The 72,089-nt window shown below is 44.0% G+C and overlaps 1 protein-coding gene across 1 annotated transcript; it reads left to right on the forward strand.

The window, feature by feature from the left end:
* The first annotated feature begins 43,420 nt into the window (after positions 1-43,420).
* Positions 43,421-53,788, forward strand: LOC132506275 (histone H1.8-like). Its single transcript, XM_060124805.1, is given in 4 exon segments — positions 43,421-43,523; positions 43,526-43,714; positions 43,717-44,217; positions 53,709-53,788. Coding segments are annotated over 4 exon segments (873 nt in total).
* The last annotated feature ends 18,301 nt before the right edge of the window (positions 53,789-72,089 follow it).

A 72,089-nucleotide genomic window follows, 5' to 3' on the forward strand; every position in this document is an offset into this window, starting at 1 on the left:
ATTAAACATTTACATTTATTGGGCTTCCCTGGTGGCGCAGTGGTTGAGAGTCCGCCTGCCGATGCAGGGGACGTGGGTTTGTGCCCCGGTCCAGGAGGATCCCGCATGCCGTGGAGTGGCTGGGCCCGTGAGCCATGGCTGCTGGGCCTGCGCGTCCGGAGCCTGTGCTCCGCAACGGGAGAGGCCACAGCGGTGAGAGGCCCGCGTACCGCAAAAAAAAAAAGAGTAAAGCTACTCTTTAGAGGGAGAAGGAAAGGGCAGATGTTGGTCAAAGGGTGCAAAGTTATAGTTATGTAGGATGAGTAAGTCTACGGCTTACTGTACAGCCTGATGACTACAGTTAATAATACTGCATTGAATACTGAAAATTTGCTGAGAGAGTAGATTTCAGATGCTCTCATCACAAAAATGGTAACTGTATGAGGAGATGAAATATTAGTTTGACAATATTAATCATTTCACCATGTATATATATATATATCAATCAAATCATCATGCTGTGTACCTTAAGTATATACAATTCTTATTTTAAAAATTAAATTATAAAATAGGAGCCAGGAAGTTAGGTCTGGGACCCAGGAGTTGGGTTTGGTTTCCTGAGGTTTTCATAGTCAAAGTTATTCTTAAGGTGTCCCTAATACGTAGCCCCTCTTTCCAGGCTTCTGAGAGCTGCAACCATGGCAGACAGCCATGACCTTCACAGAATAGATTCTTCATTGCATCCTGACTGGACTGGCTTCTGTATTCCAGAAGTTCTTAAACCTGGGTGTGCTTCCAAATCAGCTGGAGGGCTTGTTAAACCATATATTTCTAGGCTCACCCCTGAAGTCTCTGTTTCAGAAGGTCTGGGGTGGGGCCTGAGAATTTGCATTTCTAACAGGTTTCCAGGTGACGCTGATGCTGCTGGTACAGAGACCTCACCTTGAGAACATGGCTTTCGACAAAGTGAGAGTGTCTTGAATATGGGGAGAAATGCTTGACTTGGGGAAAGCACTGGAATTCATTACAGGGAGAGACTTTTTATTACAGTCCTAGGATGGGGGCAAAGTGTCCTTCGGCATGTAGAACACCTGGCTCTGGCCACACAGAGATGGGGAGGGGAGAGGCTCAGACAGAGCCATATCCAACGAGCAGAAGCCAGATATAGTTAAGCCTAGCAAAGCTCTCAGCCACTTTGATTGGAATTCTCAGGATCACAAGGAAACATGAACATTTTATGCATTCCAGCATCTTCCTTGTTTATTTCCCCAGCCCCTCACGCATTTTCAGTGATGCTCTTTGTGGAAATGTCAGCTCTGCTCAAGGGAACAAGGAACAGAACGGCTCCTCCAGACCTCGGCCAAGTGTTCAAGGGGGAGCAGCGCCCCCTAGGGGCCATCAAGGTGAGGTGCACGGGAGGAGTGCGGAGCTAGGGAGGGGCGCGCTCCTTCCTTCAATGCGCTTTTATTGGGCACCTGATGTAGGAGTCCAGGTAAGGAGCAGGAAAGCAGGAGCAGGGAAAGACAAGCAAGACCAGATAATGAAGGACTTAGGACTTTAGTATTTTGACGAGTTGGTCTGCTCCCTTTACCTCTCCTGCAACTTTCTGTGGACTCAACTCATCAAAATGAAAGAATTGTCAAAGTCCCAAAACACATCTGACAACAGAGGAATATGATTTTTTATGATTTTGTTTTCTAATAGAGAAATTCCTTAGAAATGTCATTGGAAGAGGTAGGCATGACTCATTCATCCGATTTCCTTTCCCTGCAAAAGGGATCATTAAGGCATCCAAATTAGCTGGGTGTAATCATGAATTAAATCGAGCTCGTTTATAAGGGAAACATAGAAGCATCTCTCATCTTAATATCCTGACACAATTCTCCTGACTTGAAGGTACGATTAGGAGTAAAGCGGAAAAAAATACCTCTGTAGCTTAACGCTGAGTGGAATTGGTAATAAAACACTATTTCCCCAGTGAGCTCACTGCCTTTCCAGTCCTCCGCCAAGCTCATTATTTTACTTAACTACTTGATAGTTTGAAAAGCTGCCTGTAAACTGGTTAATTAGGACTAACAGTGCTTAGTAACTGGGGAGACAATTGCAGTTTGTGAAATTAATGCTGAAATTGTGGGAGCTCATGATTCATCAATTAAATTGCATCTAGACATGAGGTTCCCCTACCTGTTGTGTCAATCCAGCCATCTGTCCAGGTGGCCAGGGTAACTGAGCATTTCTCTGTCTGAGTTTAGCACTGGTGGTGGTAAGAAACAGAAATCCATTTGGAGAAAAAAGGGAGGTTCATTGTAAGGACACAAAGGTAATTCCGCATGGGATTTTTGGGAATGGATAAGAAACTGAGAAAGGGAGGAACTAAAGGGGTTTCTCCCTCTCTTTTTCCTTCCGTTGGTCTTTCTCTGTCCCTCTCTATACGACCAGGGTACTCCTTCTCTTATCCTAGGTACTGGCTCCATTCTCCTCTCTGCATACACCCATCTTCCATTTAGCAATGGTGTAACGGACTACCCAACATCCCATCATTCTTCTTCCACATGTTTGGGGATCTTCTCCTTCCCTCTGTCACTCCATATGATTTGGTTAAGGTCTACTTGACCAAAGCTAGGGATGCAACTTGTTGCCAGGCTTTAGCTAATCATCTCATTAGGTTCCCTCAGGTCCCAGAAGTTAATTCTCATGGTCCAACCAGAGTCAATAAGATAGAGTGAAGCTTTGCTGGAACATCTTGGAAAGACACTCTCCGTCTTTACCGTGAGGTTTCAAGATGGCGGATGTAGGTTTTGGAGCTGCTGGAGTCATCTTGCAACTACCAAGAGAAATCCTATTTTAGAGTAAAGCCAGCATGTGGAGTAGGGCAGAGCTCAGCCATGAAGAGAGAAGTAGACTGTATGACGTCATTCGAGTCCCTGCATCAAGTAGCCCCTGGTGCCTACATTATCCTGGAATTCACAGTTGCCTGAACCAGTAAATCCCCTTCCTGTGTGTAAGCTAATTTGTTTTTAATTTTCCGTCACTTGTGATAGAAGGAATTCCGAAGGAAGCTCGTGGCTTTTTAAATCCCCTTTACCTTTGAATTGCCGAGTCCCCAGCTCTGACCCTCATTCCAGATGGCTTTCGAAGACAAGAACTCACCAGCATCCAACTACAGTTTCTGTATGTCTTACTTCATATTCTCTAAAAGACTGGTTGAATCGTCCCAGTCAAGGACTGCATCTCCTAATCCACCCAGGTCCAATCAGCTGTAGCCACAAGGGTGAAGCCCCATCGCATAACACGGACACGCTCCGTCTGGGACTGGAATAATATCAAAGAAGAGTCCAAATCATGACTGCTACACCCTTCCTGGGCTCGCTCAGCCTACGGAAAAGGCAAACAGCCACCCCTCCAAATTCACAAGCATCTCCTCTTCTGCTTTGGCTGCGAGAGTCTCGGCATCTTGGCATCCCAGAGGTTATCTCATTGGCCTTCAGGCTCCAGTGCCAACACTTACTGCTTGACAGGCCTTGAGTAAGCCCCCATGGAGCTCCCACTATGCTACAGGAAGGAATCTTGTTCATTAACATGTGTACTTAGCAAATATTTGCCAAGTCCTGGCCTCTAGGAGAGGCAATAAAAAATACTGGAAGGTTTGAGAATTTGTGTCTCTCTTTAGCAGGAACTGAGTGTCCTAAGGCACATTACATAGGACCTCTAAGACTCAACCTCTTCATCTTGAAAAGGGGAGGTGATAATCTTTCCTCCGTTACTCCAAAATGAGGCTGGGCTCCCGCAGGACTGTGTTGCCTGCTGCTCCCTTTGCTGTCAGACGGTGTGTTCTGAGGGCTTGCCAGTAAGACCATCAGCAGAAGCAGGCTGCTTCCTCGTACGCGTGGACGGCAGCGGGTTTGTGGATCCTGTCCAGAGCAGATGCTATCCGTGCCCACATTAACCTCCAGGAGAAGGTGTGGAGACTCCTCTTCCCTGCCGACTTTCTCCAGCATCATGCACCACAGGACCAGCTCTGGTGCAAACAGGGGGTGTGAACACCAAGAGGACTTGGAGGTCAGTGGACAATGGCCCAGCCTTCTCAAGCCACAGTGGGATGGTACCCTCAGAGGGGGCTCAGCAGGATGGAGCCCCAGGGGCCCACAGCAGCCACCTGCTCATGAATGCACCCCTTGCTGGCTTTTCTCCCTTCCCTGTCTCACTTTCTCCACTGCCTCACTTGTACTTCTTGGGATCACCTCCCAGATAAACTACCTACATCCGAATCCTGGTCTCAGGATCTGTGTTGAAGGAACAGAAACCAAACCACCACCCTCAGCCAGGCTTCTTCCACAAGCATCTTGCCTAAAGCTCAGACTCATTTCTTGGAGTTAAACTCATTCCTGGAACTAAACAAATGTCATCAGATTCTTGGGTATCCTTCCAAAGATATTTTATGCATCACTAGCAGATGTGTATATAAGATTCACACACAAGCAAACTTCCTTCTTTTATACCAAGTCTTTGGTGGCCTGCCTACATCTTTCCACACTTCTCCTCCAGTCCCACGTTCTAATTTCCTATCAGTTCACACACCTACCTCCAGCGAAAGGGTGCTATGAATGGGGAAATATCAGGGACAGCACATGGCAAGGGCAATCAACCCACACCGGGCAAGGGGAAGGCCACCCACCAGGGGGCAGACGCCAGAAGCAAGAAAACTACGATCCGGCAGCCTGCAGAAGCGAGTCTGAAAACACAGATCAGAATCTACTCTAGAACCAGGTGGTTCCTGGCCCTTGGGTGGCAAGAGGGGTGTGTACTGCTGGGACACAGAGGACATCCTCTACAGAGCGCCACTTCTCCAAGGTCGAGAAACATGTAACTAACCTTCCGCATACATAAAAATACAAATAGAAATTTAGAGAAAATGAGTTGGCAGGCAAGAAGAAGGCTTCCCAGAGGGGATGCCATATAAGTTGAGACCTGAGGGTTGAGGAGAAGGTAGTCAGTACATGCAAAAGCCTGGAAGCTGGACAGGGACTGGCTTGTTTGAGGAACTGTAAGTGATCTGCTTCGGAGCAACCCCGCGTGTGAGGGCAGAATGGTAACTTCTGAGCCTGAGAGATGCCCAGAGTCTTTGAGTTCTTCCCCACCCCAGCCTGTCTTTTCGTCCACCCACATCCCCTGCTCCAGGGCATGTGTTTAACATTGGACCTTTCCCCAAATGGGATTTGTGCTTTAGGTTTCTGGGCCTTTTTACATGTTGATTCCAACACCAGGAATGAGTTTAACTCCAAGGAAGGATTCTGACCTTTAGGAAAGATGCTTGTTCTTGAGGGAGAAGCCTGGCTTAGGATAGTGGTTCAGTTTATGTTCTTCTAACACAGACCCTGAGACCAGATTTGGATGCAGGCAACTTTCCAACTTGATACTGTTGTCATTTCAAGAATATACAGTGGAATCACAGGGTGTGTGACCTTTTAACATTGGCTTCTTTCTCTCAGCATAATGCCCTTGAGAACCATCTAAGTTGTTGAGGACATCAGAGGTCCATTCCTTTTTACTGCTGCATAATATTCCACAGGGTGCATGAATCAGCTTATTTATACATTCATGTGTCGAGAGACATTTTCTTCGTTTCCAGAGTTTGGCTATTACAAATATAGATGCTATAAAGAGGCACGTACAGGTTTTATGTAGACATAAGTTTTCATTTCTCTGGGATAAAAGCCCAAGACTGTAATTGCCGGATCATAAATAAATGTAGGTTTAATTTTTTTCTTGTTGTTTGTTTAAGAAGCTGTTTTCCAGAGTGGTTGGGCAATTTCAAATTCCCACCAGCAATTCTATAATTCAAGTAATCTACTTCCTCCCAGGATTTGCTTTTTGTCATTATTTTTAATTTTAGCTATTCTAATAGCTGTGTTATGACAGGTCACTGTGCTCTTAATTTGTATTGCCTTAAAATCCATTGATGCTGAATACCTTTCTGCATGTTTATTTTGCCATCTTATATCCTCTTCAGTAAAATGTCTGTTCATGTCTTTTACCCATTTTCAAATTGCATTGTGTTTTTTGTTGAGTTTTGATAATTTTTTATATATTCTTGACAGTGGTCCTTTGTTACATATATGGTTTACAGATATTTTCTCTCCCAATCCTATTTTCATGAGAATTTTTATCATAAATGGGTGTTGGATTTTGTCAAATGATTTTTCTGCATCATGGATGTGATCACATGATTCTTCTTCCTTAGCTTATTGATACAATGCACTGATTTTCAAAATTCAAACCAGACTTCCATCCCTGAAATAAACTAAATTAATTAAAAAGTAATAAAATAATTAAATAGATTGTTGACTTCTATTTACTAATATTTCATTAAGAATTTTGTCACATACAGTCTTTCAACTATTCTATCTTTCTTTTTTTCTTTTACTGCCTTTGTCTAATTTTAGTAGCAGAGTCATGTTGGCTTCATAGAATGAGTTAGAAAGCGTTTACCCTTTCTTCTATTTTCTGAAGAGATTTGTGTAGAATTGCTATTAATTCTCCTTTACACGTTTGGTAGAATTCTCCAGTGAAGCCATCAGGGCCCTAATATTACTTCTTTGGGAGGTTTTAAATCATGCATTCAGTTTCCTTAATAGTTTTAGGACTATTCAAATTAACTACTTCCCATTTCATGGCAGTCTGTGTTTTTTGAGGAATTGGTCCATTTCATCTAATTTGTCAAATTATGTGTATAGAGTTGTTTGTAGTATTCTCTTATTATCCTTTTGATGACTGCAGGGTCTCCAGTGCTAACCCCTGATTCATTCCTGATATTTGTAATTTGTGTCTTCTCTCTTTTTTCCTTCAGCAGTTTCGCTAGAGGTTTGTCCAAAGAGGCAGTCTTTTCAAAGAACTACCTCTTTGTTTCGGTAGATTTTCTCTATTGTTTTTCTGTTTTTAGTTCCACTTCTGCTCTTATCCTTACCATCTCCTTCCTTCTACTTGCTTTGTTTATTTTGTCTTCGTCTTCTATTTCACTGAGGTGAGAGCTTAAATTATTAAACTGAGACTGTTCTTTTCTCGTATATGCATTAGATGCCATAAATTTCGGTTTTAGCAAACAAATGAATATTTAAAAAAACATAAACAGACTCACAGATACATAGAACAAGCTAGTGGTTATGAGTGGGGTGAGGGGTTGGGGAGAGGAACAAAATAGGGGAAGGGAATTAAGAAATATAAACTACTAAGTATAAAATAAATAAGATACAAGCAGGTATTGTACACCACAGAAAGTAAAGCCAATATTTTACAATAACTTTAAATGGAGTATAATCTACAGAAATATTGAATCTCTATGCTGTACACTTGAAACTAATATATAACTAATATTATATTGTATATTATATAAACTAATATAATATATAATATAATATTGTAAATCAACTATACTTCAATAAGAAAAAAAAATTCTGTTTTAGTTGTGCTCCAGTGTTTGTGTCCTGCAAATTTTGACATGTTGTATTTTCATTTTCTTTCAATTAAGAGTATTTTTAAATTTTTCTTGAGACTTTCTTTTGACCATTTTGACTGTTTAGAAGTATAGTATTCAGTTTCCAAGAATTTGCGAGTTTTTCTGTTATCTTTCTGTTATTGATTTCTGGTTATATTCCATTATGGTCACACTATGCACTCTGCGTGATTTCAATTCTTTTAAATTTGCTGAGGTTTATTTTATAGTCCAGAATATAGTCATCTTGGTATATTCACGGACACTTGAAAAAAGTGTGTATTCTGCTTTTGTTAGATGGATTGTTGTATTCATGTCAATGAGATCCTGTTGGTTGATGCTGTTATTGAGTTCTTCTATATCCTTGCTGATTTTCTAATTGTTTTATCAATTGTCATGAGAAGGGTGTTGATGTTTCCAAATTAATTTTGGATTTGTCCATATCTCTTTTTATTTCTATCGGTTTTGTGTCATATAATGTGCAGGTCTTTTGTGCATGCACTTTTAAAATTAATATTTATTTTTGGTGGGTTGACCCTTTTATCATTATGTTATGGTCCTCTCTTCCCCTGGTAATTTTCATTACTCTGAATATTTTTATCTGATATTAAAATAACCACTACAGTTTTCTTTTCATTTTTTTCTGATATCTCCTCTCCCACCCGCTTACTTTCAATCTACCTCTATGTTGAGAAACAGTTTCTTTGAGATAGTATATAACTGGGCCTTTTTTCTGTTTTTGTTTTTATTTTTTAGTCCACTGTGTCAATCTCTGTCTTTTAATTACTGTATGTAGACTATTTATATTTAATGTGATTACTGTTATGCTAGGGCTTAAGTCTGTCATTTAAAGTTTTGCTTTCTGTTTGTTCTGTCTGTTTTTAGTTTCTCTGTCTTCTCTTTCCTGCTTCCTTTTGGATTACTTAAACATTTTTTTATAATTTCATTTTGATTTACCTAGTATTTTTGAGTGTACAGCTTTTTGAACAGTTGCTCTAGGTATTACATTACATATACATAATTTATCACAGTCTACTTGTACTGACATTTTTACCAGTTCATTTGAGGTCTAGAAATCTCATTTCCTTTTATGCTTCTTTACCTTTAACCATTCATAATATAATTGCCTTAAATATAACCTCCACATACATTGAAGTCCATATTAAGCAGTATTATAATTTTTGGTTCAACTAGCAAACATATTTTTAAAAATTCGAATGGATAATAGAGTCTATTGTATTTAATCATAACTTTGCTCTTTTTTCTTTCCTGATGTTCCAAGTTACTTCCTTTCTGAATAAATAACTTCCTTTAGCCATTCTTTCAGGAAATGTGTACACCAAACTCTCTTAGTTTACCCTTCATCTGAATATGTCTTGATTTCTCCTTCATTTCTGATGGATATTTTTCTGGACACAGAATTTGGGGTTCATAACTCTTTGTTTTCAACACGTGAACAGTGCTGTGCCACTTCATTCTGGTCTTCACAATTTCCAATTTTAAAAATCTGCTGTGGTTCTAATTGTTTTCCCCCTATAGGAGATGTGTAATTCCTCTCTGACCACTTTCAAGACTTTTTGTCTTGTTCACTCAGCTATCTTGAATCTGTAGGTTTATGGCTTTTACCTAATTTAGGGAATTTTCAGCCATTATTATTTTGAATAGTTTTCCCATCCTTTATCCTTTCCTTTAGGACTGTGATGACCCAAATGTTAGGTTTTTTGTTATATTCTGCATGTCCCTGAGGTTCTGTTCATTTTTTTCTATTTTCTCCCTGTAGTTCAGATTGGGTAATTTCTATTTTAAGTTCACCAGTTCTTTCCTCTGTCCTCTCCATTCTGCTGCAAGTCCATCCCTTGAGTTTTTGTTTCACCTTTTGTATTTCTTTAGTTCTAAAATTCTCATTTGGTTCTTCTTTAGATCTTATATTCTTTGCTGAGAGTTTCTATTTCTTTTTGGAGAGTTCCTATATTTGTTTCAACTGTGTTCATAGTTCCCCACTGAAGCACTTTTATGACAGCTACTTTAAAATATCTGTGAAATAATTTTAACATCTTTGTCCTCTTAGTGCTGGATTCTGTTGATTACCTTTTTTTTTGTTCATTCAAGTTGAGATATTCCTAGTTGTTTGTATGACAAGTGATATTTGATTGATACCTGGCCATTTTAAAATATTATGTTATAGGACTCTGGGTCTTATTTACTTATTTATTTTGTGTTTTAGCAGGCCTCCCTTGACACTGCTCCTCTGACACTGAATGAGGGGGACACCACCTCATTACTGCCACCTGGAGGTGGAATTCCAGGTTCTCCACTTGGCCTCCATTGACACCCAATGGGGATGGGGCTCCTTATTACTATTGGGCAGAAATGGGAGTTCAAGCTCCCTACTTGGTGTCTGTTGATACCACACTACCTGGAAAAGGGAGGTGAGCCTGGTTACTGCTCCCCATGTGGCCTCATTAATGCTGAGCAGTGGTGAAAGTCCTGACTCTCCAAGAGATCTTCTCTGACACTATCCCAGTGAGGAGAGGAATGAGTTCTTCCTACCACTAAGTAAAGATGAAAGTCCAGGCTCCCATGCGGTCTCCACCGACACCACCCCAGCAGAGGAGTGGGGGCAACTCACCACAGCCTGGCAAGGGTAGAAGTCTGGGCTCTCAATTCAATCTTGGCTGATGGAAATGGGAAATTGGCTTTTCTGAATTGCTGGTTTCTCCAAGACACAGTCTAGGATAGATGAGGCCAAAGGAAATCCCAGAGAACCCACCACTGTATTGTTCCTTGGGTTTTGACAGTCTGCCTTCTCTGCACTTTTCAGAGTCTTCCTGTGTTTGTTTTATATATAATGTCCAGGGGATTTTAGCTGAACTTAATAGGATAAATAGGTAAAAGTGTGTCTGCTCACTCCATATTACCAGAAGTCCCCTGCCTAAATTATTTTTAATATTTATTTATTTGTTAATAGATAGTATATTCGCATGGTTCAAACTCCAAAAAGGCACAAAAGGGGGGGGGTTGGAAAAATTCTCTGTTCACCGTGCTCCCCAAGCCACTCAGTTCCTATGATCATTAATCAAATGTTATCAGCCTTTTGTGCACCCTTTCAGAGATAGTTTATGCAGATACAAGCAAATTCATTTATAAATTTTCTGCTTATTTTACATAAATAGTAAAGTCTTAAGCACACTGATTTAGTGCTTTGACTTTTTTTTTAGCCACCTTCTTTTAACTTTTTTTTTAAATTGAAGCACAGCTGCTGTACAATATTATATAAGTTACAGGTGTACAATATAGTGACTCACAATTTTTAAAGGTTATACTTCATTTATAGTTATTGTAAATATTGGCTATATTCTCCATGTTGTACAACTTTTTTTTTTTTTTTTTTTTTCCCGCGGTACGCGGGCCTCTCACTGCTGTGGCCTCTCCCGTTGCGGAGCACAGGCTCCGGAAGCACAGGCTCAGCGGCCACGGCTCACGGGCCCAGCCGCTCCGCAGCACGTGGGATCTTCCCGGACCGGGGCATGAACCCGTGTCGCCTGCATCGGCAAGCAGACACTCAACCACTGCGCCACCAGGGAAGCCCCAACTTTTTATTTTTAAATAATTATAGATTCACAGAGGTTGAAAAGAAATCTACAGGCAAGTTCTGTGTAGCCTCCCCTCAGCCTCCCTCAGTGTTATAACAATGTTAACACTGTATGCAACTACAGTACAATATCAAAACCTAGAAACTGGCATTGGTACAATCCACAGACTCCACAGGCCATATTCAGATTTCATCAGTTATACACATGCACTCATGCGTGTGCCTGTTGTATGCATGTGTTGTGTGCACGTGTGTGTAGCTCTTTGCAATTATGTCCCATCTGTAGCCTTGTATAACCACAGCCACAATCAAGATGCTCAACTGTACTATCACAAGATTCCCTTATGTTTTATAGCCACACTCAGCACCTTACCCCCATCCTTAACATCTCTATTATTGGATTATTTCATAAACAATTCATAAAGAGAATCATTCTTTTTGAAATTTTTCTTAACTCAGCATAATTTCCTTGAGGTTCATCCAAGTAGTTGTGTGTATTAATAATTAATTCCTTTATATTACTGAGTTGTATTCCATGGCATGGATGTACCACGTGTGTTGAACAATTTACCCATTAAAGGACATTTGAGCAATTTCCAGTTTGGGGGCTATTATGAATAGAGCTGCCATGAACATTTGTGTTCAAGTTCCTGAGCAAAAACAAGGCTTCATTTCTCTGGGATAAATGCCTACGTGTGAAATTGTTTGTTCATACGATAAGTCCATTTTTTTTTTTTTTTTTTTTTAGTTTTGAAAAGAATTGCCAAATTTCCGGAGGAGTCATACCACTTACATTCCCACCAGCAACGTAATTCATGTACCATAAAATTCAGCCTTTTAGCATGCAAGTCCTGAAGAAGACGCCTCTTTCCCCCCACCTTTGGCCACGCCATGTGGTTTGTGGGATCTTAGTTCCCTGACCAGGGATTGAACCTGGGCCACAGCAGTGAAAGCGCCGAATCCTAACCACTAGACCCAAAATTCACCCTTTTAAAGTGGACGGTCCAGTGGCCTCTAGGACACTCACAAGATTGTACAACCATCACCATTATCTAATTCCAGAACATTTTCATCACCCAAAAAAGAAACCCCATTCCCATGAGCAGTCACCTCTGCCCCATCCTCCTTCCAGCCCCTAGCAGCCATTACTTAGAAATCACTTTTTAAATTTCCCCTCAGTCCTTCAATTTATAAGTACCCTATCCTACCCTGGAATATAGAATCTAATTGAAAATAAGTGAAATCACACCCAGTAGAATGTAGGCTTCCTGAAGGTAGGGGGTTTATTTATTTACTTAGTCTATTTTGTTCATTGATGAATCCCTAGAACAGACTCTGGCCATAGGAGTTGCTCCATGCTCATTTCTAAGAGCACAAGTAAATGGGATAAGAAATGCATGCGTGAGTGGATACATTGCTCAAAGTCATTAATGTTAAATTCCAGTGCTGGGACAGGACAGCAGTTTCCATTCTTGTTAAACATCAGAATAACCTCCATAGGTTGTGAAAGGTATACATTCATGGCTCCAGCCCAGAATTTCTGAATCAAAACCTCTAGGTATGGGGTCTGAGATTATTCATTTTTAATCAACACTCCTGGAAGTTCTCATATAAGTAGCTTTACCCCAGTGCACAGGTTAGAGTTTCTGAATTATCAAGGTAGCAATAGGACTGGATAGGTACTGAGTACATGAGCTAAGCCCTGGCCAGAAGCCAGTGGATGTGCCTTCTTTCTCAGAGAAAAAGAAATATAGAAAAATAATTCTGTCCAAAGGATGCCTCTGTTGGGGAGGCATGTGATAGGCTAGAAACAGAGGATACTTCAAAGTCAAAGACAGAAGTTTGAGTTCAGACTCAGTTACTCACCAGCGGAGTTGGACACATTATTTGGCTTCTCTGAGTAGTTCCATTTTTTGTTAAATGGGCAGAATAATAGTTTCTAGCCCAGATTGCTATTGTGAGGATTAAATGAGCTAATCATACAACATATGCATGTACAAGTGCACATGTGTGCACACACAAATGACACACACACACTGTATTTTAACCTATAGACTTCCAGTTATGGAATCAGAAACCATGAATCTCCACATTAAAATGATCCTCAGAATAACAGTATCTCACCTTCCTCTTACAACAGGGACTCTTAACAGGTAGCCGCTTAGTTTCTATTTGAATGCCTCCTAGGCTGGGTGCCTCACTACCTCATAAAGCAGCCTTATTTTCCAGTTAAATCCCATTATGAGGAAGCTCTTCCTTAGGATGAGCTAAAATCCACATGCCTTTGCCTCCCACCACTGGTTCTCATCCCTTCGCTGGAGCCCTGAGGAATGAGACAAACCCATTTCCACCCCACAGTCTTTCTAGTTAACCAACCTCTTACCGTATAATCACGGCTTGGCAATATATTATGTGAGGGGTGGTGTATCAGACAATGGACTTCTTTCCTGGTGACACCCTGTTTGCTGCTAGGCTTGAAGCAGTAGAGTCACAAGGACAAATGTCTTTGGAGGCCAGGCAGGTGACGTAAATAAGTGAGGTCAGCTCACTAAGGACTACGGCAGAAATGATGATCCAAGCCCCTCTAAGGCAGCCTCCACTCAGTTCCACCGGATCTTTTCAGATATTGAAACGTGGCCCTATGTTTCCAGATACGGTTTTTAAAATAAGTATATCCTAACTCCATACCTTTTATTTCAAATCACCCATTTCAAAAATGAGTGCATGTACAAACTAGTGAAATGTGATAAGTTCTGTAGTTTAGTTAATAATATGGTACCAATGTCAATTACCTGGTTTTGTAATGTACCATGGTTAGGAAAAGTATTATCATGGGGGGAAACTGAGTCAAGGGTAGAAGGGGACTTTGTGCTACTTTTGCAACTCCTTGTGAGTCAAAATGCATTTCAAAATAAAAAAAACCTAAAAGATAAAAATAGGAAACTGCCATTTTTTTTTTTTTTGGAAACTGCCATTTTTTTAATCACTCTTTTTTTTTAATGTTGGAAACTTAATTCAACTGGAAAGCACCCACGTGTTTGCAGGTATATTAACACTTATCTTGGACCATCCACCTGCAGCTTTCACAGTGTAGCGCCGTGATTGAGTTTATAAGTTTTGCAGTCAGACTATTTGAATTTTGGCTCTAGTACTTATTAGCTCTGAGACCCTGGCAAGTTTCTGAGTCTCAGTTGCCTCATCTGTGCAACAGGAGATATTAATATTTCACTGGGTAGTTGTAGGAATTAAAGTTGCAACATGTTAACATGGGGCCTGGAATACATGTGCCATTCAATAAATGTAGCCACTGTGACTGTCAGGGCGAGTTCAGGTGGATAGATGCTTAACTCACCACCACAGCACGCTGGTCTGACATAGTCTATGGACAGATGCTCTGGCTCCCTCTCTCATTTTCATTCCTGCTCAGAGCAGGTTTTCTGACGAAGCAGATTGGTTGAATCCAGGAAGCCAAGAGAAGGGTGCATTCCCCTTTTACTGCTCAGACCACCTGGAAGTCCCCAAGCCTCCAGTCAGAGGCCGGCATCTCATGAAATGAAAGACACACTGAAATCAGCCGTGCCTGATCTGTCTGCCCCCAAATCGACCACACCACCTTAGCCCTGCTCTTCCCGGTGCAGAAAGAAATGAGCGGGGGGCTTCCCTGGTGGCGCAGTGGTTGAGAGTCCGCCTGCCGAGGCAGGGGACACGGGTTCGTGCCCCGGTCCGGGAAGATCCCACGTGCCGCGGAGCGGCTGGGCCCGTGAGCCATGGCCGCTGAGCCTGTGCATCCGGAGCCTGTGCTCTGCAACGGGAGAGGCCACAACAGTGAGAGGCCCGTGTACCGTAAAAAAAAAACCAACAACAAAAAAAAGAAATGAGGGGGGACAGACAGAGCGAGTGGCTGATTAGAGTTTTTCTCCTGGCCTGAAATTCAGGAAGTGAGAGGTGAAAACAGACACTGGAGTGGGTGAGCCAGAGGCCTGGGCAAACACACAGCTATGCGGATCACGCCAGGCTTGGAGGGGAACAGGGGGAAAAGGCCCAGCTGGGCTATGTTTGCCCCTGGACCCCAAAGGAGCAGGGGACCTGCACCATCCAAGGTCCAGAATTTCACTCCGGTGAGGCCAAGAGGCTTTGGTGGAGGAAATCGGGGCCCAAACTCCAGGATTCATAAAGTCTCCCTCTCTGTATATCAGGAGCAAAATGGTGGGCATCAAACAACTGCTTAACAGGAAGGAAGGAAAAGAAGGAGAAAGAAGAAAAGGAAGGGGGAATTCAGACAGAATTCACTCCACAAATAGGACTCAGGTGCCTCCTCTGGGCCTCGCACTGTGTTGGGAACCAGGGACAACGCAGTGAACACGAGAGGATGCTCTCTTGGAGCTTATACTGCAGAAGAGACAAAGCAAACCATCAAATCCATAACTTGCCAGTTTGTAAAAAGCACTGGGAAGAAAAACAAAGCCAGGTGCTCTGCTTTCACCAGGTGGGCAGGAAGGACCTTTCTGAGCGGATGGCAGTAGAGACTGGGTGTGAACAATGAAGGAGCAAGCTGTGCAGAGACCCAGGGAGTGAGCTTCCCAGGCAGAGGGAGCAACAAGGGCCGAGGCCTCAAGGCTGGAGCCTGCCTGGGCTGTTCCAGGAGCAAGGGGCAAGAGAGGTAGAGAGCCGTGGGGATGAAGCCCCAGAGGCAGCAGGGAAAGACCCAGGTGGGCAAGGATGGGAGCACAGGGTCGTCAGGGTGCTACCGCAATGGTTCAGATCCACAAGGGCACACTCCATTAACTCCCCATGCTTTGCAGGCATTTTTCAGGAAATTTAATCACACCCACTCTCCTCATGCTGTCATCCTCATTCTCCAATGCCAGTGCCCAGTAGCTTGCCCCAGACCACACCCACGTGAGCATCCTAACGCCGGTCTGTAGGATTCCCTGCTCCTGTCCTCAGAAATCTCCCACTTACCTGGCACTGCCTTCCCAGCTCTCCCTCCTAGTCCAGAGTCAGAGGGATGATTCTCACACATTCACAGAGTCAACTGATTCCAAGGGTTTGCTGTAATGGCCATTATTCATCAAAGCTGACTTGTATGCCATCTCAGAAATGGAGTGGCAGCCTGGCTCGCACACATGACCACTGACACGCAGGACCACTGACATGCATGACCACTGACGTGCATGACCATCAACACAGATTTGTCTCTGTGTTGTTTCTCCCCACCGGACAGTGTGCTCCATGAAAACAGAGGTGGCTTCTGTGTTTTTTTGACAGAGGTATCCTCAGCCCCTAAAGAGTGTCTGGCATAAAAATATACCACGGTTACGTAAGATGCTAACATCAGGGGAAGCTGGGCGAAGGATACATGGCACGTTAATTCTGTCTTATCTTTGCAACTCATCTATAAATCTAAAATTATTCCAAAATTTTTTTTTAAAGATTAACACTAATGCTGGCAGGCAGAAGTAAATAAATAGAAGTGGATTTCAACAGATGTGAACCTGGCTTACCTGCTCCTTTTCCTGCAGCTGTCACTCTTAAGCCTCACCCCCAGAGCCCTGGGCCATCCCTTTGAGCCTCCGGAATAAATACCCGCCAACGTCTGAGTATAGGTAACACCTACCGCCAGGCGCCCAGAAAACCCCCACACGTCACCCAGCCTATCCAGCGTCAGGTGCCTCGGCCTCAGCAAGGAAGTCAACTGAAGGATTTTATTTTCCCAGCACTTTGCGGAGCTCACTCGACCCATCAAAATAACTGTTTGACTTACTGTGAAATGTGAGCTCTGCAGCTGCATGTCTGCCCTCCCCGGGAACTTGGGACTGGCGGCTGGCGGCTGCCGGCGCCCACGTCAGTGTCTGGAATTAACAGCAGTTTGGAAGTTTCCCTAATTAGTTACAGCACCATTCGAGGCGTCATTTTATTTTATTTATTTTATTTTTTTTAATGAGCTAAATAACATATTGCCGCTTAAATTTCTGGGAGACAGGAAGCTATAAATAAAATTATAATTCACTTTAAGTCTATCACACAGATATACCGAGTTCAGAAGTAAGTTTTAATTCGACTAATGAGATGAAACTTGCTCTGTAGGGTGTGGACGGTGAGTATGAAGATCTCTCTGTCATACAGAGTGGTGGCGTTCCCCAAAGCCCAGGGAGACAGTGCAGCCCGGAGACAACCAACAAAACTTGATCTGCTCAACAGAGGGTATGCATGGGGTCCAGGAACCCCAGTGCCAATTCAGGTCTCTGACCTGGCTCTCCTTCCTTCCCCAGGCCTCAGCTTCCCCTTACAGACAAGGAGGAGGAGGCTTATGCTTCCATCAGAAGTTTTTACAAACATGAGAACATCTGACATGTGTGAAAATAGCTGATCCAAGAGATCTGGTGGTGTGGTGTAGTGGTTAAGGGCTTGTACTCAGAAGCCATGCTGTTTGGGTTCAAATCCCGCTTTCTTCATTACCTGGCTGTGTCAACTCAGGCAAATTACTTAATCTCTCTGTGCCCCACTTTCTCTGCCCATGAAACATTCATTTGGCTTCTTGAATAACTTAATTGCTTAGAATTTACAGAGAGGATGTAGCGGATTCTCTGTAAGTCTTATCTAGTAGATGTATTGTTAAAGAGCCATTAAGGGCTTCCCTGGTGGCGCAGTGGTTGAGAGTCCGCCTGCCGATGCAGGGGACACGGGTTCGTGCCCCGGTCCGGGAAGATCCCACATGCCGCGGAGCGGCTGGGCCCGTGAGCCATGGCCGCTGAGCCTGCGTGTCCGGAGCCTGCGCTCCGCAACGGCAGAGGCCACCACAGTGAGAGGCCCGCGTACAGCAAAAAAAAAAAAAAAAAAAAAAAGAGCCATTAAAATGGTTTTGTCAATGGTCTGTGGGGCTCCTAAGAGCCACAGTATATAAACAGATCTACAGTATGTCTGTGATATTAAAATATAATGAGGGACGGGGGCATTAGGGAACAAGGTTGAGAAACACTCAAACACTTATCTACTTGTGTGCAAAGTTTATCAGGCACGTGCCTTGTCTGATCCTAACTGTTGGGGTGTAAGGTTTGGGGACCAGACAGGCCAATATTTAAATCTGGATCTTCTACTTATGAACTGTGTGATCTTAGCAAGTTAATACTTTGCTTCTCTGTACTTGGGTTTTCTTATCTATCAAATGGAGCTATTAAAGTTGTGGGGAGGATAAAATAAAATTAATGCACGGCGAGAGCTTAGTACAATGCCTGCCGCACAATAAACACTCAATATACGGCAGCTATTACTGGGATTGTTTTCCTCATTATTTTCCCAAGCATATAAAGAGCCTAGTGCATGAGGGGCACACAATCAATGATAGCTCAGCAGTGCCTCTGAACCGTCGCAAGGCTGACACTTTCTCAGGCTCTTTCTCGCGCTCTCTAATGATGCCAGGGAAACGTTGCTGTTTGCTATGCAAATATTTCACTTTGCGTCTGTAATCATAACATCACATCATCGAGTGGACGGTAACAAGACAAACGCACTGATGTGGGATGTTTGCAGTGGCTCGTCAGCTCCTGGCGGATCTGAGGGAGCTGCGGAGGCAGCCGGCCAGTCGCCAGCTTCTCCGGGCACATTTCTGGAGACGATGCCTTATTAGTGTCACAGGGCACGGAGCGCTTCCTCTTATACAGTCAATTCCTGGTCAGCTGGGATGCCCTAAAGAAAGAGCCGCTTTTAAAGAATCAATATGGAATTTAAAAGATTGGAAAGTGTACTTCGCCACTCCAGGGTTCCCACCGGAGCAGAAGGAATTCTGGACTTCTGCTCAGGGAAGATAACTGGAGAATGGAGGCCGCCCAGGGCACTCCCACCTTGGCACCCAGGGGCCAAGGCCTGTGTCACGACTCCCACCACTCAGAGGGCCACCTTGGCTACTTGCAAACCCCTCAGCATTCATGGTGGGGCATGTACCTTTTACCTGCTCTAAGTGCCTTCCCTAGGTTTTATCTAAATTCTTCTTGTTATAGATGTAGAATCCATCTCTCACTGGACCTTGGGGACTCCTAAGTATGGCTTCCACTTGGTTATGGAGAGCGGAAATGGGGGCACTGTGCGCCAGCAAGTCCCCCAGCTTAGCCCCTCCAGCCTGTTTACTCAGCCTGCCAAGGTCAGGTGTGGAGGGGGTACCTCCCTTCTGACTGCCCAGGAGTCTCCCTGGGGATGACAAGGGTCCTGAGGCACGCTGGGGTAGTGCCTACACAGACGGAGTCCAGCCTTCGGGCCTGGCCGGGAGACAGTCACTCTGTGCAGTCAGCTGGTGCACGGAGAGAAGAGATTATCCCTGTGCTTATAGAGAAGCCTCATGAGCCTAGCCCCCAGGGTCCCGTGCACCGTGCGGCTAGCTGGTCAGCATCATTTATTTACAGGGAATCTATGCTGTACAAGGTAGATGCCTGAAATCAAACTTAAGTCACTACCCTCACCGGGCTTACCTTCTAATGAGATGGGCAATCAAGATGTAAGGAGTGGTAAACCCGATGGAAGAGAACGAAGCAGAGTAAGGACATAGAGGGTGAACGGAGGGGCTGTTTCAGGCAGAGTGGTCTGGGTGGGCTCTCCGATGAGGAGATGTCGAACCAGAAGCCTGTAAAAGGAGGGGCAGGTGTGTGTGTGTGTGTGTGTGTGTGGTTGCACAGGGAAACATGTATATCTCACAGAGAGGAAAGCCTGGGGAGATGGAACACGCCTGGTGGGTTCAAGAAAAAGCACAATGACCAGTGGGGCCAGAGCAGACAGAGCAGGTAGGAAGCGATGGGAAGGAGGACAGAAGGGGCAGAAACCCATCTCACGGGGCCTGCAGGTCATAGGATGGCGACTAGACTTCATTCTAAGCAGAATAAGAAGCCACTGGAGCCTTGACAGCAGGTGATCTTTGTTTTTACAGGTTGACTCTGGCTGCTGTGTGGGCGGTTTTAAACTGCCCCCCCCAAGGGTGGTGCCGAAGTGCTGGCTAGCGTGTGTAAGTTCCAGAAGGCTGTGATGTGTCTTACGGGGAAAATGATGCATCAGTTAAGCTTTGTTCAGGCATGAGTTATAGTGCTGCTGGCTGTGAGTTCAATGTTCATGAATCCACAGCATATATTACAGAAGCTGTGTTTAAATAGAAACACACACTAAACAAAGCTAGATACTGATGGATGGACGAAAACGTCATGGCCAGAAGCTCACAGGAACCTAACCCCATATTTCACCTACGAGCGATACATTATTCAGTATTTATGAATTTAGCATTTGTGGCGGCTTTATAGAACATAATAACCATGAATAAAAAGCATCGACTGTAAATGGATTCAGAATATATTTTGGAGGTAGAGGGCAAGAGAGGAACACCATCTGATACCGTCCTTCCACGTGTGTTCCTTCCTTGGCAAACCCAGGCGGGGAGGATTACTTAGCTCATTTTACAGATGAGAAAACTGAGGCCAACAGGTGAAATCGCACTGCTAGGTAAGGCAGAATCGAGGTACTAACCAAGGTCTAAATCCAGTCCTCTCTTTCTCAGTGTGTTCACTTGCTAGGGCTGCCATAATAAAATACCACATGCTGGGCGGCTTAAACAACAGAAATGTATTGTCTCACAATTCTGGAGCCTGGAAGTCCAAGTTCAAGGTGTCAGCAGGTTTAATTTCTTCTGAGGCCTCTCTTCTTGGCTTGCAGGCCGCCACATTCTAGCTGTGTCCCCATGTGCTCTTTCCTCTGCGCCTGCCCATCCCTGATGTCTCCCTGCCTCCAAATTCCCTCTTCTTGTAAGGACAGTCATTTTGGATTAGGGCCCACCCTAAGGGCTTCATTGGAATCAAATCACCTCTTTAAAGACTGTCTCTAAGCGCAGTCACATTCTGAGGTACTGGAGGTCAGGATTTCAACACATGGATTTCAGGGAGACACAATTCAGTCCATAATACTCAGCAACAGCTGTACTCTCTCTCACTCTCCTTTCTCTCTCCATCAATTGTAAAATAAGGGTCTGTAGAGTCCTGGAGGGGTGGGGGGTATTGTCCATTCCTCCCTGATGCTGTAGGTGTACATGTTTGTCCCTTCACTGAGGCCAGAATGGCAGCCTAGAGCACCCAAGGAGAAAAGAACAGGCGGGAGCAAGAAAGCTGAGAAGCTGTCTTTGGTTCTGTGACCGCATAATTCTCTCCGTCTTCCTTGCCATGTGATTCTTTCTGCCATTTAATCAACTAAGTCCAAAATTGTGAGAGAAAGGGAACCACCACCTCAGGTCCTCAGCGCTCCCTGAGGGATTATGGGATTTTACATAATTAAATAGGAGCTGTGCGATTTCAAACCTGCTCACCTCCGTTGAATGTTGTATGTTGCCTCTTCACTATTTCTCAGCTCTTGTTTCAAAAGGAAAACCTGATTCACTGGGACAAAAACGCCTCTCCGTGGCTCTCTGCTTGGCTCCTCCAGCTTCTCATGGCCATAGTTTGCTGCCGCTCCCTACTTCTCAGCCCACCTAACCCAGCACCTGGCCTTCAAGCCCAGCTGGGAGGCATGGGGTCCCTCCACTGTGTTCGGATTGAAGCCTGGGCAACCCGAAAGCAGGCTACCTGGGCTGAAAGCCTGCCTTGGCAAAATGGCTCACCTCTCCTCATCTGCAAAATGACGGGTTCTTGACGGGTTCACATGGAGATATGAAAAGCCCCGTTGCTGCCCAGAACCTGTAAAGTGCTTTGCACACTACAAGTGCTATACAAATATTATTATTATCAATGTGCTTTGGAAAGAACTGGCTCCATAGCCACAAGCAGCAGCAGTGACATGGGACTTGTGAAGATGCCGGAGGTGCCAGGCTTCTCTGCTCTCTCCTAGGTGTCACTGGGACTGCCAGAACATTCCTGACCCGGCAGCCATCCTGGTGCAGATGGTGTAGAAGGAGAACATCACAGATGATCTCATCGTGTCCTACAGGTTTACGCCTCCAGGGCCCCAACAGGAAGAAGAAATAGATGAAGCGGGCCAGATGTTTCTCAGAAAATATGGAGTTGAGGGAATATGGGAATTACAGATTTTTCTTTCAAATTCCTTGTCTTAGAAACATTGAGCATGCTACATAATGCACCTGACAGGCAGAATCCGACCGAGGGGAGTTCAGTTAAAACTCTGAAGTTGGTTTCTGTGCAAGATACTCGTGCTCTTTTCACATCCCCTGAGCCTCCCTGGAGGTCATCAGCAGACAGTGTCTTTCCGTCTGAGGATGGTCTGTGTGGTCAGGTCAGAATGCTCAGCCCTCACCTGGGGCAGCCTGGAAGTGCCTGAGCGTCAATGCCCCTGGAGCAACCCCGCACTGGAGGAATAGGGGTGAGTGAAACGTACTAGCTTGTTCGGCCTGCAAGGGGAAAATCTGACATTCTTTCAGAGGGTCCCCAGCAGGACTGAGCCCCTCTTGTCCACTGCAGGAAACTGTCAGCACAGTGATGCACTGTTTTCTTGCTTTGGGGGTTTTTTAAAACTGAAGTATAGTTGATTTACAATTTTGTGTTAATTTCTGCTGTACAGCAAAGTGACTCAGTTATACATACATACATTCTTTTTTATATTCTTTTCCATTGTGGTTTATCCCAGGACATTGAATATAGTTCCCTGTGCGATCCAGTAGGACCTTGTTGTCCATCCATTCTATATGTAATAGTTTGCGTCTGCTAACCCCAGACTCCCAGTCCATCCCTCCCCCCTCCCCCCTTCCCCTTGGCAACCACAAGTCTGTTCTCTATGTCTATGAGTCTGTTTCTGCTTCATAGATAGGTTCATTTGTGTCGTATTTTAGATTTCACATATAAGTGACATCATATGATAGTTGTCTCTCTCTGCACTGTTTATTGGTTTCCTTCCTTCCCTGTCTCACTTCCCTATTCCCCCCACCCATGGTTCCTGGCATCACGAGATAATGAACTATGTGCACCCAAATTCCTGCCTCAGGATCTGCTTCAAAGAGAACCCAAACTAAGACAGTGCCTATTCAATGTTCCACAACACAGGGGTATCTTTGATACCCATGACAGCCAAATAGCCTGCTTCAACTTGCATACCTTTAACCATGGAGAGTTCACTACCTCATGAGGTGGTCCATTCCATTCTTAGGCAACTTTGACCCTTACGAATTAAAATGTAAATACTGTTTCTTATAATGAACAGCAATCTATCTTCTCTCTCCAGGGCCTGTTCTCACTTGATATTACTTGAAATCCCTTCACTATCTTGGTCCCTCTTGCTGAGCAATAGCTGTTTTTCGGGGTAATACTCAGAACCAGATACAAGAATGCAAGTGGGGTCTGACCAGCCAAGAGCAGAGTAGTGCTGGGAGCGCTGTCTCCTCCCTCCTCCTGGGCACCAGGCCTCTCTTTAACGTCACCTGAAAGTCTGCTGTAGCCCTGGTTTACTCTGCGAATATGGGTGATCTTAGCAGGAGCCCATGATAGGCTGTGCAGCCAGCCCAGCTCTGAATGCCCAGCAAATGTGATATTCCCAGTAGAGGAAAAGGAAGCAAGGCAGGGTCTGGAGTGGGGACAAGAGGTAACATAGGACATAGGATCTGGCCTTAGAGAGGGCCAGTAGGCCAAGGTGAGATATATTCATTAGACTCACAACTGTATTTGAAGCCTAACTCGAGGTGGCCAGAGCAATAAAAAGGGCACATTGGCTCATGTCTCTGAGAAGCCCATGGTGGATCAACTTACAGCTCCCCAGAGATGTCACAGGGAATACATCTGTCCTTATCACTCTATCTGATCCCTTTGTGTGGACTGTATGCCCAGGCAGGCTCTCATCTCCTGGTTACACAGATGTTCTCCAAAAGCTACAGACTTACATCCTCCTAGTTTAGCAATGTCAGGGCAAAGAGAACGAACAAATGTTGGTTTCATTCTTATTTGCAAGCCTGGGTCACCTACACAGCCTGGAGCTGGGAGGTGAGGTCAGCCTCATCCAACCATGTAGACTAAGAGTGGGAGAAGGGTGGTTTCCCCACAAGAAGGATGGAATCCCATTACTAAAATAAAAGAGGAAAAACCCAAGATACCTACTCCAGGCATCCTAGAATTCCTGTAAGACTCCAGACCATATGAGTATATGAGAGCTCTGAGTTCCAAAGGTGGATCAACGGTGGATGCCTAAGACAATGGGGTCAGCCGTGGTAGCAAGGTCCAGACCCCTGGGTAAGTGTTAGCAGGACAGGGTATGTGGTGACGTTATGGTCGAATTAAATTGAGCCTTTACTGTGGGAGAGGCACTGTGCTTTACATGGACTATCCCAGCCACTTTCAGGATGCTCCCATGATTGTCATTTTACATATGAGGAAACAGAAGTGCCAAAAGGTTAATGAATTTGTATCCAAGGTCACACAACTAGTGACAGGACAGGATTTGAGTGCAGGGTCTCATCCAGAGCTGCAGTTCTCAACCTGGTTTGTGCATTAGAATGACCTAGAGAAATTCTTAAAACCCCTGTGCCAGGCTACAACTCAGATCACAAACTCTGGGAGTGGGACCCAGGCATCGATACTTCTTAAAGCCCCCCGCTACCACCATTCCACCCAGGCCAGTGATTTCTATGTACAGCCATGACTAAGCACAACAGCTGGTCTGGAGTCTACACTTCTAACCACTCCTCATGGGAGAGCTTCTCATTGGACAGAGTTGGGCAGGCTGGGGCCTAGACCAAGAGTTGGGGGTAATGAGCCATTTCCTTTCGTGTAAATTACCTTCACTTTTCTCTGCAAAGCCAATGGAATCTCTTCTCCCAGCCAACACTTCTGATTCCACTCTCCAGCAGATATTAATCATCCCCCTTTTCATCTGCTCTGGCATCTCGGAGGGAGGGCTCCAAGGACGGAAGCCCTCTGCATGTTGGATTTAAGTCACATTTTTCTGAGTGTCCCCAATCCCAGGACAGAGGACAAAAGTTGGAAGCTTTATAAGAGACAAACTTGATCTCATTCTCACACATTTCACAGATGAGGAAACTGAGACTCCTTTGCCTCTCCTCTCACTTGCATTTTCTTGCTGGACAGCTCACTGGCAAGCAGTCACAATAACTGAAAGGCTGAAGGAGAGTGTATAAAGAAAAAGACCACTGTTAAGGACTAAATATGTGTGCCTCCCCCCATATCCCTATTTTGAAACCCTACCCTTAAATGTGATGATATTAGGAGAGGGAACTTTTGGAAAGTAAGATTAGGTGAGGTCATGAGGGTAGATCTCTCACAAATGGGATTAGTGCCCTTATATGAGTCACCAGAGAGCTTGCTTTCTCTCTCTGCTCTCCACCATTGAGGACACAAGAAGTCAGCAGTCTGTAACCCAGAAGAGGGCCCTCACCAGAACTCGACCATGCTGACACCCTGATCTGAACTTCCAGCCTACAGAACACTGAGAAATAAATTTCTATTTTTTCTAAGCTACCCAGTCTATGGTATTTGTTACAGCAGCCTGAACTGATAACTACTAATCCACAATTCCATCTATCTATCAAGACTCACTTCTCCAAAATCCCCCAGATAGCCCCAAACTTTCTAAACCATCCAATTATTCTAAAAAGATTTGTTGAACACTCAGTGTTCATTAGGCTGTAAGAATATAAGGAATTTGAGACACAGGCCCTACCCTGGAACACCTTCAGAGTGTGATTGGCTTTGTTGGTTACCGTCCCAAGGACCATTCCTCTGCCCTCTTCTAAGCTGCCTGAACCTGCTTTCAACAGCAGAAACTGAAAACACAGACACTTGGTTTCCCAGCCTCTCTTGCAGCTAAGATTGTGAACCTTATGGCCAATGGGAAAATCAGCTAGGGGACAAGGGAAACATTGCCTTCCTGATTAAGAAAGAGAAGTGTATTAAGAGAGCATTATTCACTGACCTGCCCTTGCCCCTTCCTGCTTTAGAATGAGTTTGCATGAAGACCAGGAGTCCTAGAGGCTGTTAGAGGAGATACTGTCAACATACTGTTGAGATATTGTCAACATACTGTAGACATGGGAAGAGCTTGTGTCTGCAATTCACTGTTGAGCTATTGACCCGCTCCTGGGGTGACCCACAGTTCGTCTTCTGGTTATAATAGAAAACAAAATCTCCTGTTGTTTAGACCACTTTTCATTGGGTGTTCTGTGCCTTATGGGTCAAAGCATTATTTTCTGAAACAGAATCGTATGAATAGACTTAGGCCTCTTCCTCTTTCTGGTTATGAAATTCTTGGCTAGTTAAATACCCTCTCTGAGACTTAAATTCACAAAATATAAAACAGGAATAACGATGACTACCTAGCTGGCTTGTTGTGGGGCTTAACTGCGATAACAAATGTACATGTATATGAGGCAGAGTTGATGTTTTATAGATGACCATGACTCTTCCTTTTTCCTGCCAAATACAGTACAGCATAGGAGTTATAAGCTCAGGCTTTGGAATCACCCAGACATAGGCTTGAATCTGGGCTCTGACACTTAATCTGTGACCTTGACCAAGTCATCTTACTGAGAGCTCATTTTCCTGATCTGTAGAATGGGCATGATATTAGCATCTGCCTCCCTGGGCTGTTGTAAAGATTAGGGAGGAATTGCTTGTAAAGATCTGGACAGAGAAGAAATACATAGCAAACATTCAATATATGTTAACTATTGTCTTTTTTTTTTTTTTTTTTTTTTTGCGGTACGCGGGCCTCTCACTGTTGTGGCCTCTCCCGTTGCGGAGCACAGGCTCCGGACACACAGGCTCAGCGGCCATGGCTCACGGGCCCATGCCGCTCCGCGGCGTGTGGGATCTTCCCGGACCGGGGCACGAACCCGTGTCCCCTGCATCGGCAGGCGGACTCTCAACCACTGCGCCACCAGGGAAGCCCAACTATTGCCTTTATGTTGAATTAACTGTCTGAAAAGAAAATGATAACGCCAGTGAGAAATAATGCTGTAATTTTACTATCCCCAGCCTCATTTCCTCCTTTGAAACAGAAGCCTGATTTTGTTTCAGATACTGCTTGGACATACCCCATCCCCACCTGAGCTCACCTCAGATGCCATGGATGGACCTGTTTGCACTAAGGTAATCCCATCCCTTTGCCAGTGACAGCAGTGCTGGGAAATGGGCATGTGACCTTTCTCTCACCAATGGGGGAAGGGCTGCTGGGCAGGTTGCAGCAAAGTTTTCTCTCTCCCAGTACAGCTCCCATTGGAAGAGATGCTCTCTTCTTGGTCTGGATATTTTAATGTTTGGTGTTGATAACTGAAACAGCTGTAAGCATCTTCCTACCAATTGAGGAGGAAACCAGCCTCCAGGGTTGTACAGAGATGAGCAGAGTGAACACGGGTCTTTGAAGATGTGGTTGAGCTATTAGTCACCAATCCTAAAACCCTCCCTACCCAGAAGTCTATACATTTGGGGGCAGTATACTTCTGTATTGTTTAAGCCAGTTCAAGTTGATGTTTCTGTTGCCTATGAACAAAAGCATTCTAATTGATATAGATGATCTCTGCCATGTTGCACCCTCAGTAGCCAAGACAGACGTCAGAGAGCTCATCCTGTTTCCAATCCACAAATAAGAGGATGAAAGCCCAGAGATGGGAAGCAACTTGCTCCAGGACACACGACTAGTAGGGGACAAAGCCATAATGAACACCCATGTTTCTCACCCTCATACCCTTCTCTCCTTGTACCCACCTCTCGGAAGAGGAAAGGTTGATATGATCTGAATAGAAGGAAAAAAGGAATGAAAACCAAGAAACAAAACTTCTTGCAGGTGCTTCGGGAGATCTCATGATTCTCTAGGAGCCCCTCAGCCCTCTTCCAGCCTCTAGCTCACCAGGGCTCAGACCTACTTAGCGTTCTCTGCACTGTGATGGATGTGGTATTAAATGTCAGAGCGGGGCCTGATACGCTCTCTTCTGGGACTGATGGCCCTTGGGACAAGTTGTAGATCAGGGTGATGACAGGGCACTGATGAGATGCTGCACTGTGGTCAACCCGACCCTTCTGCTTAACTGCAGACAGACACAGAGAGAGAATTGGCATCGAAACACTGGTGGTAACCTCGGCTTCAGACAGACCCAGCAGACATCAACGCATCTGAGATCAGCTGCATTTTCGTCTCTTTGCCAGGTCAGGACTGAGGACTCATTCTGCATAAGGATGCTGGGGCTGACCCTGAATTCAAGTGCACTGATTCCCACAAGGGTAAATGATCCTATAATAGATAATTCCATGGCAGAGACTGTTAGTGCCCACCTATATTGAGGCCCCCTCCTCTTCTGCTCTTCTGGGCACTTGGAAGGATCACATTTCTCCACGCATACCCCCGCCCCCGCCCTGCCCTGCAAGGTGGGGTTATGCAATTAGTTCTGGCCAATCGGCTGGAAGCAGAATAGATGCATATATCTTCTGGATTAAAGCATTTAATTGCTAGTATGAAATCTTCCAATTTCTCTTCCCTGCCTTGGCAATCATGGAAACGTGTGTATGCTGGAAATGCTCTAAGATGGAAGCAACCTGGAGCTCAACATCATGACATGGAGACAGCTGCCCAGGAGAGTACACGCTATCAATCTACAGTAAGAAGCAGTTTTGTTGTGTAGAGTCACTGAGATTTCAGTGTTGTCACTGCAGCATAACCTAGCCTGACACAGAAGTCTAATCAATATCAATATTAGCCACCACCATCTACAAGCACTTACTAGGTTTCAGGGGCTGTGCTAAGATTTCTATGGGCCTGACATCATTTGAATCCCACATTAACCCTGTGAAAGAAGATTTGTGATTTTCCCAGGGTCAAACACCCAAGGCATGATAATGCAGTGAATGCTCATATCCACACTGATCTTACTCCAAAGATCGATATGATTTTACAGGTAAACCTGGGGGAAAAACCCCACAGAGAGAAAGACTTGTATACTCTATTGAAAAAATCGGAAAATTCTATAAATAAGATGACTCCAATTATTTTTACATACACACACAAGAAAGTGAGACAGAGACAGAGAGAGAATGGAAGTGAACCACAATATATGCAGTTGAAATCTTTAACGGGTGGTATTAAGGAAGATTTCTATTTTATTTTTATATGCTTCTATAATCTTTTAGGTTTTCTACGATGAATAAATATTATCCTATAGACAGGAAAAATGTATTTTTAAAAAGTAAGATAGTATCTTAAATAGAATGCAAATTACTGATGTCCAAAACATGCACGACTCAAGAAGACTTGAGGAGTGATGGAGAACAGATGCTTATTAATCCCTACTACATGTCTGGCTTTTTGTGTGTGTGTGTGTGTGTATGTTATGGCATTTAATCTTCCCAATGATCCTGAGAAATAAGGACTAATTTTCCCAATTTGCAGATAAGAAAGCTGGAATTCGGAGAGCTCAAGTGACTTGCCTAAGGTCACACAGCTATGATATGACAGAACCCGGCTTTTGGACACAAAACTCATGTTCTTTTCACTGCACTGTGCTTGCTGTGATTAGCCGCCCGCGGCAGTAGTTCCTAGTTTGGTTTTGAATCTTATATGCATCCATTTGTATGAATGTAGGGACGCCTGAATTTTACCCACACCAGAGTCACACCTCCCCATGAGGTTTCTCACAAGAAACAATGGCAAATGAGAATCAAGCTATGAATGCATTGCTTATCCACATTTGTAATCGTAGGGATTTATGGAAATTTACTCTTTAGGTAAAAGGCAGATGAAGTGTGACACTGTTGAGAGCAGTGTCCGGCACACGGGACACTCCAGCACCGGCAGCTGCTGTGTACATAAGGCAGCGGTGCTTCCTCCACCTGCTGCCCTGGCTTCCCCTGCAGCAGCTGCTGCTCTGGCTCCATTTGGAGCCTGAGTTTGTTGGCACCACTAGGTTTGTTCCGTACAGCCTCCTGGAGCTGCCCCCGTGGAACTTGTTCTCTCTGGAGCTGGGGGTGCCCGTCTCATCTTGCCCAACTCAGGAAAGGGGTTCTGGCTAAAGCAAGAGAGGGACCTCCCACCAGTGTATGTAACTCCTGAACTAGGCTTCTTAGAAAGAAGGGTTTCTCTCTAGGAGCGACTGGATCCAGAGAGTGGAATTCAGAGTGTGAATGAATACCGACATCCCCATCGCCAGACAACTGGGACATGAAGAGCCCAGGAGCCGGGGCTGAGACTGTGACGGGGAGAGGCTGCCTGGGAGGGAGACTCAGGGCACATCTCGGAAGCCCAGTGGTCACCATCTCTGGGTCCCACAGTCTGACTAACTTCTAGCTCTTTAACCAACAGAGGGGGGTAAGAGTACTGCTCTTTTTTTTTTTGCCAAACAGCAAGGAGCAGGACAAATATGGAACAGAAAACCACTGCCTCCCATATTCCAAGACAGAAAGGGCCTGGGTAGTTGAATAGAGAGGACTGAATGTGACAATAAAACATTAGAGGTGCCTGAAAGTGTCTATAGCTATAGAATTACAGATACATAGGCACACAAATACGTATTTATATTTATATATGGATATGTTTATCGATTTAATTTAGAACTAGGAGACACAGCCCTGATTAGATGAAGAAGCAACTTCTAACAGATAACTTGTGCTTCTCAACATTTTCATCATATACAAAGCACTATGCTAGGCATTTTCCATCACCTCATGGAAAGCCCCAGTAGGGCTGCAAGCAGGTATTCATAGCCCCATTTCACAGATGGGAAAATTTACACTCAGAGAGAAGTTAAGGAGGTTGGCCAAGAAACGTCAGGTGGTACGCTGACTTTCCAAGTCATGGAGTTTAGAACAAAGTTAATATCTTCCTCACAAAGCGTCAGTGTGTTTGCCATGACACCACAGAGTAGCCAATTAGCTGAAAGAAGCTTTTCGATATTTGCATGTCTTTAAATCTTACTTTAAATGGTATCATTTCTTTTAAAAAGACTAAGCGACTATGAATAATTAGCAATTAATAATTATTATGCCTCATTAAGTTAATAAAGGATTATGTCTTTATAGAAAATGCAGAGCTAATGGAAAAGAAAGTTAACCCATGTTATTTCGCCTTCCAAGGGCAAGATCTGCTCATTTGAAGGAGATGTCCAGAGTCCAGAAAATTCTGCTCACCTGGGGTCAGGTTACCCAGGCTGCTCACCTATGACCAAATGGAAGCTGGAGAGCCAGGCCTTGTGCACACAAAGCTATAAAGAGCCCTGTCATTAACCAAACGGAAATCTCAGGAAACAAAGCAAAATAAGCAGGACCCTTACCAGCTCACCAGGGCTGCGTGACCTGTGACCCAGAATGTGGGGAACGTGGGCAGAGTGGCAATCTCAGACAGCTACAATTTGCAGAACCGCCACTTTGGAAAGATAAATATAGGTCGGGCAGCTAGGGAGCTAGGGAGAAGGAGACTGGAGCTCTATGGGCTAGGGAGAAGGAGAACTGGGGTAAAATGTCACCGGAGCACTAATCCAGGGTCACAAGTTCAGGGAGAGCAGATCCACCCAGTGCTCTCTATCTTCCAGCTCCGGGTCTCATCCTCTGGCCAGGATGACTGCAACAGCTTCCTAAATGATCTCCCCGCCCCCAGTGCTGCTCCCTTGCAATCCTAATGGCAGCCAGAGTGAACCTGGCAAAAGAAAAGCCTGATCCTATGGCCCCCCTGCTTTGAGCTCTCGTGCTGGCTTCCCGCTGCTCTTGCATAAAGCCCAGAGGGACGCCGGCCCTGCTTGACACCCCCAGGATCTTCTTGCCCATCCTTCTTTCTTCTCCTGGCTGGCTGCTGGATGAAAACCCCCGTGTCCTGTCAGATTCATACACATGCCCTTTCTCTTCCAGGAGCGTACTTCTGCCACCCTTCCTTCATCAGGGTCACTCGGATGTGGCCACCATGTCTCCACTTGATGTCCCCTTGAAGGCTAGGCAAATCCTGTGGGTTCCTATAAAGCCTGGATGCTCCTCAAGGGTACCTGCAACAGCAGTAGCTCATAAAGTGACACTCATGAGGGTGAGGTCTGAAGGCCCAAGGGGACAGCAGCTCCAGTGTCTGCAGACAGACTGTGCACCACCATATACAGAGCACAAAGTGTAGACCTAGCCCGGAACAGGGGCTCAGTAAATGTTGGCTGTAAGAAACCCAGTGCAGCTCTCAGTTTCTCATTGGCCAACTTCCTTTTGAGACCCACCCCTGCCTGTTTCACCCCATCTTCACAGCATCACCTCTGCCAGAGTCTCTGGCCAGGAGCCTCCTTCTCTTCGTTCCGTGCTGAGTCAGGAGTCTTAGCCATGCCCCTTGGACTGGGAGTCTCGGTTCAGCCACTGGGCATGAACCCTTAGGTGTGTAAGCACAGAAGCAGAAGGCAGTGTCATGGTTACAAGTGTGGACACTGGACTCAGACTCCACGTCTGAATTCTGGTTCTGCGTCTTGGCCACTGTGTGGTTTTGGACAAGTCATTTAAACCTTGTATTCCCATTCTCCCATTAGTAAAATGGGTATGACAGTAACACTAATATTCCATGGCTTTGTAACGCTTGCAAAACACATAGAGCTGGGCATGTAAGTATCCTATGTGTGTTGGTTTTCATTGTTATAGTTTTGGGGTCTTGATGGAGACCATGGCAAAACTAGACCCAGGGACCCAGTACATCTGTCATTACACCCAGTAATGCCACCACTTTGAATGAGCACTTACAAAGCACCAGAAGGGTAGCTGCTATCTTATCTATTGTGCGGTGAGGAATCTGACCCTCAGAAAATGTCAGCGGCTTCTGCTCAAGATCACAATGCAGAAAGTGACAGAGCGAAAATCAAACCTATGCCTGTCTGACCCCAAAGCCTGTGCTCTTAATTACACTGTCCTAAGCTTTGCCTGTGGTCCCCTCTTTGATCACCACTTCAGGGAGAGTTCTCTCTCTACCTCTCTCTAGAACATCTCCTCCTGTTCCTTTGCTTGTGCTTCCAGTCTCTGCAAAGATATCCCCTCCTTGGGAAACTTTCCCTGACTGCCTCAGGTGAGTCACACGTTCCACTTTTGTGCTTATCCCCATCCTGGCCACGTCAGTCACAATAGGCTGGGCTATGCTGCAGCAACAAATAATCCCAAGACCTCAGAGGCCTAAACAGTGATGTTTAAGGTCTCTCTCACAGTACTTGACCACCTAGGGTTGCCAGCCTCACTCCAGGGCCCGGGTGGACCAAGCAGCCTCTATCTCAAACATTTCCAGTCATCATGACAGAGAGTAACAAGGGTCACCGTGGTGGAGATCGGCATAAAAATGCTCATAAGGCGGAACTTATGCTATTAGCTCACATTTTATTGTCTAAAGTAATAAACTGGACTCCGAGGGGACAGGAAGCATAGCCCTCCCATACAACCATCCTATTGGTAAACCGCATAGAGCTCCAGTCACATTATAAGGTGGGGAACCGTTGACTTCTCTGTTTTCCCCACCGTGAGCTTCTCCAGGCTTTGGTCTTTATCTGCAGGATTTTGCCTGGCACAGTTTCTACACCAAATAGGGACCCGCCATCTGCATGTTGAATAGACAAAGGCATAGCTAAATGCAGTCCAGACCAGAGCCCTTTCTCCACCCTGACTCCTTGTACCACATTTACTACTTCCTGCACAGAGGCACTCATTTGCATGACGGCTCCAGCCACACAGGTCTTCTTGTCCACAAACACGCCAGGTTCATTCCCCAGTGCAGGACCTTTGCACGTGCTGTCCATTTTTCCTGGAACACTCTCCCTGAAATCTGTGTACACTGAAGACGTTTTCCTGGACCACCTCATTTAAAAGCACTCTCCAGGGACCTCCCTGGTGGTGCAGTAGTTAAGAATCCACCTGCCAATGCAGGGGACACGGGTTCAAACCCTGGTCCGGGAAGATCCCACATGCCGCGGAGCAACTAAGCCCATATGCCACAACTACTGAGCCTGTGTGCCACAGCTACTGAAGCCCATGAGCCTAGAGCCCATGCTCCGCAACAAGAGAAGCCACCACAATGAGAAACCTGTGCACCGCAACGAAGAGTAGCCCCCGCTTGCTGCAACTAGAGAAAGCCCATGCGCAGCAACGAAGACCCAATGCAGCCAAAAACAAATAAATAAATAAATTTATTTTCAAAAAAAGCACTCTCCAGCCACAGTCCTCTCTATCCTCACGTCCTGTTTCATATTCTGCGTAGACATTCTTGCTGTATTAAATTACATTGTTGATTTATTTACTTAGTGTTTGTCTTCCTGATGAAAACATGGCTCCACGAGGCTGGACCCTTACCCATGACGTTTACTACTCTATCCCTAGTACTGGAAGAGTATTTGGAATTAGTCAACACTAAATACTATATTTGTTGAACTAATGAATACATGAATAAATAAATATGTAAATACACTATTTATTGCCACAGTATGGAGAGCAAAATACCAAAAAATACTCTCTGTCTACTACAGAAAATAATATTTAGAGAAAAATAAATGCATGAACTCAAACTTCCCTGGATTTTTTTTTAAGATTCTCAACCCATCAAAATCAGCCCCAGTGCCCTTCTAAAATGTATGATGACAAGCAAAATGATGGTGAATTAAATGTTTAATTAATGTTCATTATTGCTACCATATTAGTTTGCAGTCAAGTTTATGACCCAATAGATTTGCCATCTTTATGAGTGACAGGTTGATGTCTTGGCACCGGAGCCTTTGGCATCAGCCGGGAGTTCAGTGCGTTTCTGCCATCGTCTAGCTCCTCGTGAGGGAGGCAGCCCTGCATACTGAGAGAGGCACATGACCCCTCACTCATTCACCCCATGAAGCCTGATTGAGAACCTACCATACTCCAAACTATGCCAGGCTCTGCAATGAGCAGACGGTAAGTGAGTGAATATATGCATGCATTTATTCATTCAACAAACATTTATTTTTGTCTCCAGCATGTATGAAGTGTTGCATTAGGTAGTGAATAAAACAGAAATGGAAATAAAAAGTGTAGGTCTGGTTCAGACTCTGGAATCTCTCTCTTAAGTTCACAGTGAGTAAGCAACAGTGGCAAATTTGACCATGCACATCTTTGCGGCTCTTGTTCAAAGATACTGCTCTCCTAGCCTTCACTCCCCCTCATTCCTGTCATTCCTCACCCCTGCATTTCAACCATCAGCAAGAGCTGATGACCCTGCTTCTGAAATACACCCGGAATCCAGCTAGTCACCTCCTGCTCTACCGCCACCCCCCACCTTCGTCTCTCATCTGAACGTTTGCAACTCCCTCCTGCTTTCCCACTGCCCTTAGAATAAAATCAAATCTCTTATCACAGCCCACAGCCCAGCTTGCCAATCTCATCCTCATCTCCCCACAGTCCTGAGTTAGTCATCATTTTCCTCCCCACTAGGAAGTCTGCTTTGGTTTCACTCATTAAGAGGTGGATCCAAAAGAATGTCTTAAGCTACAACCAACACAAAATTCCAATCAAGGAAAATTAGCTAATCTCACATTAAGGGAAGTCTGGTCCTAGGGCCATGCCAGAGGGAACAAAACCCAAGTTCTTTCTGAACTCTGATTGTCCGGTCTCGAATATGGCTTTCCACAGACTAGCTCCCTCAAAGCATCAGACGGCTGCCGTGGTTCCATGTGCTACACTTTTTCCCACGTGTCTCCTTCCATCTGTGAGGAGAACCTTCCCAGAGACCCCTGTATGTTTCCCTTTACATCTCATTGGCCAGATAGTGTCACATGCCCATTCCTAAACCAATCACCAGCAATGAGACTAGGACAACCTTGATTACCTTGGACTTTTTAGAATTTAACCCCAACTCATGATGGGGAGAGGTGGACATCCAAACAAAACTGGGGTTCTGCCAAAATGGAAGAAGGAGAATAATTCTGTGGGGAGATAACCAACCTGCCTGCCCCAACCAGGAGCTGCGCTATAGAGCGTGAGGTGTTCCAACCCCAGCTCTGCCACTTACATGCCACGTGATATTTGATAAGTTCTTTTGCTTCTCAATGTGTCAGTTTCCTCAACTATAAAGTGAGGTTGGCTGTAGTATTTACCTTTAAGGTTTTTGTTAAGATTAATGAGTTAATACATGTAAAAGAACTTAGAATTTTGTCTGGCAGGTAATAAGTGGTAGTTGATGTTATTCTGTATGACAACTCAGTTTAAAGGAAAAGTTTCATCATTGGAAACAAGAAATGAGTTTTTAAACAGTTTTCACCAGGGAAGCATATCTTCACAACAGTTCTATGAGGTGGGTAATGGTATCTACTGCTAAAGAGAATCTGAAGCCTAGAGGGTTATGTAAACAGAGCTGCTGACTTCTAGTCTTGGGCTTGTTTTTCTGAACGATGCTTCCAATGCAAGAGAAGCTGAATATGTGAGCCCTGGAAGGCTGGTGTCTTAGTCCAGTTTGGCTGCTATAACAAAAATACCATACACTGGGTAGCTTACACAACAAATATGTATTTCTCACTGTTCTAGAGGCTGGGAAGTCCAAGATCAAGGCGCTAGCAGACTCAGTGTCTGGTAAGAGCCTGCTTCCTGGTTCATGGATGGCTATCTCCTTGCTGTGTCCTTACATAGTAGAAAGGTTAAGGGGGCTATTTGGGGTCCCCTTTATAAGGGCACTAATCTCATTCATGAGAGCTCCACCTTCATGACCTAATCACATTCCCAAGGCCCCACCTCCAAATACCACCACTGTGGGGATTAAGTTTCAACATAGGAATTTTGGAGGAACACAAACTTTCAGTCTATAGCATTCTGCTCCTGGGCCCCCGAAATCTGTGTTCTTCTCACACGTAAAATACATTCATTCCATGTGAATAACCCCCAAATCTTAACTCATTCCACTATGAACTTTGAAGTCCAAGTCCAAAGTCTCATTTAAATACCATCTAAATCAGACATGGGTGAGACTACAGGTATGACTCATCCTGAGGCAAATTCCTCTGCAGCTGTGAACTTGTGAAACCCAACAAGTTACGTGCTTCCAAAATATTATGGTGGGACAGGCATAGGAGAGGCATTCTCATTCCAAAAAAAAGAAACACAAAAGAAAAAATGAGTGACAGGTCCCTGGTAAGCCCAAAGCCTAAAGGAGGAAATTCCATTAGACCTTAAAGGTTCAAGAATAATCCTCTTTGGCTCACTGCTCCAGCTTCCAGGCCCACTAGGGTGGCAATGTCACCCCCTACACTCCAGAGGGTCTCTGCCTGGGCACCACTCCTGAGGTGGTTCTCTGTAGTGGACCCACCCCCATGGTGGTTCCAGGCAACTTAAGTCTTCATAACCAAGGTGGAGGTAACCACATCCCAGGTCTGTGCACTCTGCTTGCAGACAAAGATGGCACCACGTAGGCACTGCCAAAGTCCACGGCCTGAACTCTCTGAGAGTGTGACCACCACAGCCGGAGCCACACTGGGGGCCACCAGAGCCACACGTGGGGAGCCCGAAGGTTTATAAACAGCAGTCTTCTTACTGTGAACTCACAGAAAATGTGAGGGAGCTCTCTAGGGTCACCTTTATAAAGGCACTAATCACATTCAACGGGGCTCCATCCTTATCAACTAATGATCCCCCAAAGGCCCCACCTCAAAATACCATCACACTGAGGATTAGGAGTCAATATATGAATTTTGGAGGGACACTAACGTTCAGTCCTTAGCATCTGGGAAGGGAGAGACATCCTTGGCCTGACCTAGCAGGCCATAGGAGCCACAGGCCATCCACTAGAGAGGCAGAGAAATTCTCCCAAGGGGACAAAGAGCAGGAAACTCTGGGTAGGCTGAGGGTGCATGGGGGAGAACAGACTGGCTGGAGGATATTCTCTTCACAGACTAGGAAGAGAGAAGCCTCAAAATTCCTGCTGAGCTTTGACTTCTGGGCAGAGGGCTGTAAACGGTAAAACCAACCATCATGTACCAAGACATTTTCTCATTGCCATACACTCAACTAAGTCACTCCCCGTATTATCTCATCCAATTACCCCAACAACTCTGGCCACAAGAGCTGTCATTCCAACCCTACAGAGAGAGAGAGGGGGGTGAGTGACAACAACAAGACACTGGGCTCAAATTCCAACTCAGAGCCACCTGACTCCAACATGCCAGACCCCAGAATAATCAGGAGGACTGGGAAAGTTGCCAGCCCTCCACCTTCTCTGTCTACATCATGAGATTCCTGGCCGACACTATACGTATCAGTCCACTAGACCAAGTCACTTCAGGGCCTCCTGAATTAACTCTAAATTAGAAGTGCATGGTGGGACTTCCAGAATGATGGATTGAGGTGCTCAGGAGATCCTCTTTCCAGTGAAACAACAATTGAATGGGTGAAAAAAAGTTTTTAAGGCATCCAAATTCTCTGGAAATTGTCCTAAGGGCATGGAGCAAATGGGAGAAATATTCATTCAAGGAAATCCACTAAATCTTCATAAGAGTCTGTAGCATTGAAGCTGTGACCCACTCCATGACCCCCCAACACTGCATTCCAGAGCCATAATTCAGGTGTGTACAACCGAGAAGACAGGGGTTTTCTTTCCCTCCAACTGCCAGTTTGGGGAAGGTTGCTGATATTTCTCATCTCCCAAAGCCCTATACTGCCAAAGCTTTATTCCAGGCCGACACAGCTGAGAGGATCGAGTCTCTCAGGCCCCAGCCAGCCACCCACTCACATGGTGGAAGCTCTACTCCAGGCACAATGGACAGAGAATATTTGATTCTAACATCCTCTGCCCCAGCGAACTCCTAGGGCTGAGGTTCCACACCATGGGGGGCAAGCCCAGACCAGGCACTGCCACCCCTCTCCATTTCTCACTCGCAGAGTGTGAGTGTCACTCCAGTTGAGTGACAGTTCCCACCCAGCGCAGTGCACTGGCACATGGGTTTCTCCTGGGGGAAGAAATACAGGCCATGAGGACAAAGAGATCCATAGCTTTGCCTGATGGGATATTCTGTATCTAGAATAAAAGATAGCGAACCCCATGCCTCAAACATTGAAGATTTTCATATGATCATCTCAACAGATGCAGAAGAAGCATTTGACAAAATACAATACCCTTTCATGATTAAAACCCTCAACAAATTGGGTACAGAAGGAACATACCTCAACATAATAAAGGCCATTTACAGCAAACCCACTCTAACATTTCGCTCAACAGTGAAAAACTGAACGCTTTTCCTCTAAGGTCAAAAGAAGACAAGGTGCCCACTCTTATCACTCTTATTGAACATAGTACTGGAAGTCTAGTTAGAGCAATTAGGCAAGACGAATGTATAAAAGGCATCCAAACTGAAAAGGAAAAAGTAAATGTCATTATTTGCAGATGATATGATCTGTATATTTAGAAAACCCTAAAGACTCAACCAAAAAAAAATTGCAACTAATCAACAAATTGAAAAAAGTTGCAAGATATAAAATCAACATACAGAAATCAGTGCTGTTTCTATACACTTACAACAAAACATCTGAAAAAGAAATAAAGGAAACTATTTCATTCACAATAGCATCAAAACAAAAATACTCAGAAACACATTTAACCAAGGAAGTGAAAATTCTGTAAAGGAAAAAACTATAAGAAATTTATGACAGACATTGAAGAAGACACAAAGGAAAGATATCTCATGTTCATGAACCAAAAGAATTAATATTGTTAAAATATCCATACTACCCAAAGCAATCCACAAATTTAATGCAATCCCTATCAAAATTCCAATGGCATTTTTCACAGAAATGGAACAAACGGTCCTAAAATTTGTATGGAATCACAAAAGACCTCAAATAGCCAAAGCAGTCTTGAGAAAGAAGAACAAAGCTGGAGGTATCATGCTCTACTCCCTGATTTCAAACTCTACTACAAAGCTAAAGTAATTAAACCAGTATGGTACTGACTTAAAGATAGACACTTAGACCACTGGAACAGAATAGAGAGCTCAGAAGTAAACCACAACATATAGGTTAATTAATATATAACAAGGCAGCCAAGAATATTAAATGGGGAAAGGATAGTCTCTTCAAAAATGGTATTGGAAAAACTGGATAACCACATGCAGAAAACATGAAACTGAATCCCTCTCTTACTTCACTTGCAAAAATAACTCAAAATAGATTAAAGACAGAAACATAAGACCTGATCCCATAAAACTCCTAGAAGAAAACAAAGGGAAGAAGCTTCTTGACATTGGTCTTAGCAATGATTTTTTTGGATGTAACATCAAGAGCACAGCAACAAAAACAAAAATCAACAAGTGGGACTGTATCAAGCTAAAAAGCTTCTGCACAGCAAAGGGAACCGTCAACAAAATAAAAAGGCAACATACAAAATGGTAGAAAATAATTGCAAACCATATATCAGTTAAGGGGTTAACATCTAAAATATATAAGAACTCATATAACTCAGTAACAGCAACAACAACAAAACAATTCAATTAAAAAAAAATAAGCAGAGAAACTAAATGGACACTTTTCCAAAGAAGACATCCAAATAGCCAACAGGTACATGAAAAGATGCTCAACATCCCTAATCATCAAGGAAACGTAAATCAAAATCACAAGTTATCACCTCACACCTGTTAGAATGGATATCATCAAAAAGACAAATGATGACATGTGTTGGCAAGGATGTGGAAATAAGGGAAAACTCGTGCACTGTTGGTGGGAATGTAAATTGGTACAGGCACTATGGAAAACAGTATGGAGGTCCCTTAAGAACAGGGACCGCTATTAAAAATAGAACTTCCATATGAACCAGCAATTCCATTTCTGGGTATTTATCCAAAGGAAATGAAATCAGTATCTGGAAGAGATATCTGTACCCCTATGTTCACTGAAACATTATTTACAATAGCCAAGATAGGAAAGCAACTTAAGTGTCCATAAATGGATGAACAGATTAAGAAAATGGGGTATATGTTATAGGTATATATATAGACTTTTGATACATGATTTTTATAGATCTTGTATGTAATGGGATATTATTAAGCCTTAAGAAAGAAGGAAATCCTGACATTGTGACAACATGAATAAACCTTGAGGACAATATGCTAAATGAAATAAGTCAGACACAGAAAGTCAAATGCTGCATGATCTCACTGATGTGAGACCTAAAAAGTCAAACTCAGAAAAGCAGAGGGTAGGATGGTGGCTGCATGATCTGGAAGGTGGCAGAAAGGGAGAGACATTGGTCAAAGTTTACAAAGGTTCAGTTATACGGGATGATTCATTTCTAGAGATCTAATGTATACATGGCGACTACAGTTAATAGTGTTGTATTGTATATTTGAAATTTGCTAAGAGAGTTAAGTTACCTTATGTTCTCACCACACACACACACACACACACACACACTATGTGAGGTGACCGATATCTTAATTAGCTTAACTGTGGTAACTACTTCACAATGTACACATATATCAAAACATCATGCTATACATCTTAAACATACACATTTCTTATTTCTTAACTGTACCTCAATAAAGCTGGAAAATTTTTTAAATTTAATTCTTTAAAAGTTGTGACATAAAAAAAGAGCTGAAACTGTGAAACTCTTAGAAGAAAATGTAGAAGTAAATCTTCATGGCTTTTTTAAGGTAACATTTTCCTAGATATGACAGCAAAACCATAAGTGATAAAAAGAATAAATCGACCTACATTAAAATTAAACTTTTGTGCTGCCAATGATACCATCAAGAAGGTGAAAAGACAGCTCACAAAATGGGAGAAAGTATCTGAAATTTATATATCTGATAAGGAAATTATATCCAGAATATATAAAGAATTTCTACAACTCAAAAAGACCAATGACCCAATTAAAAATGGACCAAAGATTTGAATAGCCTTTTCTCCAAAGAATATACACAAATGGCCAATAAGCACATGAAAAGACACTTACTGTCATTAGTCATTAGAAAAACGCAATTCAAGAGAATTCCCTGGTGGTCCAGTGGTTAAGAGTTCATACTTCCACTGCAGGGGGCGCATGTTTGATCCCTGGTGTGAACTAAGATCCCACATGCCACTGCAGCCACAAAAAGAAAAAAAAGAGAAAAAAGAAAAATGCAATTCAAAACCACAATGAAATACCACTTCACACGCACTAGGATGACTGTAACAAAAAAGATGGACAATAACAAATGTTAGCAAGGATTCCGATATTGGAACCCACACACATTGCTGGTAAAATGGTGTGGTGCTTTGGAATAATCTAGCAGTCCCTTAAAAAGATAAACACACAGTTACCATATGACCTAGCAATTCTAGCCCTAGGTATATACCTGAGAGAAATGAAACACAAAAAGATTTGTGTGCTAATGTTCTAAACAGCATTATTCATAATAGTCAAAATACAGAAACAACCAAAATGTCCCTCAACTGATTAATGGGTAAATAAAATTTGGTATATCCATACAATTGGAAATTATTTGTCAATAAAAAGAAATGAAGTATTAACACATGCAACAAAATTGATAACTCTTGAAAATATTAGGATAAGTGAAAGAAGCCAATCATAAAAGATTAATACTTTGTATGATTCCATTTATATGACATTTCCGGAATAGGCACATTTAGAGACACAGAAACTAGATTAAAGGCTGCTTAGGGCTGGATGGAGGGCAGGGTAGATGCAGAGTGGGCATTGACTGCTAATAGGTATGAGGTATCTTTTAGAGGGAATGAAAATATTCTAAACTTCTATTACGATGATGGCTGCACAACCCTGTGAATATACTGAAACACATTAAATCATTCACTTTAAGCAGGTGAATTTTACAATATATAAATGACATCTTAATAAAATGCTTTTAAAAATTTAAGAGCCCCAAACCCAGGCCCCATAAAGCCCCAGCTGGTTTAGACATAGGAATCTTGGTTCTCTGCCCTAGGTAACCAAGTCCTTGCTGACTAAGATGAAAAGTTAAAGTGTAAAGAGCAGTAATCTTGGATTTAGCCCATAGAGACAAAGGGCTCACTGCTTCATTGAGCAACCTTGTAATAGCCTCAGTTTCCTCATCTGTAAAAGGGCGTGATTGCACCTTCCTTGATGTATTGTTGGGGAGATGAATGGTTTGTGCATGACATGCCCAGTACCACGCATAGCATAGAGTACACCCTTAGCCAGTAATCGGTATTATGATTACCAATGCACTCAAAGTATTGTTGTGAAGATTAATGGAAGCAGAGTCACTTAGATGCTAAGGATTTGGATTTTTTAGCTCCTTAAAAACAATATGATGATGCCTGGGGGAGGGGGTTGGCCACCTACATCTGCCTGTGCAGTGGCTCCCAGGAACTTTGCCTCCAGTGACACCTTGACCTCCTCGACCTCCATGGTAGAATCATCCTTATGGTCTGGGTCTGAGCCGTAATGGAGACCAAATGCCACACGGCTAGTTTCCGGTGCTAGGCATGGCTGCAGTGCCAGGGCACCTCGATGCAACCATCAGGGTTTACATCCTGCTGAAGCATCCGACAGTGGAAGGCATTCAGTTCAAGTACACGCTGAAGCAGGCCTTGGCCTCTTCCTCAGGCCCATCAGCTCCAAGGCCAAGGGGGCCACCAGCAGCTTCAAATTAGTTCCCAAGAATAAAAGGAAAATTCAGCCCAAGAAGACGTCCACCATGACAGCTCCCAGGAGATCCAGTGAGGCTGAGGAGAAGGGCCCCAAGAAACCAAGTGAGGCAAAGAAGGACCTTCCCAACCCAGTGAGGTGAAAAGAGGACTCAAGAAGCCAGCAGAGGTGAGGGCGCCTGCCTCCAAACCAGGAGTACCTAAGGAGAAGACCCCCAGGAAAGGTAGCCAGACCAAAGACCAAGAGGGAAAATTGGGCCAGGCCAGAAAGGCCTCCCCACGGCCAGTCAAGGCTACACAGGCCCCTCCCAGTGCCAACGAACCAGGCAGGAAGTCAAAGGTCAAAGGCAGAAGGAGCCGCTGAGATGCCAAGGCCCACAGGAAAACAAAAGCTGAGAGTCAGAGTTCAAAGCTCACGGTCACCAAGGGCAAGAATGGAGCTGCTTCCCCACACAGAAGAAGAGGGAAGCCAAGGTCCTTAAAAAGGTCACTGTCCAAGCAGCTGAGGAGGCCAAGAGTCAAGGCTACTGCTCCTCCTAAGGGCAGTGGGTCCAAGATGATGCTTGTGTCACTGGCCAGGAAGATAGAGACCCCCAAGGGCCCAAGAAGGCCTGGCTTGCCCAGCAAAGTGTCCAGTAAGAAGCAGAAGCCAAGAACTAGAGGTCAGGGTGGAGAAAGACTGAGATTCTGCTTGCATTTTTATTCCCTAACAAGCCACCATTCTATTTATTCTATTTAACCTATTTATCAATAAAGACTTTATCCCCCCAAAAAACAAGCATGGTGCTTAAGGTATGTTTTATGAATGAACGAATGAGTGAGTGAATGAACTAATGAATGAATAACATGTCATTCAGAGCAGCTTGATTCCTCTTGAAAACAGGTCTTTCATGTCAAAACGCTGAACAATGCGAAAAATAACTCCTGAAATGGAAACCTTAGAGAGACAGACATTTTAAGTTTGAGGATTTGCCTTATAAAAATGAACTGTGGTCATTCTACTTTTAGCTTTCTGAGGAGCCTTCATACTGTTTTCCATGCGACCCAGCAGTCCCACTCCTGGGCATATATCCACACAAAACAATAATTCAAAAAGACACATGCACCCCTATGTTCATAGCGGCTCTATTCACAGTAGCCAAGACATGGAAACAACCTAAATGTCCATGCACAGATGAATGGATGTGGTACATATATGCAATGGAATACTACTCAGCCATAAAAAGAACAAAATAATGCCATTTGCAGCAACATGCATGCAACTAGAGATTATCATGCTAAGTGAAGTAAGTCAGAAAGAGAAAAGAACATTAAAAAAAGAATGTATATGTAAAAATGAACTATGAAAAGACAGAAAAAAAATGTCCAGCTTCAGCTTCAAACATATTAATAAATAAGCTGTGACAATAAAGGCCATGTATGGCCATGAATATTTAAGGGGAGAAAGCCAGAGAAGCAGAGAGACTCAAGCTGTTAAGCCCCATTCCAGGGCTGGGCAGTGGCAGAAGGGGAGGATGGTAAGGTGGCCATAGGACCACCAAGACCAAAACAAAGCCAAGTCCTGAATAGTTCTGTTTATTGTTCATGTGGAAACCAAAGTCAAATGGGTACCTCTTGGTGGAAGGAGAATAAATAAATTCATTTGACATCTACCTGTGGGAGCCCCTGAATATGGGTTCTCTCATTGAATTCTAGCAACAAACCTGGGTAGCTGGCATTACTGCTCCCATTTTATAGATGAGGTAACTGAACTGAGTTTCTGAAGAGCGACATAACATACTTAAGGGTATCTATTTAACTGTTTAACAAACATGTCTCATGTGCCAGGACTCACCGTTCAAAGTGCTTTACAAGCATGAACTCATGTATCCCTCATATCAACACTGTGAAGTAGGGACCATTGTTTTGTCCACTTAACAGATGAAACAGAGGCAGGGAGAGGTGAAGTAACTTGCCCAGGATCATACTGAAACCCACCTGAACCCAGCTATCTGGCACTAGAGCCCATGTTCTGAAGCCTTACGCTATGTAGACCCTCCAGTTAGTAACAAATCAGGATTCCAACTCATGTCTATCTATTTCCAAAGCAAAAATGTTGTTCTGCTCCACCACAAGCCTTCCACATATGGAATAATGTAGCTACTAGAGGTGCCAACAACTAGGAAAAAATAATTGGGCAAAAATTGGAAAATATTGAATGCCTACAGGGGCGAGCAAACGGAAGCACGTCAGATGCACCTGGGATGGGAGTGGTGAGACCTGGGACCGGTTGCACAGCATGTGCACCACATAAAAGGGTAGCTGTCATTCAGACCCAGCCACAGCTGCCATAAGGAACTGGGGGGTGCAGTGTTGCCAGATTTCAGTGTAGATTCTTCCAAATCTTAGAATGTTGAATAGTCAACAGAATACATCCGCAGGATTCCATCAACGTGAAGTCAAGAGAGCAGGACCTTGCAGAGAGTGACCAGAGGGGGCAGTAGGCACTGGTCCTGTCCTGTTTCTTCCTCTGGGCTGGTTGCACAATTGAGCTCACTTTATGCGAGTCCACTGAGCTGTACCCTCGTGATATGTGCCCTTTTCTGTATCTGTATTATACTTTCAAAGAAGTTCAGCTTTTTGAAATCATGGAACTAGAAAGTCAGACTCTATGTCAAATACAACTCTTACGTCACCAGTTTACCAGTGTGAGGCATCTGTTATAAGCCTTTGCGGAATCATTCTTGCCATTGAGCTCTTTGGGACTGCAAGTCTGCTCTTCTCTGTGCTAGGTCGTGCCAGGAGTTACATCCGGGGTAGGGAGGTAATGTCACAGGGTACGTAATATGAGCCTGTCTACAATGGAAGGATTGCTGCGCCTGCCTGGAGATGGTGAGCTCCCCTTCTCTGCAGGAGTTCAAGAAGAGGCAGAACAACTATTGGTCCGGGATTCTGCAGAGGACTTGGGGAAAGGAGGTGAGTAAGGTTAACACTGAAGTTCCTTCCAGTCCTGAGAGCTAGAGAATCCAAGATCATTTATGCAGTCGTTCATTCAACAGTGATATTACTGAGTATCTTCTCTGGCTCAGGCATGTGCCTGGCACTGGGGATCCGGGGGTGAATGAAAGAGCTAAAACCCCTCCGTTGAAAGACTTTGCAGACTACTGAAGTGGGGGAGCTCTTGGGGAAGCATTAAGTCAATTCAGGGGAGAAGAGAATGATGAGGGAAGGTGAAGGGCTTGCTTTCATTTTCCTCTCCTAGGGGCCTGTCTTAGTGCAGATGGAGAGAAAGGCCCCCAAGAGGGAGTGATATCTCAGCCGAGACATGAATGATGATCATGAACTAGTCAGACAAAGGGAGTAGGGGCTGGCAGGAGGAGGGAAACAAAAGCCCATTTGAGGAAATGGGGAAAGTCCAACCTAGCTGAAATGCAGGCTGGTGGAGGGCAATTGTGAACCTGATGTCTGGCTGCATCTTTATTTCCACAATTCTAAGAATGTAAAATTCTAAGACTGCAATTCTGAGCATCTATGATTAAAACAGCTCTCCATTATTAAGATTCTCTGAATTGAGTTTCCAAGATGCCATGAATACACTTTTCTAAGTCTCTGGCTTGCAGGCACTACGAGCCTACATCCTACTTTCACTGCAGCCTGACCCTGTCCTGGATTATTCCTCTGCTAGTGTAGACAAGGCTAAAGAGAAGTATTTGGGAAGAGAAAGTTCACTCACATTTGCTCTGCAATCTGCCTCCCAATTAGACCCTGTGTTCTGCTCTGGTCTGGGAAAAGAGACAAAAGAAAATGCAGACAGGGACCCTGCTTATACTAATGAGTGATCTCCGTGGTCAGAGTTAATGCCAAGTCCCATTCGGCCCCCAGACCTTCACTAGCATGGGGTGAACACACAGGCTAATTTATGTGGAATAAAAACACATTTTTACATGGTGTCCTGACACCAAGACAGGCGTTCCTCTCCACAAAACAAGCCCAATTAACATCGTACGCTCTGTGGCCTCTTCTGTTCTATGAAACAGTTGCAAATTCTCTTAACACTTTGGAGCTCTGAGAAGAACAAAAACAAGAATGGTACAAATGGGGCATCGTTGGGGAGGAGACAGGTGAGTCTAGAGATGTGGACATGCAGCCTGATGCCAAGAGCTTGGGCATCAGAGTCAGAGTGGTTTTTATTTTTATTAATTTAATTTTATTGAAGTAGAGTAAACATTGATCTTTAGAACTCCTTGCCATCCTGCGTTACCTGCAGGGATTTTCACGATGACCTTAGGCCTAATTGCTTGGATGCCTGGGAACATTTGAATTTGGACTTCCTTTTGTTGTTTCTATTTATCTAGTTGTTTTAGGACAGCCCTGCTAATGTTCCATATCTTTCTTGCTTAAAACTTTTTATGGCCTTTCTAAGAACCCATATTCCCTTCAGCAATTTTTAGAAGCTAGGTACCAACAAGACGCCTGTTGTTGTTGTTTGCTGTGACTTCCTAAAGATCTTGGCTCTAGCAAGGATGAGCTATTTTGTTTTTGTTTTTTTGCGGTCCGCGGGCTTTTCACTGTCGTGGCCTCTCCTGCTGCGGAGCACAGGCTCCGGACGCGCAGGCCCAGCGGCCATGGCTCACGGGCCCAGCCGCGCCGTGGCACACGGGATCCTCCCGGACCGGGGCACGAACCCATGTCCCCTGCATCGGCAGGCGGACTCTCAACCACTGCGCCACCAGGGAAGCCCCAGGATGAGCTATTTATGAGCACTTGCTCTGGAGCCAGACTGCCATTTGCTAGCTGTGTGACATCCGAGCGAGTCTTTTAACTTCTCTGTGTCTCTGTGGCTTCACCTGTAAGATAGCAATAACAGCAGCACATATCGTGTATGGTTTGGGGAAGATTAAAGAAGATTATCCACATGAAGTGCTTCCCCACTGCGTCCCATAAATATTAACAGCTATTACATGCTGAAAAGACTGGAGTAGTCAACCTGGTTGTGCATGAATATGGTGGTGTGGGGTTCCCTGGGCACGTGAGGGTCTGTCAAAGACTGTCACCAGCTAAGAGTGAGGCTGGAGGGGAAGGACTTGACTGTGTTTCAAGCCCGCCCTTTATGTTCATCTTTCCCCAGGGCCCTCTGGTAACCATGGCAACCCAGCTTACAGGTTGCCAAGTTCAAAACAATATATTTCCAAGAAAGAAGTTTTGCTGACATCACCCATCCTGATGAGAAAGCAATGAAGGCTTGTTAGTCCTCACTGGCGCCTGTGCCCGCCTGAAGACACGAGAGCCTTCGTGCCATTTTTTTTCACATGTCTACCTAAGTAATGGTGTGAAGGCCAAAATAGAGCCATCATTACTAACTGACCAGCGTGATAACCTTGATTACCACTTACTAAGTGAACTGAGCCTGAGCTTTGGGGTCTCACGAACTCCGTTATTTACTGTGTGACCCTGAGCAGGTAACTTAACCTCTCTGTGTTTCAGTTTCCTCATCGGTAAGATGGGACTAGCCCAATACTCCTCAAGTGGTTCTTATGAAGATTGCACAGGGTGGTGTACGTGAAGGCTTATAGCACAGTGGCTGGCACACCGCACGCTTGCAGTTAACTGTGCATCGTGGCTCCTGTTATCTGCTCGTGCGCTCCCGATTCTATGCCTCTGTCTTCTCTGAGTCTTCTGCCAAGAACATCCTTCATGTCAAGCCTCAAATCCCTACCGACTGAAAACACACTCAATTTTTTCCTAAGCAAACCACTGCACAAAGATTCATTTACAAAGATCTTAATCACAACTGCATTTATAATGACAAAAAATCTCAAGCCATGTAAATATCCAACAATAGAGGATTGATTAAAGAAAGGAAGGTATATTCCTACAATATGATTCACCTGTTTAAAATGATAATGTACATCTGCATTTATTAATACAGAATTGATTACTATATTATAAAATAAAAAGTAGATCATAAAAGAATATCGATAGCATGGCCATACTTATAGATAGATAGGTAGGTAGATAGGCAGATGGATGTCAAAATATTAACAGTTGTTGGCTAATTTTCTTTTGTTTAGTTTACTTATCTGTTGTCTTCTACATTTTTAACCACAAATGTGTATGCCTTGTGCAATAAAATATCTCTAAAACAACTCTGAAGTTAACACTAACATAAATTAATATTAATATCCATTCTCCAAAATACAAGTCAAATTTCACTTCCACCACAGGCCTTCCTGGATACCTCTGGTTCACAGAGAATTTCCTTTTTCCTTCTCCAGAGTCCGCGCAGTCCTTTATGCATCTCTGAAGACATTTATTGCATCTTAATTCTGCTTTGTGCCCACTGCTTGCTCGAGCCTATATCCCTAGGGAGCAAAGGTGGTCTCATTTAGTCCCTGCAGGCACCAGTCAGTGAATGAATGGATGAATAAGTGAATGAATGATGAATGAATAAATGAATGAGTGAATGCATCCTTCACTCTTCAAAATTCTGGTGTGATGTGCCCTCCTTTGTGAGGCCTTTCTAGATATCTTCCCTTTTCTCTCAATCTTTTGGGTGCTGTCCCCTCTAGAACTGGCCAGTCCGAGCTCTCCTTCCTGTTCTAACTCTTTTTGGCCTTTGGATGCAGAAGCAAGGGAGCCTGGGTGGGAGTGCATTGGACACAGTCCTGGTTCCCAGGGTGTAGGTGGAAAACCAGCAAACAACAGCCCAGGCAGTGGGAAAAGGCTTTCCAGGAAGGAGGATACTGTCTTCACTCTTTGGTATGACATTTAATGTGACCCTTGGAAGCAGAGCCAGGTAAAAGAAGGCGGTGTGGATCCAGGAGCTGTTGGTCTCTCTATTCACATTCTCCAAAAGGGCTTGCATTTTTGACTAGTTCTTTAAATGCAATATGGTGGCATGTTTATTTGGTGCTACCAAAATTCCATGGTCTCCCAGTATTTCCCAGCCTCGCATGTCATTAGGTTAGAGCGATGTAGCCAATGGACTGCAAGGAAAAACAAGATGTGTCTCTTCTGCCCCATGGCCTTTAAGAACCTGTGTGGTACTTCCTCCACCCTTCTCTTCTCCTCCTGCAGCAACTTGAAGTCCACGTGTTCGGGTGGCATAGGAACGTGATATAAAAAGCTGCCTGGCCACAGCTGAACTTGGCATGACCCATTCAATGACCTTTATTGTGTTAAGCCAGCTGAAATGTTAGGGTTTATTTGTTACTTCAGCAGAGCCCAGCCCAACCTGACTAACCCAGCTCTCACACTTCATCCAACCCCTGTTCTCATTCAATAACCTTCACAAGAAAATGATTCTGCATTTTACAAGATTAAATTTGTTTTGATCCCACTTACACAGTGATAGTGGGGCTTCACTCCACTGATGGAGAGAATAAATAAATATGTGTGTATAAAAATGGAAAAAGAAATAAAAGTCTTTATATCTCCTGGCCAACCCAGCAGCTGCCTCTGAAAGACAGGAAAGTCTGGCTCCTAATTAGGCATTTTTCCCTGTCCTTGAGCTTAACAAAACAGGATCCATCCAAACTGAATCCATCACCTTCCAATGATTTCCTCTTATGCAGGGACTACAGCATCAATTAGGCCCCAGGACGGATGCGGGTAAAACTTTGCTCCAACAAGCCTTGCTTCTCAACCTGTTTTGCTTCTAATTGTCCATTTATTTCTCTCGCAGACAATGTCAATAGCCCAGATGCAGCTTTTGCCAAGCAATGTCTACTCCCTGGGGAAAAAGGCTGAGCGAAGCACTGAGGGTAGCGTGAATGTTTCCATGGTAATTACGCACCGACCACCAGAAGGCTCTGCCCGGTGAAATCCCCCGTTAACCACCAGCCAGCTAATTAGAGGAGGCCTTTAGCACTTGCTTATATTCTGGAACATTTCTTCCGGGTTAGGAATGGACAGTCACAGGCATGAAGGGAGAGTAATTTATTCCAGTGGCCTATGGAGCAGCAGACAGTTGACAGCCCTTACTTGGCATCTTGCAAAGACCAAGATGAGTTCGTGGAAACCAGCCCAGGACAGAGGTGCAGGGACCATTGAGGGAGGGAGGGATCTAAACTTTCCATTCTGAAGAAGAGCCAGAGAGTAACCAAGGGTACAGGGGACAGAGCCCTGCCTTTGGGAAGAGTGTGCTGGGAATGGGTGCTGGGGCCAGGTAAGTGTCACACAGGGCCCTGAGCACAGAAGGACCTCATGCTTGGTTAAGTGCTCTGCTGTTGCTGATTTAAAATGTTTAATGATCTTTAGGGCTTCCCTGGTGGCGCAGTGGTTGGGAGTCCGCCTGCCGATGCAGGGGACACGGGTTTGTGCCCCGGTCCGGGAGGATCCTACGTGCCGCGGAGCAGCTGGGCCTGTGAGCCGTGGCCGCTGAGCCTGCGCATCCGGAGCCTGTGCTCTGCAACGGGAGAGGCCACAGCAGTGAGAGGGCCGCGTACCGCACACACACACAAAAAAAATGTTTAATGATTTTTAAACAAAGGGCCCTGTATTCTCATTTTTCACTGAGCCCCATAATATTATGTAGCTGGTCCCAGGTACTCAGGTGGACTGGTTTTCTAAGCAGGCAAACTGAGGCAGCAGCTGTGGATATAGAGAAAGCCTCTATGCACCCAGGTACCCAGGACTCCCTGGGCCACCGGATACCAGATCCACACGACACTGTGGTGAATCCCAGCCAAGCGTGGGCACTAAGAGCTCTGACTCTAGAGTTGAAAAGACAAGGGTTCAAGACCCGGCTGTGCCAGTCGCTCCCTACGTGTTCTTGCGTAAATGACCCAACCCCTCTGCACCCCAGGTTTCTCCTCTGTGACACGAAGATGCTAGTTGGTAGCTGTTTCATAGGGTTATGGTAAACAATGGCACATAATTGTTCCTTAATAAATGTTCCCCAATACCTTTAATACCCTCACTGATACTTTCATGGTTATCATTATATTTTCGTCTTCCTTCCTACTGTTACACAGCTCCCCATTAAGTCTCCTGAGTTCTCCCTGAGACATCCACGCCGCCTGAGATCTGGTCTCTCACAATGGGTGTCTTGCAGAAGGCCAGGGGAGGCCAAAGCGTTGGCCCCTTCCCTCTCAAGTCTTCTCTCCTCCAACACCTTTCCTCTTGTGCAAATTCTCCCCCCATCCCAGCATCTTAGCTCCACTTTAAACTTTCAGGATCTACTTTCACCCTGTAATTGTGCTAAGGAACCCACCCTAGAGGAGAGTGACTTGCCCAAGTTCACCCAGCAAGTCAACAACAGAACCATGATTCCATCTTGGTCTTCCAATGTTTTCCACCCCTCTCCAAGATTTTGTATTTGACAGGGTAACATTGCTTCATTTCTGCCAGCCTCAGAAAAGTCCTTCACCATGCTTTAACTTGACAGGATCTGCTCTTTCCTTATACATTCACTCGAATGCCCCAGGATATAGTTTTCTTCAGGAAAATCAAGTGTCTCTTGATTGGGGGCTGGTCAGAGCGAGACCCTCGGCTCAGTGCAGCAGTGGGCAGAAGGAACAGCTTATCTTAAGCAGCAGCAAACCGAGTGGGAGTTTAACTGGCAAACGAAAGGATCAGAAGAGGCTATTCGAGCATGACCTGAACTTGGCCAGTCCTGCGGGGAAAGGGCAGCCCCATCTGGAGGCTGGGAAAAGAAGAGACAAGGAAGAAGCACACAGCTCCTGAGAAAGGACAGCTGGTGTGTCTGGTTCTCAGAAGAACACAGGCTCTGGCATCAAATGGAATTGGGTGTAAGTTCCTCCTCTGCTGTTTATTAGCTGTGTGACTTGGAGCTGGTTACTCTCCCTCTCTGAACATGTTTTCGTATGCGTAAAATGGGCCTAATAATGTGGGCCTCTCAGGGTTGTTGACGTGTTTGAGTGAAATAATCCATGTAGAGTTGTTGGTACTAGCACCCAGGAAACGTCTCAGCATCATCATCCTCATCAAAGAGCAGTGAGATCCCCTGGATCTACCCTCAGTCCTTCCTAGTGATTAAGGACTGCAAGAGCATTGAAGGACAGAAATACTCATCAGAGCAATAAAAATAACAATGAAAGCGGGAGAGAGACATTGACACGTTAGGCAGCCTCACTCTCGTCCAGGGAGCATATCTGGCACTGCTATGCGCATCTTCCCGTTTCAGCTTCACAAACCTGCAAGTCAATTGTTATGTGCACCCGCATTTTCTTGATGAAGCAGCTGAGGCTCCCCCAGATGAAGTGACCTGCCCGGGGTTGTCAGCTATGCGTCTGATCGGGGGGCTCACCCTGGGTCCACTCCAGGTCTGGTGGCAATGAAGACAGCCAGGAAAGACCTGACCCTGAGTGGGTGGTCTCCAGAAACCCCTGTTCTGTCAGACGGGGACGAAGAGGACACAGCAAAGGAAAGTGAGTGAATGGTGGCAGGAAAATGAATCGAGGAGTGGGGAGGAGATGCCTCCCATTAATCATCATGAAGAATAGGTCCCGGAGAGCTGCCTTGGGCTCCACGGTGATTAATGACCTTTTTAATTTTCCTGCGCATTGTCCCAATTATGCAGAAGCACTGAGGGAGGCCCCGCCTTCCCTAGGGAAGCAGGGAGATCTGTGCAATGCCCTGGATCGAGGAAGAGAGGAGGGCTCTGGGGAGACCCTGAGCTGCTTTCCAAAGACCTTGGGCCCAGGGGGCAGGGCTTGCAGAAGCTGCAGATCCGATCCCAGAGCTGGGCAGGACACGGGGCCAGGGAAAGACAGCGCCCGCCTCTGGAGAGGCTGGAGGTGGGCACAACTCTCTGTCCTCAAACTCAGTTGCAAAGAAATAGAATCATTTTCTTACCAACTCAACTAATTTTCTCTTTTGTGTTTCCATTCTTGCCAAGTGGCGGAAGCTTAATCTTGTTCTAGGTTCTGGACGTCGTGGACTCAGAGTCTGGGGCAACTGGCTTCTTGAGATTCTTCACCAGGTGGGCAAGTATCTCCTGGTTCACCCATCATCCGGCCCTACCCTCAGTTGCTGGTCCATGGAGGCTGCTGCTGGGAAACCTCGCACTCCCGCTCACACCCGTGGCTCTCTCTGTTATTACTCTGCACCAAGGAGCAATGGGATCGTGAAAAGGCTGCTTCTGGTCCCAACTTCCAAGATGGACCCCCAGACCTCTCTGAGGTCTCTGGTTCTCCAAACGGATGCTCTATTGAGAATCCAGGCACAGGGGTTGCCTTTGAGCTATGTCATCCTCTCTCACAGGGCTCCTCTCCTTATCCCAGCCCAGGGCAAGGCACAGTGCGTCCACCATCCTCTCCTGCTTCTTAGATCCTGCAAATATAGCCCATCTTCTAAATCCTCTCTCCCCAGAAAGTTCGGGCTTTTTGAACGCAAAAGCCAGAACCAGTTCTGTTTGCCAGCCTGAGGTATTAAATGCAATACTAAGCCTCTCTTTCTCTTTAATCTTGAGAAGTAAGGTATAGGACAGAAGAGAAATCAGGGGAGAACCAATGGTGAATATCTCATAAATATTCTTCTGCCACAGGTACAGAATGCTATGCAGAGGTTCAGAAGAAGGAATGAGCATATCCTATAGGAAAATCAATAAAATTGTTCATGCAGAGAGCTGTGTTTCTTCATTATTAAGAGCATAGGCTTTAGAATCCGACAGATCTTGCTTCAGTCCGGGGCCCCTACTTGCTACTGTGTGACCTTGAGCAAGTGGTCTAATCTCCCTCGGCCTCAGTGGCCTCATCTGTAAACTGGAGAGAAGCAAAGCTGCTGTGGGATCAGCTAAATAGTGCGTGTGGAAGGGCTTTGCCAAGTCCTCTATCTGTACTCACGAAAAGAAAGACAGAGACGATTAGTTGGAGATGGAAGCAGAGACAGTAGGTGAGCAGGTGAGAGAAGGTAACTGCAATTTGGGGAAGAGGAACACAGAGGGGAGAGAGAGGATGGGCCTTTACCGGTGGCAGGAAAGAGAAATCACGGAGATGGAAGGAAGTAGCCAGACCTGGAATAAGTAAGGGAAGAGTGGCAGCTGGATTTGAATTTCTGCCCTGGGTGGGCTGAGCTGAGCCTTGACAGGAAACAGCTAAAGCAGCGTTTCCCAAGCTTCTAAATGCACGTGAATTACATGGGGATCCTGTCAGAACGCAGCGTTGGAGTCAGCAGTCCTGGGGTGTCTGTCCAACAAGCTCCACGGGATGCTGGTGTCGCTGGTCCGTGGACCATTCTCAGGTAGCGAGGGACTCTGAGGGACCTGGATGGGATGGCATCACCCCAGGTCCCTATTCATTCTGAGTCCTGGAGAATAAATTCCCATGCCTCCCCTACAGTAATCCTCACTATCTCTTGGTAACTTGCCCCTCCACTTTCTGCCAGTATATTCATCGGGGAGATATCAAGAAATCCAGTCTGTCATTTAAGCTTTAGGAGTTGCCTCAGTGGCAGCAACCTGGCTTTCATCCCTCTGGGGTCTGAGACAGCTGTCATCCCTTCATCTTCCTCTCTTCTGACGACTTTGGCAGGACAGTCAGAGAGTAGATACTGACCCCTCTCATGTATTTCCTGGTTTTCAGTCTTCCCCAGCCAACACACACACACACACACACACACACACACACTGCTACAGTAGAAACGAATAAATTTATTTGACTGTCTAAAATCAAACTCCTTATAACAACCTCCAAGGCCCTGAATGATCTATAGTCTGCCCCCTTTTTTTACCTCTTCTTGTCTCTTTTCTCCCCCCTCACTAGGTTCCAGCCATACCTGCTCCTTTCTCTTCCTCTAAGCCAGGGTTTTGCAAACCTGGCTGCACTTTAGAATCACCGGGGTGGGGGCTAGGTTTTAAAATATATAAATTCCCAGGACCAACCCCAGACCAGTGAGATCACAGTCTCTTGGAGATGGGAACCAGGCCTCAGTAAATTCTAAGTTCTCTCAAGAGATTCCAAAGGGCAGCCAAGGTTGAGAATTACTGCTCCGAATTTCAGAAGAATTCTGCCCTCACTATCCTGCCTCCTCTCCCTCTGTCCCCAGTCCTTTGTACACTGGTTGCTTCTCATCTCTCAGTTTTCCACCCAAATGACTCTTCAATGAAGCTCTCCACAGGCACCTTATCTAAAGCCATCATTTGCCTTATTTCCTTCCTAGAACTTATCGCAATTTGTAATTCTCTTATTTACTCACAAATTTGTTTCTTCTTTCTTCCCGTCACCAAAACATTAGCCCTACGATGCCAAGAACCATGACTGGTTGGACTGCCACCATGCAGTGTTTGACCCGTAGCTGGGGCTGAGCACAAGGTTGATGAATGAATGAAAGGTCAAGTAAACTTTGCAGAGCCTTCATGTAAGATGCCCCAAGTTGTCACTTAGTCTCACACCTGTTACCTATAGTCACGCTAAGTGAGGAAGGGCTGAGCCTTCAGAAGGATGTTTCCCATATGACTGTATCCCTAGCCTTACTTCCCGTTATCTCTCCTTAATCCATAATGACGTCTTTCTGGGGACTCCTTTTCTAAGCCTTCCAACTCAGTGCCCCAACCCTGAGCTCTCTGGAAGCCACACTCTTCCAAAACGGAGGACAAAGTTTCAGTATTTCCATATTCTTGAATCTTGCATACTTTGGAACTCAGCCATGCGTTAAGGTCAAATCAAGGCTCTCATCTGCTGAATTTGATAGCTCCAAATGAGGAGAGATAGTGCTGGATCCAGCAAGAAGAGAAGGCTGTGGATGCCCCAACGCTAATGCGTTCTCCCCACTAGCATTAGATTTTTCTCCTTAGTTCCCTGGGAAGCTTGCACCCTCACCAAAACCAACATTCATTTCTGCCAGGGCAATGCAGTGACAGTTTTATAATATATGAGGAAATCATATCTTCCCTGTTAGCATACCAAGAACAAATAACAATTGTCCCTTCCTTCACTAAGCAGTAACTCCATCATTACTATCCTAGGGACCACTCACCTGTGAGCTGGGGTTACTTTATCAGAGACACCATCAGCTGTGCATCTCTATTTCTTACCCTTCTAGGGAAAGAGGTGTGGCATCCCCAAGTCTCTCACTTGTGACTTCTACATTCATCCTATCAATCCAGTATAGCAGTCCTTCTTGAACTTGCTACGCTCTCCCTTTCCCAACATGAGAAAAATAATATGCTCTGGTGAGATTCATTCCCAGAAGAAATGACTGGCTGCTACAAAAAGAAAATCGTCTTCAGAGTATGAGCTGATGAAGTCCCAGGTAGAGTACCTGGTCCACCACAGATGCTCAGTTTTTTTTAAACTGGTAGCTATTCCGACTACTGCTGCTGCTGCTTCTACTTCTACTACCACTATCACTTGTGTCCCTAGTACCCAGAAAAAGACAGTATATGTCAGTCATTTGATGAATGCTTGTTGGATAAATAAGTGAAGGAAGGATAAAGCTGGAATTTCTCTTAAAATTGTGTTATAGCTCTTCCACATTTCACAGCTGATACCAGGGCATCTCCCTAAACTACTCCTGAGTTCTGAGCCCTGGCACTAGGCTGGTAATTTCCCTGCAACATGCCTGCTCAGCCTTTTGAGCTCAGGGATGCAAACATTCAGTCTTATTGCCTCGGAGGATATTTACACAAGCACACAGCCATTTAAAAAGGGCTCCGGGGGCTTCCCTGGTGGCACAGTGGTTGAGAGTCCGCCTGCCGATGCAGGGCCCCAGTCCGGGAAGATCTCACGTGCCGCGGAGCGGCTGGGCCCGTGAGCCATGGCCGCTGAGCCTGCGCGTCCGGAGCCTGTGCTCCGCAACGGGAGAGGCCCCAACAGTGAGAGGCCCGCGTACCGCAAAAAAAAAAAAAAAAAAAAAAAAGGGCTCCGAAATTTATTTGCAGAAATCAAATTGCTGGTATGGATAACTAAATGCTGAATCAGGACTTGATAGATTCCAAAAGGTAGATTCTCTCAAGATGGCATTTTTGAGAACAAAAATAAGGTACACTGACATTCAAAATTCCACATGCACGTGTTCAGGATGGAGAGAATCATTCAGCTGTAGCCTGAGCAGAAGAGCAATGGTGTTTACAATGGAATAAGCTCACCGACAAAGGTATTCTTTTCTGATTGAACAAATAAGATAAAATACCTCTTTGGCAAATGTAGAGAGTTGGCCCAACTCACCCTTAAAACAAGAGTTTCCGTCTCCTATTTTCATTCTGACTTGGAAAGGAAAGTGATATCAAACCAACAGGGAAAATAAGTACTTGTTTTGATTAACTGAGTGGTTACCATGCAGCACGTACTGTGCCAGAAACATCACACTGATTATCTCAATTGCATTAACTTCTTTCGTGTTTTCAGAGAAGCTGAACCGGGCACAGATCCCCCAAGAGGGAACTGAAAGCTGTGTTTGAAACTCAGGTCTGCCTGACTCGAAGAAGCCGTCCTCTATCCTGCTTCGTCCTGGTACTTGGAGGGGATGAGCCTCTCTTTTATAGAGAAAAAGTATTTATTCAAATCACGGACATAGGAAGTTAGTGGCCACTGAGCTCTGGTTTACTGCATCACATGGCCCATTTCATAAAGTGAGTCTTATCCAGCAACTGCAGCAGGAGGGGAAAAAAAATAACAACCTGCAATGCAGCCATTTTTTCCTTAAATGGCTCAAGAACTAGAAATGAGATCAAGAACCTTTTGATACCCCCCACCTTAAGTAGTCTATTGTTGAACAAAGCTAGAGAAAGCTCCTGCAGAAGGAGAATAAAAATCAAGATTAAGTTAAGCAGAGATTTAAAAACAACTAAAGATCAATAAGAAAAAACACTCAGGTCTCTTCTAGGAATTTACATTTCTCATTAATTCAACAAAGATTTATTGTTTCTTATTCTGTGCCTACTCTAGATACTTGGAATTCATCTGTAAATAAAACAGATTTAAAAAGTATGTCTTTAGGAAGCTTACACTCCAGCAGAGGGACATAGACAGTCGACAAATTAAAACAAATACAATTACACACCATGATAAAAAATGATACATAATACATTAAAAATAGGAAGTAAGGAGTGCCAGCAGGGGAGGGGGACAATACTTGAGCAAATACTCGAAGGCAGTGAGGGAACAAGCCATGCAGATATCTGGGGAAAGAGTGTCCTATTTGGGAAACAGCAAGTGCAAAGACCCTGAGGCAGAAACATGGCTGGATAGAATGAAGAACAGCAAGGAGACAAGTGTAGCTGAAGTAGACGATGACATCCAATAGCTCATGAGGACAAAATGATGCAGGGTCTTGGAAAGCTGTTATGAGCACTGCAGGTTTTACTCTGAGTGAAATGGCAAGCCACTGGGGTTTTCAGTAGACGAGTGATCAAGATGTGATTTATGTCAATAACTCAGTAGGAGACCAGTTAGGAGAACATACAGATGATCAGACCATACAGGGTAGACATACTGGGGCTTGGTGCAGTGTTGTAAACAGAGGTGGTGAGAAGTGGTCAGATTCTGGATAGATGTTAACGGCAGAACCAGCAGGATTCCCTGATGGTTTGTGAGTGAAGTGAGAGAGAGAGAGAGCGAAAGAGAGAGAGAGAGAGAGAGAAATGTCAATAATTTTTCCCTCACCCTCAGGGCCTGTCATGCCTTGGAATATTACTTCATGATAGAATGAAGCCATCATGATCTGTGAGACATGTAAACATTAATCAGCTGAAATATGAAGACGTAACTGTAATTTTTTCAGTAAGTTTTATTCATAAGATATTTAATCCTGTTCTTTAAAACCTTGCACAAAATGACGAGAGTTTCTGAATATAAGAGCTCAGTACCACAAGCATAAAATTCACATATATATGGTATTTATGAATAATATACTACATGTTTATTATGTGTGTGTATATACTACTATATATGTGTATATACATATATATATATATATGAATTTCTCAAAATTTTGGTCTGAGATGCTGGAGAAATGGATTGCCATTAACTGAGATGAAGATGATCATGGGTCAAACAGTTTTAGGGGGAATGTCAAGACGTCTGGTTTGGACATGTTAAGCTTGAGATTCCTACTCAGCACCCAGGTGGACAGGTTGGGTATGCATTTAGATGCACGAATCTGAGTTCAGCAGACAGGTTTAAACACACCAGGAATCCAGGGCTCACCTCTCCTTTTTTCCTGTCCTGTGGCTTTAAATAACATGTATGTGCTGTTGAAGCTAAAATCTATAGCTCGAGTTCAGACTGCGTGTCTGACTCTAGATTCATATATTCAACGATGAGCTTGTCATCTCTATCTGGATAGCAACTGTCATGGTCAAGGATAACTCTTCATTTTTTTTTAACATCTTTATTGGAGTATAATTGCTTTACAATGGTGTGTTGGTTTCTGCTTTATAACAAAGTGAATCAGCTATACATATACATATGTCCCCACATTGCCTCCCGCTTGCGTGAACTCTTCATTTTTGCTTCAAATCTAATTTTTTGTTCGGCCTCCCCAGCTCCTGAAATGATGCCACCATCTCTCTGCGTTTTTCAAACTGAAAACTTTAGAATCCTCTTCAATCCCTCTCCTTCTCTTACTTTTCACATCCAATCCATCAACAACTTCATCTCATTCTACCTCCAAAATTGACACCAAAATTGTCCAACTTCCTCTATCTTTACTGCACACTTCTAATCCAAACAACTATAACTAACCTAGAATACTTCAATGCTCTCTGTCTTCTCTAGTGTTTTTTTCTCTACTGCACAACCTACAATCTATCCTTCATACAGCCACCACTGCACTCTTCCAGAAATACAAGCAGGTACCTCACCTCATGCATAAAATCCTTCACTGGCTCCCATGGACTTAGAAAACACGAAGTCTCATTAGCATGGTCTGAAAACCCCTGCATGAGCAGGTCCTGCCTATCTCTCCAACCTAAATCCAAGCCACCACCTCCCACTATGATCCAGACACACAGGAGGTCTTCTGCTCCGTGGGGTGTCTGACCTTCATCCACTCTTTTTTTTTTTTAACATCTTTATTGGGGTATAATTGCTTTACAATGGTGTGTTAGTTTCTGCTTTATAACAAAGTGCATCAGTTATACATATACATATGTTCCCATATCTCTTCCCTCTTGCATCTCCCTCCCTCCCACCCTTCCTATCCCACCCCTCCAGGCAGTCACAAAGCACCGAGCTGATCTCCCTGTGCTATGCGGCTGCTTCCCACTAGCTATCTACCTTACGTTTGGTAGTGTATATATGTCCATGCCACTCTCTCACTTTGTCACTCTTAAGAGTTTACGTATGCTCTTTCCTCACCCAGGAATAGTCTACCCACAGATCTCTTTTTGACCTTGCTTCTTCTCATTATTCAGGCCTTAGCTCAATGTCGTCTCTCCAGAATGTTTTCTCTATCTGATCCAGTGCTAACCTACCCACTTCATACAGATCTGCCACATCTTTTCCTGGGCAGAATTTATCACTAACTCAAAATGAGCCTGTTTAATTTTTAACCAGCTTGTGTATTATCAGGCCTTCCCCATGAGTCTGAGTTCCATGACAACTGTCTTGTTCAGCACTGTACTCTCAGCTCCTAATCAGTGCTTGGCACATACTAGGCACGGCAGAAATGCCTAGTCAATGGATCAACATTTTTTTTTTAACATCTTTATTGGAGTATAATTGCTTTACAATGGTGTGTTACTTTCTGCTGTACAACAAAGTGAATCAGCTATACATATACATATATCTCCATATCTCCTCCCTCTTGCATCTCCCTCCCATCCTCCCTATCCCACCCCTCTAAGTGGACACAAAACACCGAGCTGATCTCCCTGTGCTACGCGGCTGCTTCCCACTAGCTATCTATTTTACATTTGGTAGTGTATATATGTCAATGCCACTCTCTCACTTCGTCCCAGCTTCCCCTTCCCCCTCCCCATGTCCTCAAGTCCATTCTCTACATCTGTGTCTTTATTCCTGTCCTGCCCTTAGGTTCTTCAGAACCTTTTTTTTTTTTAAGATTCCATATATATGTGTTAGCATACAGTGTTTGTTTTTCTCTTTCTGACTTACTTCACTCTGTATGACAGACTCTAGGTCCATCCACCTCACTACAAATAACTCAATTGCATTTCTTCTTATGGCTGAGTAATATTCCATTGTATATATGTGCCACATCTTCTTTATCCATTCATCTGTCGATGGACACTTGGGTTGCTTCCATGTCCTGGGTATTTTAAATAGAGCTGCAATGAACATTGGGGTGCATGTGTCTTTTTGAATTATGGTTTTCTCAGGGTATATGCCCAGTAGTGGGATTGACTGCTGGGTCATACGGTAGTTCTATTTTTAGTTTTTAAGGAACCTCCATACTGTTCTCCATAGTGGCCGTATCAATTTACATTACCACCAACAGTGCAAGAGGGTTCCCTTTTCTCCACACCCTCTCCAGCATTTATTTTTTGATGATGGCCATTCTGACCGGTGTGAGGTGATACCTCATTGTAATTTTGATTTGCATTTCTCTAATGATTAGTGATGTTGAGCATCCTTTCATGTGCCTCTTGGCCATCTGTATATCTTCTTTGGAGAAATGTCTATTTAGGTCTTCTGCGCATTTTTGGATTGGGTTGTTTGCCTCTTTGATATTGAGCGGCATAAGCTGCTTGTAAATTTTGGAGATTAATCCTTTGTCAGCTGCTTCCTTTGCAAATATTTTCTCCCATTCTGAGGGTTGTCTTTTCATCTTGTTTATGCTTTCCTTTGCTGTGCAAAAGCTTTTAAGTTTCATTAGGTCTCATTTGTTTATTTTTGGTTTTATTTCCATTTCTCTAGAAGGTGGGTTAAAAAGGATCCTGCTGTGATTTATGTCATAGAGTGTTCTGCCTATGTTTTCTTCTGAATCAACGTTTTAAAAAATTTTTGTTGTACTGGGCACATATGGAAATTTCTCCAGGTCATGCAGTTGTTAAAGAGGGTCTTCTGGGAAGTGAAAGTTCAAGTGATACGATCCTCTTCTAAACTACATTCACTTCATCTCTTCAATTAGAGCAAACCTAGACAGCTACCCCATAAGAACTATGTAACTCATGGGGTGGTTGCCAATGAAACTAGGGGGCCAGTGTCAGGAAGGGTCTATCCAAAACATCTGACCTTCAACAGCCTCTCTAAATTTGTGTTAAAAACATAATCTTTTAAATGATGGCAAATATCACTAGACCAGATGGAGCTGGATCCTAACCAAAAGTTTTAGTTACACTTTTAATTTTTATTTTATTTTATTTGCAGAGATGCATGCAGTTGTAAGATATACTACAGAGAGATCTTGTGTCCCTTCTACTGAGTCTCCACCACCATTAACGTATTGCAAAACTATCGCACAATATCAGAAGAGGGTACCAACACTGACATAATCCAGGTTCCTAACAGATGCTGAAATACAGAACGGTTCTTTATTCCTGCTTCCTAATTGTAATGCTCCTCTTGTAAGACCACACTCTGAGTTCACAAGTAATTGTGAGGAAAGCATTAACACCTTTCAAGAATACTTGCATATTAAGAGATTGTTGAAGGCCAAAATACAATAAACTATATGAAAATGTGCACAGTCTTTATTACCCAGAGAAACTCATAGCAAAACCACAGCGAGATTCCACTTTTCATCAGTCAGATTAACAAAAATAAGAAAAGACTAATAATATCCAGTGCTAGCGTGTGTATGGGGAAACAAGCATTCCCAAATTCCTGCTGGAAGTCTTTTTATTTTTTTCTGAAGTCTTAGTCGCTCTTTGGGAATTAGTCTGACAACAGCTGTCATAATAAAAATGCATATTCCCTTTGACGTACCAAGCTCCATTGAGGTTACTCTATTTTACAGAAATAAAAGTAACTACAAAAACATTAACATGTTTATTGCAGCACTGTTTAGTGTCAAGCATACACACACAAATATCCTGGACACATCCTAAATGTCAATCCGTAGGAGAATAGTTGAACTCATGATGTAAAACCAAACTGTGAAATACTATGCAGTCATTTTAAAAGATGTGTTGAGTTAATCATATATCTGCAGGAGTTTCTGGTGTGATAAGTGAAGCTGCAGGGTAGTGTACATAATAGGATCCAAGTTGAGCCAAAGAAATTCTACAAATGTGTACATATTTGTACATGTTTTATGAGCTTGAATCAAGCTATGGCAGGACATAAAACAGATAGCCAGTGTTGTTTTCTCAGCGGTTGGAGGAAAAATTAGAAGAAATTAATGACTTCTTTTTTAAACCCCTTTGAATTGTTTGTCTAGTTACAGTGGATATGCAATCTTTTTTATGATTTACAAGAAACCTAATAAGTAATAGAGAAGGAAAAGACCAAAGATGGTCTTTAAGCCCAAAGGAACGAATCGCGATGGTGGAATTGGAGACACTGACAAGAGTCTCTGTACCTGGGGAGTGGGGGAAAGGAGAGGAGAGACACCACCCTTTGGTCGTGGGTCTGGGAACTTGCTTTCGCCTCCCCAAATCCTGCTTTGTGAGCCAAGGGAGAGTAGCAAGACCAAAGGCATGTTGATCAGAATTGATATGAGGCAAGCAGCTCATTAAATGGGCCCTGGTAATCGATTTCCAAGGAAACAAATGCCTCTCTTGTGCAGGCAACAGCACACGTGTTCGGGCTGCCTGGGAAACCCGGGCACTGCCTTTGCAAGGAGTGCTTTGATGTGTGTCTCCCCTTTAGACCAGGACAGAGGCATCATGCATCCGGCTGGACTTCATTTCCTCTACCGACCCCCTAGAAGCCCAGTCCTGCAAACCAGCAGGGATGCACACTGCTGAGCTGTGCTACCTCTGTACCAGATTACGTTCTTGGGAATCTCAGGGTGGGATGTTCTAAAAGTCACCAGCTGTACAGGTATGAATGTACAGAATAATCAGACCTCTTCACAAAAGCCACACCCAAGGATTTGAGAAGCTGAGAGACCAGCTGGAAATGCCTGCCTACACAGGCAGTTAAACTGGATTTATTTCACACTGCAAGTCTGCCCCCAAGAACTGTGTTCCCACCCAATTCTGCTAGACCAAAAGACATTCTCTCTGGACATAGATGTTTTCTTGCCACACATATGGCTCTTAAGGAGAGGTCGTCTGCAAAGGAGAGTTACTTAATCTCCATATGCCTCAGTTTCCTCATATATATAATGGGAATAATAATAGCCTCTACTTTAAGCGACTGTTGCAAGAATAAAATGGGTTAATGGTTGGATGGCATTTAGAACTGGGTCCAGCATACGGCACTTTATAAACACTTGTTGTTATTAGTAGAAGTAGTAGTATTAAGGTGTGATTGCTAATTTCCCTTACAGAGCAGCTTGTTTAAAGTGAGACACACCAGTGGCCCCTGTGTCGGTGGCATAACATTTGCGGGATTTAATCATCACTGGCCGTGTGGGCTATGCCAGGCACTCTGCCACGTGCTGTACCTGTTTTCATCCTCACACAACCCCGTGAGGTCAAGACTGTGCTCATCTTCGTTTCTTCTGAGCATCAGAAAATTGAATTGAATTGGGTCTTACTACCCAAGGCTTCCCAGCCAATAAGGGGCGAAGCTGAGATTCTCACCCCGATCTAGCCAACTCCAGATACTCAGCTCTACTCACAATGCACTGCAGGTGCAGGTCAGCAGCTGCCCACGTACAGAGGTTCTCACACCTGGCTTCACCAGATTTCTGCATCTTACTCAACATACATATTGAATCAGAATCTCAAGAGTGGGCCCAGAAATTGGTATTTTTGACAAGTAAGTAACTCCTATGTAGTTAACCCAATGCTCAAATTTAAGAGCTATCCCCAACCCAGCAATCCCACTCCTGGGCATATATTTGGACAAAACTATAATTCAAAAAGACACATGCTGGGGCTTTCCTGGTGGCGCAGTGGTTGAGAACCTGCCTGCTAATGCAGGGGACACGGGTTCAAGCCCTGGTCCGGGAAGATCTCACATGCTGCGGAGCAACTAGGCCCGTGAGCCGCAACTACTGAGCCTGCGTGTCTGGAGCCTGTGCTCCACAACAAGAGAGGCCGCGACAGTGAGAGGCCCGCACACCGCGATGAAGAGTGGTCCCCGCTTGCCACAACTAGAGAAAGCCCTCGCACAGAAACAAAGACCCAACACAGCAAAAATAAATAAATTAATTAATAAACTCCTACCCCCAACATCTTTAAAAAAAAAAAAGACATATGCATCCCTATGTTCATAGCAGCACTATTCATAATAGCCAAGACATGGAAACAACCTAGATATGTCCATCAACAGATGAATGGATCAAGATGTGAGATATATATAGATATATCGATAAATTGGAATACTACTCAGTCATACAAAAGAATGAAATAATGTCATTTGCAGCAACATGGATGGACCTAGAGATTTTATACTAAGCGAAGTAAGTCAGAAAGAGAAAGACAAATACCATATGGTATCACTTATATGTGGAATCTAAAATATGAACCAAATGAACTTATCTATGAAACAGAAACAGACTCACAGACATAGGGAACAGACTTGCCAAGGGGGAGGTGGGGAGGGGAGGGATGGATTGAGAGTTTGGGATTAGCAGATGCAAACTATTATATATAGAATGGATAAACAACAAGGTCCTACTGTATAGCACAGGGAACTATATTCAATACCCTGTGATAAACCATAATGGAAAAGAATATGAAAAAGAATGTATATATATATGTATAACTGAATCACTTTGCTGTACAGCAGAAACTAACACAACATTGTAAATCAACTATACTCTCCCCAAACAGGGTTGGGGTTTCTCTTTAACCCACTGGTGATTCCTCTAAGGAAACAAACCTCCTTACACCTAGACAAGACCCTTTCATCTGACTTCAGCTCTCCTAAGCTGTCAAAATCCCTCTAACAAAAGCTTTCTTGTCTTATTTTAATAAGACTCCTATGTCTTATTTTAATTAAACTTTTTGAATTCCAAGCTTTCCTCATGCTTAAAAAACTTTTCCTACCCTCCCACTCTTCCCACTTCAGTATTCAGTTTCCACAGAAGTCTCAGCCTGCTTGATCTATTAAATGACCTACAGTTATGAACAATGGAAATATAATGGAAAGATAAATCTGTTTCATTCAATGGAAACATTTACCCAATGAGCCTGAGACATCAAAGCCTCCGAAATTTTGACACATTCATTGATTTTGTTCACCTTTATTTGTTAATCATAAAAACCAGGGACTGCACAAGCTCTGAAAGTTCTGCCTTTCACATGAAGATGTATATGTTGGAAAGGTGTGCTGAAAAGAGCATTTCCTTCCACACAGGGATTCTTAAAGTCATTACATCAAACCAAGTAAAAGAAAGCTTGGGTATATATTATTCTATTATAGCCATACTTATTGAGCACCTGTCATGTGAAAGGTACTCCCCAGGGTCAAGCCAGAGACAGAGACAGATATGAGTTCTGGTGTGAAGAAGCTTTTAGCTGGGAGGGCAGATAAGCAGAATAGCTATAACACAAGGTGGGATGTGGGACACGTCATGAGACAGTAAGATGAGCACTGAGTATTTTTGCCCTTCTAGAATCTACTTCCCCTTCTTTGGGTAACAGTACCTGAGTTTTACTTTGCAGAACTACCCATAACCCCCTATGACTTCATAGGACATGGGAGTGATTGACCTCACTATCCAGCTTCAGGGCGGAAGCCCGTCACAGCATTGACCAATCAGAGTATTCCCTTCCTCTGGCCACAGTGATTGGTTCAAGAATGGGCATGTGACTCAATTGGTCCAATGAAATTCAATCCCGGGATCTTGTTGGAATAACATAAAAATAGCAGCTTCCTTTACCTTGAAGTTGCTGAGCTGGGGAGATATCAACCTGAAACTGTCCTGTCTACCCATAGAAAAGAGCTTTCCTGAAAGTGAAGGCAACGAAATACTAAAGACAGAGCCCAGATGGCATTATTTGAGCTCCTGGATTCAACTGTACCTGAAGAATAACAATGCTGTATGTGAAGAATCTTGTGCTTCAGTTACTCGGAGTTCAGTTTCTGTCACGTCTAGCTAAGAACCAAATACGGTGAGATACAGGTGAGGTGTAACCAATGTCCATCCAGGTGGGAGCAGCAGAGAAAGCACTGTCTCCTGAGGCAGTGGCTCCAGAGCAGGTGCAGGACGGGGCTGGAGTTGGGTCTGTGTGGATGAAGGGCAAGGGCATAACTGCCACTCTGTGCACCTTTCAGTGGATGCACTGCACCAGCAAGCCCCCTCTAGCAGCCACACCGCAGATCATTTTAACTCAGTGATGGTGCATCTTCCAGAGAAGTTTTTGACAGCAGGAATTGTATTTTTTCCTTTTCCTCCCTTTTCACCAGGCATCTATGTACACAGTAGGTGCTTAATGAGCGTCTCCTGAGTTATGTATAATGTTCTTGAGCAACAAGCTAAACTGAATCTCAGAAGACAGGTATCCAGTGGTTATCAAACATAAATAGACATTTCTCCAAAGAGGACATACAGATGGCCAAGAGGCACATGAAAAGATGCTCAACATCTCTAATTATTAGAGAAATGCAAATCAAAACTACAATGAGATATCACCTCACACCAGCCAGAATGGCCATCATCAAAATGTCTATAAACAATAAATGCTGGAGAGGGTGTGGAGAAAAGGGAACCCTCTTGCACTGTTGGTGGGAGTATAAATTGGTACAGCCACTATGGAGAACAGTCTGGAGGTTCCTTAAGAAACTAAAAATAGAGCTACCATATGATCCAGCAATCCCACTCCTGGGCATATATCTGGAGAAAAACATGGTTCAAAAGGACATATTGCATCCCAATGTTCATTGCAGCACTGTTTACAATAGCCAAGACGTGGAAGCAACCTAAATGTCCATCGACAGATGAATGGATAAAGAAGATGTGGTACATATATACAATGGAATATTACTCAGTCGTTAAAAAGAATGAAATAATGCCATTTGCAGCAACATGGAGGGACCTAGAGATTGTCATACTAAGTGGAGTGAGTCAGGGAAAGACAAATATCATACGATATCACTTCTATGCAGAATTTTTTAAATGAACTTATTTACAAAACAGAAACAGACTCACAGACTTAGAGAACAAACTTATGGTCACCAGGGAGGAAGGGTGGAGGGAAGGGATAGATTGGGAGTTTGGGATTGACATGTACACGCTGCTATATGTAAAACAGACAACCAACGAAGACCTACTGTATAGCACAAGGGACTCTGCTCAATACTCTGTAATAACCTAAATGGGAAAAGAATTTGAAAAAGAATAAATACCTGTATACGTATAAGTGAATCACTTTTCTTTACACCTGAAACTAATACAACATTGTTAATCAGCTATACTCCAATATAAAATAAAAAGTTTTAAAATAAATTAATTTAAAAAAATTAAAAATTTTTAATGAAAAAAAAATTCAGGCATCTCCAATATGATCTAGGAAGGCACAGAATCAGCTGTTTCTAATTTCTCTAAAAAGACTTGCTTCAAGGCCCCCAAATGGTGGTGCCAGCAGCTCTCCAAGCCTACCTTCCCAGTGAGCGGTCTTTTATCCCATAATCTCTCTCACACATTTATTACTCTCATTCCTACCAATGGAAGACATGCTCAAATGCTCCCCAGTTCTACCTGCACCATGGACTCATTCCGAATAGTGAAGTGTGTGTGTGTGTGTGTGTGTGTGTGACTACATGTATGTGTGTTTTCTAGTTTAATTTACTGTTGTTTCATCCAAGCATCAACTCATGGGAAAAGAGTCTAGCAGAAGTTGGAAATTAGGTAGTGAGGCTGATAAAAATCCAGTCCTGGGATTACTGAGCAACAAATCATACATGTCAGTGGGGTACACCAAAATCAGATCCTGGGCTTACCAAGCAGCAAAATGCATGTGCTACGTTGAGCAACATGGGCTCCTGAGAGCTAGTTTGCTGGTAAGGCTTTGCAGACCTAGATGGGGAGAGTAAATGGGATGAGTAGGAGTTTGGGGCCTTATTCAAACTGTTTTTATATCCTGGGAGAAGGAAATCTTTTTTCACTGAGAAAGGTCAGCTGAGTTACGTCCACTTGGAGCAGATATCTTCAGGATGGGTTCCTGGAACTCCTACCACTGTCACCATCATCACCCTTCCACATAACTTGCTCTGATTTTCTTTGGTTTAATATTCAAAACTATCTGGTTTAATTATTTGTTTGTTGGCTGTTCTAAGAGTGCAGGAAACTTCCCTGTCTGGTTCATCTCTATATCCCCAGCACCTAGACTGAGATGTGAGAATTGGCTCCATGATAGAGTTAGTGCCCAATAAATGTGTATCAGGTGATTGAATAATGAATGAGTGACTTATACCATGGAAAGACAACTGGGCTTGGAGTTACATTTAATCCAAGTCTTGATTATGACATTAATCCTCATGAGACTTTGGGGGAAGTAAATTCAGATATCTGGGACAATGTCATTACCCATAAAATGAAAGAGTTAGATAGTATTTGGATATCAGGGTGTGTTTCATTTTATAGCAGTCTACCTCTCTTAATCAACTGAAATATCATGGAAAATTTGCATGTTTATGACAGATAAAAAGGGGCTGCTCTATCTGAAGCCCAGGGCGAGATGTTGGCTTTTAGCCACCTCTGTAAAGCTATAGGGTTTTCCAGAACAAAGTTTTCAAATCACTGGACAAGATGCGATTCATGAAATAATGAGGCATTCTACTTGCTTAAAGATTTGACAACATTCAAAGTGATGCCAATGAAAGGCATAGAAATGGGATGCATGGAGTAGAAGAAAGCGAGAGACATAACCAGGGTTTGGTCCAGGGCTCATCTGACTCAGAATTCCATGTGCTTTTCATCCATCAATCCACCCACTCTCCTGTCCACCCATCTATCCATCTATCCATTCATTCACCCACTCATCTCATCCAGTCATCCATCTGTTCTCCCATCTGTCCGTCCATCTATCCATTTATCCATCCATGTATCAATTAATTTACTGAGCAGCTATATATTGAGACACAAGCACTGAGACTATAGTGCTGGATAAGCATGGCAAAGTTCCTGCCTTCACTAAGCTGCAGCTCTACTGGTGAAGTCAAATAAGAAATGGTAGGGAGATAGATAGATAGACAGATGATAGATAAGATAGACTGATGATAGATACAGAGAGATAGATAACATTGATCACTAGACAGATTACATATCAGCTATGATGAACTGCTATGAACAAAAATAAAACAGGGTGAGGGGACTAAGGGGTAACACAGGTGCTATATTACAATGAGGTCAAGGATGGCTTCTTGAAGGAGGTGACTTTTGAGCAGAAATCTGAAGGAATCAAGAGAATATCCTGTGACTATCTGCAGTGAAAGCATTCCAGGAAGAAGAACGCCATGAAGCAGGATTGAGGGTGGGGTGGCGTTCCATGACACCCACCTGCCCCTTCAAAGAACAGAGCTTGACAACTTCAATGATGTGGAGAGCTCATCTGTGAAAACAGTTTCTTACCTTGCAAGATTATAGTGAGGATTAAATGAGATGA

Source organism: Lagenorhynchus albirostris, chromosome 15 (genome assembly GCF_949774975.1).
Source record: "Lagenorhynchus albirostris chromosome 15, mLagAlb1.1, whole genome shotgun sequence".
Classification (NCBI taxonomy): domain Eukaryota; kingdom Metazoa; phylum Chordata; class Mammalia; order Artiodactyla; family Delphinidae; genus Lagenorhynchus; species Lagenorhynchus albirostris.